Genomic DNA, 72089 nt, shown 5'->3' with positions numbered 1-72089 from the left:
AATACGGACATTAGTAAGATGTCGGAACTAGAGGTCAGAATGACGATTTTAAACGTACTAGCTGGGCTTGAAAAAGGCATGGAAGATATTAGAGAAACCCTTTCTGGAGAAATAAAAGAACTAAAATCTAACCAAGTCAAAATAAAAAAGGCTATTAATGAGGTGCAATAAAAAAATGGAGACTCTAACTGCTAGGATAAATGAGGCAGAAGAGAGAATTAGTGATATAGAAGACCAAATGATGGAAAATAAAGAAGCTTAGAAAAAGAGATAAACAACTACTGGAACACGAGGGCAGAATTTGAGAGGTAAGTGACACCATAAGACGAAACAATATTAGAATAATTGGGATCCCAGAAGAAGAAGAAAGAGAGAGGGGGGCAGAAGGTATATTGGAGCAAATTATAGCAGAGAACTTCCCTAATTTGGGGAAGGAAACAGGCATCAAAATCCAGAAGGCGGAGAGAACCCCCCGTAAAATCAATAAAAATAGGTCAACACCCCGACATCTAATAGTAAAACTTACGAGTCTCAGAGACAAAGAGAAAATCCTGAAAGCAGCTTGAAACAAGAGATCTGTAATGTACAATGGTAGAAATATTAGATTGGCAACAGACCTATCCACAGAGACCTGGCAGGCCAGAAAGGACTGGCATGATATATTTAGAGCACTAAATGAGAAAAGTATGCAGCCAAGAATACTATATCCAGCTAGGCTGTCATTGAAAATAGGAGAGAGAAAAAGCTTCCAGGACAAACAAAAACTAAAGGAATTTGCAAACACAAAAGCAGCCCTCCAAGAAATATTGAAAGGGGTCCTCTAAGCAAAGAGAGAGCCTAAAAGCAACATAGACCAGAAAGGAACAGAGAGAATATACAGTAACAGTCACCTTACAGGCAATACAATGACACTAAATTCATATCTTTCAATAGTTGTCCTGAATGAAAATGGTCTAAAGGCCCCAATCAAAAGACACAGGGTATCAGATTGGATAAAAAACAAGACCCATCAATATGCTGTCTGCAAGAGATTCCTTTTAGACCCAAAGACATCTCCAGACTGAAATTGAGGGGCTGGAAAACCATTTAACATGCTAATGGACACCCAAAAGAAAGCTGGGGTGGCAATTCTTATATCAGACAAACTAGATTTTAAACCAAAGACTTTAATAAGAGATGAGGAAGGACACTATATCGTACTTAAAGGGTCTATCCAACAAGAAGATCTAACAATTTTAAATATCTATGCCCCTAACATGGGAGCAGCCAATTATATAGCCAATTAATAACAGAATCAAAGAAACACATCAACAACAATACAGTAATAGTAGGGGACTTTAATACCCCCCTCACGGAAATGGACAGATCATCTAAGCAAAAATCAACAAGGAAATAAAGACTTTAAATGAGACACTGGACCAAATGGACTTCACAGATCTATTCAGAACATTCCATCCCAAAGCAACAGAATACACATTCTTCTCTAGTGCCCATGGAACATTCTCCAGAATTGATCACATCCTAGGTCACAAATCAGGTCTCAACCAGTACCAAAAGTTTGGGATCATTCCCTGCATATTTTCAGACCACAATGCTTTGAAACTGGAACTCAATCAGAGAGGAAAGTCAGAAAGAACTCAAATACATGGACGCTAAAGAGCATCCCACTAAAGAATGAATGGGTCAACCAGGAAATTAAAGAAGAATTTAAAAAATTCATGGAAACAAATGAAAATGAAAACACAACTGTTCAAAATCTTTTCCATACAGCAAAGGCGGCCCTAAGAGGAAAGTATATAGCAATACAAGCCTTTCTCAAGAAACAAGGAAGGTCTCAAATACACAACCTACCCTACACCTAAAGGAGCTGGAGAAAGAACAGTAAATAAAGCCTAAACCCAGCAGAAGAAGAGAAATAATAAAGATCAAAGCAAAAATCAATGAAATAGAAACCAAAAGAACAGTAGAACAAATCAACAAAACTAGGAGCTTGTTCTTTGAAAGAATTAATAAGATTGATAAACCCCTGGCCAGATTTAACAAAAAGAAAAGAGAAATGACCCAAATAAATAAAATCGTGAATGAAAGAGGAGAGATCACAACCAACACCAAAGAAATACAAACAATTATAAGAACATATTATGAGCAACTACATGCCAGCAAATTAGATAATCTGGAAGAAATGAATACATTCCTAGAGATGTATCAACTACCAAAATTGAACCAGGAAGAAATAGAAAACCTGAACAGACCTATAACCACTAAGGAAATTGAAGCAGTCATCAAAAATCTCCCAACAAACAAAAGCCCAGAGCCAGATAGCTTCCCAGGGGAATTCTACCAAACATTTAAAGAATTAATACCTATTCTTCTGAAACTGTTCCAAAAAAGAGAAATGGAAGGAAAACTTGCAAACTTGTTTTATGAGTCCACCATTACCTTGATCCCCAAACAAAAGACCCCCATCAAAAAGAATTACAGACCAATATCCTTGATTAACACGGATGCAAAAATAATCACCAAAATACTAGCCAATAGGATCCAACCGTACATTAAAAGGATTATTCACCACGACCAAGTGGGATTTATTCCTGGGCTGCAAGGTTGGTTCAACTTCTGCACATCAATCAACATGATACAATACATTAATAAACGAAAGAACGAGAACCATATGATCCTCTCAATAGATAGAGAAAAAAGCATTTGAAAAAGTACAACAACGTTTCTTGATCAAAATTCTTCAGAGTATAGGCACAGAGGGTACATACCTCAATGTCATAAAAGCCATCTATGAAAACCCCACAGAGAATATCATTCTCAATGGGGAAAAACTGAGAGCTTTCCCCCTAAGGTCAGGAACACGGCAGGGATGTCCACTATCACCACTGCTATTCAACATAGTATTAGAAGTCCTAGCCACAGCAGACAACAGAAAGAAATAAAAGGCATCCAAATTGGCAAAGAAGTCAAACTCTCACTCTTTGCAGATGATATGATACTGTATGTGGAAAACCCAAAGGACTCCACCCCAAAATTACTAGAACTCATACAGGAACTCAGTCAAGTGGCAGGATATAAAATCAATGCACAGAAATCAGTGGCATTCCTATACCCCAACAACAAGACAGAAGACAGAGAAATTATGGAGTCAATGCCATTTACAGTTGCACCCAAATCCATAAGATACCTAGGAATAAATCTAACCAAAGAGGCAAAGAATCTGTCCTCAGAAAACTATAAAATACTCATGAAAGAAATTGAGGAAGACACAAAGAAATGGAAAAATTTTCCATGCTCATGGATTGGAAGAACAAATATTGTGAAGATGTCAATGCTACCTAGAGCAATCTACACATTTAATGCAATCCCTATCAAAATACCACCCACTTTTTTTCAAAGAAATGGAACAAACAATCCTAAAATTTGTATGGAACCAGAAAAGACCGTCAATAGCCAGAGGAATGTTGAAAAAGAAAAGCAAAGCTGGTGGCATCACAATTCCAGACTTCAAGCTCTATTACAAAGTTGTCATTATCAGGACAGTATGGTACTGGCACAAAAACAGACACATAGATCGATGGAACAGAATCGAGAGCCCAGAAATGGACCCTCAACTCTATGGTCAACTAATCTTCGACAAAGCAGGAAAGAATGTCCAATGGAAAAAAGACAGTGTCTTCAACAAATTGTGTTGGGAAAATTGGACAGCCACATGCAGAAGAATGCAACTGGACCATTTCCTTACATCACACACAAAAATAGACTCGAAACGGTTGAAAGACCTCAATGTGAGACAGGAGTCCATCAAAATCCTAAAGGAGAACACAGGCAGCAACCTTTTCGACCTCAACCACAGCAACTTCTTAGAAATATCACCAAAGGAAGGGAAGCAAGGGCAAAAATGAACTATTGGGACTTCAACAAGATAAGCTTTTGCACAGCAAAAGAAATAGTCAACAAAACCAAAAGACAACTGGCAGAATGGGAGAAGTTATTTGCAATTGATATCAGATAAAGGGCTAATATCCAAAATCTATAAAGAACTTATCAAACTCAACACCCAAAGAACAAATGATCCAATCAAGAAATGGGCAGAAGACATGAATGGACATTTTTCCAAAGAAGACATCCAAATGGCCAACAGACATGAAAAAGTATTCAACATTGCTTGGCATCAGGGAAATCCAAATCAAAACCTCAATGAGATACCACCTCACACCAGTCAGAATGGCTACAATTAACAAGTCAGGAAACGACAGATGTTGGTGGGGATGCGGAGAAAGGGGAACCCTCCTACACTGTTGGTGGGAATGCAAGCTGATGCAACCCCTCTGGAAAACAGTATGGAGGTTCCTCAAAAAGTTCAAAATAGAACTACCAGATGACCCAGCAATTGCACTACTGGGTTTTTACCCCAAAGATACAAATGTAGTGATACGAAGGGGTATGTGCATCCTGATGTTTATAGCAGCAATGTCCACAATAGCCAAACTATGGAAAGAGCCAAGATGTCCATCGACAGATGAATGGATAAAGGAGAGGTGGTATATATACACAATGGAATATTATGCAGCCATCAAAAGGAATGAAATCCTGCCATTTGCAACAATGTGGATGGAACTGGAGGGTATCATGCTGAGCAAAATAAGTTAATCAGAAAAAGATGTATCATATGATCTCACTGATGAGGAATTCTTAATCTCAGGAAACAAACTGAGGGTTGCTGGAGTGGTGGGGGGGTCGGAGGCATGGGGTGGCTGTGTGATAGACATTGGGGAGGGTATGTGGTATGGTGAGTGCTGTGAATTGTGTAAGACTGTTGAATCACAGACCTGTACCTCTGAAACAAATAATACATTATATGTTAAAAAAAAAAAAACATAGTAGGAAGGCAAAAATGAAGGGGGGAATCAGATGGGGAGACAGCCATGAGAGACTATGGACTCTGAGAAACAAACTGAGGGTTTTAGAGGGGAAGGTGTCGGGGGATGGGTTAGCCTGGTGATGGGTATTAAGGAGGGCACGTACTGTATGGAGCACATTGTTTGTTTTACACAAACAATGAATCATGAAACACTACATCAAAAATTAATGATGTAATGTATGGTGATTAACATAATAATAAAAAAGAAATATAAATTGCTACAAAAAAAAGATTGATAAACCTATACCTTCTTCATAATTGAGCTCTTCAATGCCTAATCTATTATCTTGGGCATACCAAGCACTTGATATATGTTTACATTAATTTATTCAGCAAATATTCAATGAATATCTCTTGCATAGTGGGTACTATTCCATTGCCAGGTAAACAGCTAAGAACACAGTAACAAGACATCTGCCATGTAGTGCTCACATTATAAAGTAAGTGAGATAGACAATGGCAAATGGACAAATGAATATTGAACACTTATTTGTTCAATTGATAGATGCTGGTAAAAAATGAAGCGGGGTACAAGATGAAAGGAAGTGTCAGAGTATGGGGTACTTAATTTATGTAAATGGTCCGGGAAATTTCACAATGAGGTGACATTTGATACAGAAATGTAAAGAAAGTGGGGGAATAAGCTCTGTGAATATCTGAGGGAAGAGAATTTCAGGTAGAAGGTACAGCAGGTGCAAACACTCTGAGAAAGCAGGTGCTTGGCACATTTGAAGAACAGCAAAGCTCACGATGACTGGAGCAGAAGGGTCAAGGAAGGTGTGCAGCAAACAAGGACTGAGGAGTAGCAGAGGAAGCTTATGGGCCTTATGGAATAGGTAATATGGAAGTCATTGGTGACTTTGAAAATAGATAAAATATATTGTGTGGATTTTGAGGAATTAGTGGAGAAAAATAAAGAATAGCACTTTCTATCATTTTTGTTCTAAAGGAAGGAGAAAAGTGGGGCAAGAATTGGAGAGGAATATTGGATCAAGGCATTTTTTTTTTAGGATGGAAGTAATAATAGCAATCTTACAGGGATATTCCAGAAGAGAGAAAAATTGATGGTGCTGAAGAAAGATGATGTAATAATAGTCTTGAAAAGGTGAGAGGAAATGGGATTTAGATCACAAATTTGCTACCATCATGTTCAGGTCATTCAAAGAAACCGAAAAGAGGCAGACTACATGGTCCGGAGGCAGAGAAATGAAAAGATGAGAGATGAACTTGCAGAAAGTCTCATCTGATCACTCCTCTTCATTGAATGATCTGAAAGTAGGCATAAGAATGTTGTTCCTGTTTTTTAAGAAATAAAAAACAAAACCTACCAGTGGCTGCAACATGCTGACTCCAACCTTAAATTTCTCCTTATGCTCTTCAACACTTAGGTCAATTATTGTTTATCCTTATCTAATTAAATATATTTCTAATTCTCAGTTTAAAATTCTAGCTCTGTTCTAGGCACACTAATTTGTCAAATCCAGCTGGCAATCTTTAAATTTATACCAGAGAATGAACACTCTGAAGTATCTTAGTATTATTTTATACAGATGAATTTGTTAAAAAGAGACATATGTTTACAATATAAATAAGGATATTGCATGTGTATTTAGAAGTCTACAATGACCTGCCAAATTACCATTTTGTGTGGCAGTGGTAAATCAATTTCTTAAAACTAAATACTATGAAAATGAATTATAGCCAGCAAAATCATAATTCATATAATGTAATCTTCAGAGCTATTATGAAAAGGCAAGAACCCCCCAAAAAGTCTGTTCCTGTGGCTTTTAACACAGTTCATAAAGAAAAGAGTATCATGGCCAAATAAGCTTGAAAAATTTTAAGTTAAACTGTGAGCGTCACTCCTGGATTTCTGTGAGCCTTTAGTGTGCTTTATGTGTGTAAATTCTCAAGAGGGGGATAGGCCATGCATGGCTTTCCAAACCTACTGGACCATTTGGCCTTTTTTCCATGGAAGACCCTACAGGATTACCTGCCTACAGAATATACTTTGAGAAATGCTGGGTAATGTGATACTTGGTCTGAGAAGCAGAATAGTATAAGCAAAAATAAAATATTCCCTTGAATTATTAGTATAATGAATTTGTCTTATAAAAAAAACTTTCACATTTAAGTTGTCATTTTTTAAGAGTTTGCTTTTCACTAAATATTATTCTCCCTTTGCACTCAGCAGTTTTAACGTTAATTACAACATGATCATTCCCTAATAGAACCATCTCCACATATGTGTTTGTTTTCTCAAACTTTTGGTATTTGAAATAATTCATCAGTAGAGTATCTGAAGGAAAGTCAATGAAAAATTAAGTTTGAAATGCATACAAAAAAATCAATGCTAATCTCAATATCTAGAAATACTATGGTAAATGATAAGCTGTCATCCTTTATATGTTTTAAGAAGTGGTCTTTATTATTGAAAAGTAATTATTAAGAATGCTTACAATTATAATAATAATTAGATAATTATGCTTAGTAGTTTCAGGTCCTTAGAAAAGGTAAAAAAAAAAAAAACCTGTCAAAGAGCTGACATTAGTTCATAGGGTGCAAGATATAGTTCAGAATGGTTCTATTCAATGTCATTCCTTGAACCAATATAGTCTAGATGTTACATACTTATATTTCCATATGACTAGAAGAGCTTTTAGGAAAACATGTCACTTTTCATTCTAGGGTTAGATTCAAAGGTTGGTATTTATTTTTGAGTGTTACTAATATTCTAGATACAAAGGCATCAGTAAAAAAGCATATTTCTGCACTGTTCAAAGAGGAAAAATATATGAAGCAATACAAGTTGTAATTTTTATCTAAGTAAAAACTAAACTTTCATTCAAACTTGCTATATTGCTAGCTTTAATTTTATAAAGAATCTGATATCCTGTTTAAGGCACAACTGATATGATGGAATAAAGTGATTGTCCAGGTATCTTCTGGTTTAGATTTTTCTTTTGTCAGAATTAGTGTGCAATTTCAAATAAGCCTGAGGGTGGAGATGATTTACAAACACCACAAAAGTATGAACTGCTCAGTGATTCGGTCTTCCTTGTGAATTTTTTTCTGAATTATTTTAGTTGTAGTTTTATATAATCATGGAAGAAATTCAATTTAATTCAGTATATATTTGAGCATCCACTGGGCCCAGGTACTAGAGATAAAGACATGAAAATAAATATTTCCTGCCTGAGAGCAGTCAGTAATCTAGTTAGATAGATACTTTACAATGTAGGTACAGAACAATGGACTATTATAGAGTGTGAAGAATGCTATGCTATTGCTGTGGAATTATAAGATTAAGTGATTTTTGTCTCCACTCAGTGAAATAATTACAGAGATGGCATTTGAATAGGTGCTTAAAATGTTAGGCCTAGCTCAAACCCAGTGGTTTAGCAGGAAGTGATTTGATTATTGATAGAAAAATATAGCCTATGTACTTGTGAACTTCATCATTTAATTCTTTCATTTATTCATTAATTCAGTCCATTAATCATTAAATCTGTATTTAATGAGCATATATTGCATATTAGACAGATTTAAATAGGCTATAGTCATAGTACTGGACAAGACAGGTAAGGGTCATAATCCCAGGTTAATTATATTCTGGGGGTAAGGGAGACAGTGCAAAAGCAGATAAGAAACATGCATAGAGATAAATAGAAAGCTAATTTTAGACTGGGATAATTTCAGTGGCGGATCTCATTAGGATTATATTGGAGTATTTTGGCAATGTATTGAGAGCTATTTTCACTGGAGAGCTTAAGAACAGCTTATTTGAGAAAGTGACCCTAGTGTGGACCTTATAGAGTATGAGATGGAGCCAGTTAGCCAAAGGTGGCATAGGGAGATAGGGGAAAATGTTCAGGACAGAGGGAAAGACAAGTTCAATGGCTCCCAGGTGCACTAACATTGCAAGAACCTGAGGCAGAAGGGGGTAGGGTAACAAGTTGATCTTGGAGATACAGGAAGGAGTTAGGATAGAATGCAGTCCAGACTACAACAGGGGATGTTAGTTTCATTCTACTTTCAATTATGGTGAAGGTATGGGAAGGACTACCTTATTTATATTTTATAAAGGTAACTCTGGCTGTTCCAAGGAGAATGCATTCAGATGGGGAGTAAAAAGGTGAGCAGGATATCTAATTTGGAGGCAATAAGTACTTAAAAAAAAAAAAAAAGATGGTGGCTTCCTTTAGAGTGGTGGCAGTGGAAATAAAAGCATAAAAACTGCACAAACAATGAATCATGGAACACTACATCAAAAACTAATGATGTAATGTATGGTGATTAATATAACAATTAAAAATTAAAAAAACAGGGCGCCTGGGTGGCTCAGTTGGTTAAGCGACTGCCTTCGGCTCAGGTCATGATCCCGGAGTCCTGGGATCGAGTCCCACATCGGGCTCCCTGCTCAGTAAGGGAGCCTGCTTCTCCCTCTGACCCTCCCCCCTCTCATGTACTCTCTCTCTCTCTCATTCTCTCTCTCTCTCTCAAATAAATAAATAAATCTTTAAAAAAAAATTAAAAAAACATAAAAACTGAAAATATAATTTGCTGGTAGATCAGAAAGTCTATCCAGATGGGTTAGAGAAGAGGAGAGGATGTGGGAGAGGGTGGATGAGGAAAAGAATCAACTAATATACATATATTTTTGTTTGAAGAACTAGGTAAAAGGTGATATAGTTCTGAGGCGAAGAAGGCTGGGTGAGCTGCCCTTGTATGTTTCTGGATTTCAGTATACTCATATTACAGAATTTATCACTTATCTGTTTATAGTAGAGGGCCCATTATACATACAACAACCTTCTTCACATCACAGCTCATACTCAGGGGTACTTCCTAATGCCAAGCACTGAGATAGGCGCATTACTTAACATTTTCTCATTTACTCTTTACAATAAAAACCATGTTGAAGGCACTGTTTTAATCCCTGATGTATAGATAAGGAGACTGATACATGGTGAAGCTCTGCAATTTGCTTTTGTTGATTCAAGAAATGGGTATCAGGAATTGGATCTTAACCCAGGTCTGGATCTAGTTCCAGACATGGGCTTGGGCTTGTTTAGAAAAGTATGATGTGAGTAACGCTCCTCATTCAATTTTCTGAGAGAACTGATTCTTTGTGCAGCACTTTGTAGTTTGACTATATCATAATTTTTTTTCATTCAATGGAGTTCTCACAACCTCTGAAGTATATATTAAATTTTAAAGAAGAGGGAATGGATACCAAAAAATTTAATGTAATTAACCAAAGTCACCCTATGAAAAAAGAGAATCAGTATTTAAACAAAGACCATTAGATGTGATAGTCTATGCTCATTCCTCAGGACAGGGTATTGGGTTAAAATCTTGGCCAAGCAAGGCCTGACTCCAGTTGGAAAGTGACAACCTAGAAGGAAAATATAGTCAACTATGCATTATTTGCCTAAGAAATGGAGATAATATGGTGATAAAAGCAAAAGAATCTATGAAATAATCAGAAATTTATTTTAACTAGATGGCTATATTTTAAAATATCTTTGTGCTATTTAAACAATGGGAAAATCAAAGCTCTTTGAGATTTTGTAAAGACTACAATGCTATAATATATGTGTATTTTGCTTGATTTTTCAGCAAGTATTTTTCTGTGCATTTGTCAGTATTAGGGTAGTTAAAAGAGAATTTGATGAGTCTATCACTGATTCTAAAGCACACTTAGAAAGATAAAACACTGTCATGCCTATGTTTGTCCTTTATGTATTCCTATATAATATAAATTATTAATAATAAAATAGCGTATCTTTTTTAAAATGTTGCTGTAGTGATTAGTTTTCTGTGAATGTTTATATGCATTTGCAATTGTGTTTTATGTAGAATAGAGAAAAAATTAACAAAGTTAATGTTTTTAGGAAGACTCCAAAATATTTGGGTTTGGATTAAAGCGTCATGGATATTTTTCTGTAGAAGAATCTGCAGAGAAAAGCACCTAAGCTACAGGTGCTGCTTCAGCAATTTGTTTTCCACTGGGGGGTGGGGTGGGGGGAACAAACAGAAAAGACAAATCATCAAGTATACCTGATTCTCCAATTTGAAAAAAATGCTATATTTTGTAAACATCAGAAAAACAGGGCTTTATATAGACTGTCAGTAAGAACAGGAGAATATATAACTGGAAATGCTATAGATATTTTTTAGAATATAATTCTACAAATTAAAAAAAGTGTGTCTTGTTTAATTGGAATTGCTATTTTTATCCCATAAATCATTTTCTCAACAAAGATATTTAAAAACTTAGTATATAGTGTTTTATCTATATAAAGAATAGTTTAATCACACATAGTATTTCCTATGATCATGTCCTCATCTTTGTTGTATCTGGATCTATTGACATTAACAACATCTGTATTATCTGACAGAAAGAAGTGCAAGCATGCAGCAGTAGATCAGCCAGGGCTAACCTGGGAATGCGAAGGGACTCAATCAGTCTTAGAGTCTCAGAAATTTAGAACTGGGAGTTATTGTGGAGATCTGGCCCATATTCATCCTTTCTATATGAAGAAAGAGAATCAGAGAGGAGAAACAATCCGCCTAAGCCATGATGTGTTTGTGGCAGAGTGGTGTATGCTGACCACGAAACAAATACCACCAAGCAAAATCTGAATAGAGATGTAGATAGAAACATAAAGGAGAGAAATCAATTACCAGGACACATTTTCCCTGCTGCTTCAGCCGTTCTCCAATAGTTGAAGAGCAGCTCAGACATTTAACACTTTCAGATTCTAGTAGCTAACATTTAGCAAAACAACTTTCCACCGTTTTAAATTATTTCCCAAATATTCTCACAAAAGGTAAAAAAATGAACAGAAACTTATTTTAAATAGACCTAATGGCCTCCTTTCGCTTAACTAAATGTCCTGTTGTAGTAATTTTACTATTAAGAAAAAAGTTGTCCATAATGACATAAAAGGGATTTTAAAAAGATGTATGTTTTGCTGTTTAAAGACAAAATAAGACCCAAACATTTATCTTCTTATTTTCGAAGTGTATGGAGAGTACCTATTGTGCTAAAAGAATTCAATCCTCAGAGAAATAGGAACTTTGACTATAACAGCAAAATAGTCCTTACATTTGAAATTCTAGATATTGTCAGTTTGTCACATTCTCTTTTCATTATATAAATACAGCTTGCATTTAATTTTCATACAATTTGTTTTAATCAGTTCAACTGAACAAGATGAAGGTCACCAATCATGGAGTATCTAACCCAAGCAACTTAACAAGGACAGCATTCACTAAGTCATGAATGAATCATTTTGAGTAATAGAAGTTTCAATTTCCTGTCTATTGGAACTAATGAATGAAAGACAAAATATTTTAAAATAAAGATGATGCATTTACCACAAAAAAAGTCCAATTCCCTCAAATACAAGGAGGAAAAAAAAGATCAAATTCTAACATAGTAAGGTAAATGTTGTGCCTATAAGATTTTGAAGATAAGCACAATATTGGGTTTCAATTGATCCTCTATATCTTCCCTTTGATATTGACAGACTCTAGACTCTACAAGAATTTTATGTACCTATTCTTGATGCCATGAGTAGCTTCCACTGTGGCTTTTCAACTATTTCCAATTCCCTCAAACTATAGATTACACAATGACACTATCATTCTTTGTGATACATTTGTTCTGATTAATTACTGAGAGCAAAATTATCTAATGAAGAATCCTTCAGTTTTTCTGTATTGGTAAGGAAATTTTGGTCAAATAAACAGCAGCAAGATATTGGGTGCTGGATAATTTCAGGAAAAGTGAAACTTCTTAGTTCTCAGGATCTTGCAGGAGGAATAAGAAGCTAAGAGCAAATCTGGAGTGGGAAGAATAGACTCTTGGAATGAAAAAGAACCAGGAAACAGATAGTTATGTCAGAAAACATCTAAATAAGGCACACAGCATCCAAAGCACAAACAAATGGTTATCAGAGCATTAAAGACAAAGATAGTAGGGACAACCAGGTGAGTTCAGTGACAAATCAAACCATTCAGTAAATAGTGGAACAGGCTTTGTAAAAGGTGTTAAGGACTGATGGTTTTACTTTATCCCTACTTTAAGATGAAAATTATCTTCCAGGACTTGTCTAGATAGGCATTACCTTAAACCTCAAGGTATCTAAATCTTCTTTACTTTTTTTCTTTCCTCATTTTGAGTTATATGTATATATCTAGACTAGAACTTCCAAATTTGCAGAAGCTTAAAGAAGCTAAGAAAACAAATCAACAAATCAAAGTAACAATAAAATTAAATCAATAAACACAAATAACCATACTTGATAAAATTTAGAGGCTACTCCTGATTTTTTTTTAAGATTTTATTTATTTGAGAGAGAGAGAGAATGAGAGATAGAGAGCACGAGAGGGAAGAGGGTCAGAGGGAGAAGCAGACTCCCCGCTGAGCAGGGAGCCCAATGTGGGACTCAATCCCGGGACTCCAGGATCATGACCTGAGCCGAAGGCAGTTGCTTAACCGACTGAGCCACCCAGGCGCCCCCTGATTTTTTTTTTTAAAATCAAAATACAGCAGTATAAGAGAAAGATATACAAGTATTATAAATAATAATTTTAAAAGTTTAGTGTTTGGCGAAAAAGATAAGAGAAAACCTCAAAACAGTAATAAGTTTATGAGTATGAAAGATTTTATGATGACATATTAAATTGTTTTTTGGATTTATTGGATTATAAATGGTATATAAATGTGGATTTTTAATTTATAGTTTTTGAAACTCTTAAATTAAGCTTTTATTTGGAACCAAGTAGAAGATATTTTTTGAAAATAAGAGAGGAATGCTTTTTATTCTGATTTTTAATAGTCATAGCCAATAGCATATATTTATATTAAAATCAAAATTCAAGAAAATGTGTGCTCCCACCAAAACTTAAATTCTCCCCCTCTGTACAGACATATCAAAAACAGATTTTTAGGACTTCCATGGAAGACGGTAGAGTAAGAGGATTCTAAACTCACCTTGTCCCATGGATACAACTAGATAATACCCACATCAGTGTAATAACCCAGAAAATGACCCAAAGACTGCAAGAACAGACTATCTGCAACTAAAAGCAGAGACGAGTCCACATAAAAATGGGTAGGCAGGCCAAAGGCATGGTTGGGAGCCAAATGACTTGTGAGGTTGTCCACAGGAAGGAGCGACACCACAGTCATGGAGAAGGGTGAGAGGCAGAACCCACACACCACAGACAAAGGAGACCCATGTGGAAGGCAAATCCCCATCACATTTGGCTTTGAAAACAGAGGAGCTTAACTTCAGGAATTCTTACAATCAGTGGGGCTTAATACCTGGAACTTTAAATATCACTGGGCTCAGCTTTTGGAGAGCCAGAGGGTCATAGGTAACTGAGTCCCTTCCCTCAAAGAGACAACATAACAAACAGCCCCTCTGAGATACAGCATGGAAGCAGCAGTTTCATAAAATGCCTGTGGTATAGGGGAATGAAATTTATTTACTGATCTCAGAACATGTTCTGGAAGGACGGGGATTTTTAAGAGACTTCTCCAAGAACAAAAGAGCTGGTAAGCACCATTTCCCTCCCCTGCCCCCTAGCCTACATACACAGACACCTGTAAGAACCAACTTGATACCAACTATCTCCATCTAGCTTGCTAACAGCACATCTTGCCCCCCAGCTCTTCTGCAGACCTACCCCCTCCAACCCACCCTCAGCAGTTCTCCAGAGCAGCAACAGGTCTTCTCCTACAGTAGACCAGCTCAAACAAACCTTGCTGACACCACATGCCTGGCCACCGAGTTCTACAATGGACTGCCCCTTCTAACACACACTTCACTGGAATCCAAAGTGGCACCGCAAGTGTAGTAGTGTGCAAGGAGTCCTGACAGGAGCCAGCACTACTGGAAAGTGACTCCTGACCTAGGAAAAGGGAAATAATACCACACCAATTTGACTTTGGCTCTAGAAGTGCGCTGGAGGCATATATTTGTCGGACTGAAGCCCCTGCCCACCCACAAAAGCTTTTCAGGGGACAATACAGGGACAGTATCCTGCAGTTTGGTATAACTGTAGCTCTGGCAAATGCCTTGTCTGACCCAACTCAAGCACAGGGCAGCCCCAGACTGGCCCACTAACAACACAGGGACCAAACCCTGCCCACAACAGGCAAAGAGAGCCATTGAAGATGCCTGGACCGAAGGCAAATGCAACTCAGCCACAATAGCAGGGTGGACACAACACACACAGGAGACACCTCTGAAGTGCTAGTTCCTGGGGAACAGGAGATACTGTACTGAAGGGGACTACAGGAACTCTTCAAAAGACTGCTACTTTTAAGAGAAAGAGACATAGCTGACTTTCCAAACACAGAGAAACACAGAGAGTTAGACAAAATGAGTAGACAGAAAAATATGTCCCAATTGAAAGAACAGGACAAAAACACAGCAAGAGAGCAAAATGAAACAGAGATAAGTAGTAGGTCTCCTAGGAAATTTAAATGGTTATAAAGATGCTCACTGGACTTGAGAAAAGAGTAGAGGACCTCTGTGAGAACCTTAACAAGGGTATAGAAAACAAAAAAGAACCAATTAGAGCTAATTCAATGACTAAAAATACACTGGAGAAAATACATAGTAGGCTAGGGGAAGCAGAAGAATGAATGGATCAACAACCTGGAGGACAGAGTTACGGAAATCAGTCAAGCTGTAGTAATAAAAATGAGAATAGATTAAGGGAACTCGACACAATCAAGCATAATAACATTCACATTATAGGGACCCAAGAAGGAGAAGGGAGAGAAAAGAGGATAGAAAATGTATTTGAAGAAATAATAGCTGAAAAATCCCCAAATCTGGGGAAGGAAACAGAAGTCCAGATCCAGGAGGGACAGAGAGCCCCAGCAAAATCAACAAGGTACACCCAAGACAGATTGTAATTCAAACAGCAAAACAGTAATGATAAAGGGAGAATTTCAAAAAGCAGCAAGAAAAAGTAAAACAGTCACATATAAGGGAAAACCCACAAGGCAATCAGTGAATTTTTCAGCAGAAACTTAGCAGGCCAGAGGGAGTGGCATGATGGTGGTGAGAGGATAAAACCTGCAATCAAGAATACTCTATCCAGTAAGCCTATCATTCAGAATAGAAGGAGAGATGGAATTTCCCAGACAAACAAAAGGTAAAGGAATTCATCACCACTAAGCTAGCTTTACAAGAAATGTTAAAGGGACTGACTGGAAAGGAAAGACCCTAAGTAGGAGTAAGAAAATTAGGAAGCACAAAAGCAGTAAAATTAAGAATATCTATAAAAATCTGTCAAGGGATTCACAAAATAAATGATGTAATATGATACTATATACCTAAAACGAGGAGAGGAGAGGAGTAAAAACTTAGTGCATTTAGAATGGGCTCAAACTTAAGTGACCATCAAATTAATATAGACTGCTATATTCATAAAATGTTATATATAAAACTAAAGGTAACCACAAATAAAAAACCAGTAATAGGTGTACAAAGAATAACAGGAAAGTAATCCACTAAAGAGAGCCAGAAAACCACGAGAGAACAGAGCAAGAAAGGGACAGAGAAGAACTACAAAAACAACCATAAAACAAGTAATGAAAGGGCAATAAGTACATACCTATCAATAATTACTTTGAATGTAAATGGACTAAATGCTCTAATCAAAAGACATAAGGTGATGGAATGGATAAAATAGCAAGACCTATCTATATGCTGCCTACAAGACAATCTCATTTCAGACCTAAAGGCACATACAGATAGAAAGTGAAGGAATGGATAAGTATTTATCATGGAAATGGAAGTGAAAAAAAATCTTGGGTAGTAATACTCTTATTGGACAAAATAGACTTTAAAACAAAAAAAATAACAAGAGACAAAGAAGGACACTACATAATCATAAAGAGAACAATTCAAAAAGAACATATAACAATTGTAATTATTTATACACCAACATGGGAACACCTAAATGCTTGAAGCAGCTACTGACAAACATAAAATAAGTAATCAATAGTAATACAATAATAATAGAGGACTTTAACATCCTACTTAAATCAATGGTTAGATCATCCAAACACAAAATCAACGAGGAAACAATGGCTTTGAATGACTCATTGGGTCAGATGGCTCTAACAGATATATTCATAACATTTTAACCTAAAATGGTGGAATACACATTCTTTTCAAGTGCCCATGAAACATTCTCCAAAATAGATCACATCACAGGTTAGGCCACAAAACATGTCTCAACAAAGTCAAAAAGATTGAAGTCACAGTATGCATCTTTTGTAGCCACACTGTGAAACTAGAAATCAACCACAAGAAAAAAATCTAGAAAGAGCATAAATACATGGAGATTAAATAACATGCTACTAAACAATGAATGGATCAACCATGAAATCAAAGAAGAAATAAAAAATTATATGGAAACAAAGGAAAATGAAAACACAATGATCCAAAATCTTTGGGATGCAACAAATGCTGTTTTAACAGGAAAGTATAGCAACAAGTCAACCTCCAGAAGCAAGAAAAATCTCAAATAAACAATCTAACCTTACACCTAAAGGATCCAGAAAAAGAACAAAACCCAAAATCAGTAGAAGGAAGGAAATAATAAAGATTAAAGCAGAAACAAACAAACAATCACAGCAAAATAGATCAATGAAAGCAGGAGCTGGTTCTTTGAAAAGATCAACAAAATTTATAAACCTTTAGCCAGACTCATAAAAAAAAAAAAGATGAAGAAGAAGAAGAAAAAGGACTCAAATAAACAAAATCAGAAATGAAAGAGGATAAATAACTGACATCATAGAAATTCAATGGATTCTAAGAGATTATGAGCAATTATATGTCAACAAATTGGACAACCTAGAAGGAATGGATAAATTCCTAGAAACATATAACCTCCCAAACTGAATCAGAAAGAAATATAAAATTTGAAAGGATCAATTACTGGTTATGAAAATGAATAAGTAATTAAAAATATCCCAACAAAGTTTCAGGACCAGACAGCTTCACAGGTGAATTCTACCAAACATTTAAATAAGAGTTAATTCCTATCCTTCTCAAACTATTCCCAAAACTATAAGGAAAGCTTCCTTGCTTCCTTGCAAGGACAGGCCGCACCAATCTACAACACTCTTGGAATCTTTGGTCAGAGCAGCCTCCCATTTACAAGGCAGTAGCCCTAAAAGGTATTTTAGCTTAAATGGTCGGGCAATATGTCAGCTAACTGGGGGATGAGAGGAAAAGTGAGATAGCGGGGAAGGTCTCTCTCCTGGTGGTTATTTTGATTGTGTTAAAAGTTGGGAGAAGTTGACAACTCTGGCTTTAGATACAATATTTAATGTAACACTAGAGGATACTGTTTGATTAAGAGAAGTGGTAGCACGTTTGGGAATCTGTGATCGTGGAGTCCATTTATTAGAGGAGAAAATCTGCTAAAGGATTTGAAGGAACATGAACGTGAGATTTGGAATTACTACCCCCAATAAATACATCAACTTTGCTAGTGACCCATACTGCCCCATGTGCCCTAGACATAACACCTTTTCTTTTCTTTTCAAGGACTTTCCAACTGGTAGTTGTGAAATTTTTTTAACCTAAGAATGGAAATCAAAGGGACAAGAATTTGCTTTTATGTTCCTTTTAGTTTTGTAGAGCATTATTTCTCAGCTTGCGGGGAGAATCTTAATTCACGTGGGTACTCTGGGGACAAAAATGTATTCTTAGGTTCAGGGTAAAGTTAAAAGCAGAAGTTGTTCCAGCGGAGGAATTGGGGGAAAGCACGGGGGGGAAGGTTTTTCTCTTTACAAGGGAATAAGGTTGCTTTCGAAACCAGTCCTGGTAGACCGGCATCAGTTTAGGGAAGAGACTGTTTCTTAGAAAGTTTGTTTGGTCTCAGAAGGGAGTACACAGGATGGAATATGCTGGCACTTGGGCTCTCTCTGAGCAAGAACTTTAAGACAAATTTGATGGAGATAATCGAGATGTGTTGAGGATTAGTGTTTCTGAAGTTGGAATCTTAGATTTTGAAATGTTAAACCGGAAAATGAAAGTAAAGAAATTAGGTCCTCATCACACACGCAGTTCTCAAGAATCAAGTCTCCTTGGAGGAGTGCTTGAAATAATACCTTGGCTTGTCTGTCCTGGGCTCAGCCTGACACCTTTTCATGCTTTTGAAGATGGTGTTTACAACTCAGACTCCACAGCCCTGTTTTGTATAAAGTAGAACATAGATTATTCAGCAATAGGCAATACTTTTCTTTTAATTACCCAGGGCCCTCCTCCCTTCGTCAGTTTTCCTGTTGTTTTCAGTAGAGAATGATAAAAGGGGAGAGAGAAAAGGGGGTGAGTTTTTGGCCTTGGTCTGGCACACCACTACAACAGAATATTGGCCTATTTCTAGGAAGAAGTCGGTTTTGCCCGTAAAATTTTATCTCACAAATAATAATAAGTGCTACCTGTTGTACCCCAAAGGACAGCTTTTGAAATTATGTGTACAGAAGGACAAAGCTCTACTCATGTTTCAGTTGAGATGCTGTGTCTCGTTTGCATGTCCATCAGTTGCCTAGACTTCTAAATGATTAGTGCCAATGTCTTCCTCACCCTGAATAAGTGAGTGCTAGATTTATAAAATGCCAGGGTTATAAACCCTGGACATTAAACCTAATAAGCACAGACCTTCAAGTGTTGGTTTTTGAAAAGCATAAGGTTAAATTCAGATGAATCACGCTGATAGAGGTACTATGCAGAGAAAGTGGTGGGCAGCTTTCAGGAAAGACTAAAATTTAATCTTGAGCAATATTGAGTATTGAAGGACAGACACTTTTTATTTTCAGAATTTTGCCAAGTAAAATTAAAATTGCCAATAAAATAATCAGTATTAAAGAAATGCCAGGCAAGCTCCTGGCTAGAGAAAACATCTGAGAACTGCATTTGTTCAGCACTCAAGTGTCTGTTCCTGGTGCTTTGCCAGCTCCCAGAGCTGCAGAGAAGAAGGAGAATGCCTGTCCCGTGGAGGCTTACCGTCTAGGGGTAGCATTTACAGAATGCATGAGTACACCCATTTTTGGTTTACCTAGATAAACATGTTTTAGTTTGCCGCTGGTGGAAATGAGAGGCCAGCCTTTGGACACTTTAAACAGCAAAGTGTGGTGTACCTTTTTTTTTTTAAGTAAGAAATTAATGTTTCTCAAGATTGTAGTGTTTGTTGGTGCAACTGTTCACGTGTGCAAAGTAACAGGAGGTTTTTCCTCTTCACTTCTTCCCTGGATGAAGGCACTTAAACTGCCTGTCACTGGTTAACAGATACTGATTGTTGCCATTAAGTAAACTTGACTTCTTATGCGTGCTCTATAAAGGTTTTGTTTTGTTTTGTTTTTGTATTTTTTAATATTGTGATTTTTAAAATTGACTTAATAATGACAAATTTGATGTATGTAATTGTCTATGCATTTTAAGTTAAACTGCCTAAAATGTGATTTGAGACATAGACATTTGTTTTGTATTATGAACTGTAAGCAATCTGTTTGAGATGTTAGGTTTTATCACCTGCTGCTGTATTTGTAAACAAAGACATGTTGCTTTAAGAAGTAATTATAATTAGGAGTAGTCTATTGATGTGATACTTGATATTTTTTAAGATAAACTTGTTTGCTTTTGTGTATTATACCTAAAAACTTTAAAAAAAAAACTATAAGGAAAGCTTCCAAATTCATTCTATGAGGCCAAACAGATAGACACCACAAAAAAAGAGAATAGGCCAATATCTGATGAACATAGATGCAAAATCCTCAAAAAAATATTAGCAAACTGATCCAACAAAACATTAAAAAAATCATTCACCATGATCAAGGGGGATTTATTCCAGGGATGAAAGTGTGGTCCAATATCCATAAGTCAATTAGTGGGATACATCACATCAACAATGGAAAGGATAAAAACCAAATGATCATTTCAATAGGTGTAGAAAAAGCATTTGACAAAATATGACATCCATTCATGATAAAAACCCTCAACAAAGTAGGTTTAGAGGGAACATACCTCAACATAATAAATTCTATATATGAAAAACCCACAGCTGACATCATATTCAATAGTGAAAAACTGAGAACTTTTCTCCTAAGTTCAGAAACAACACGAGGATGTCCACTCTCACCACTTTTATTTAACATAGTACAGAGATTAAAAAGAAACAAAAGTAATCCAGATTGGTAAGAAAGAAGTAAAATTTTCATTATATCAGATGACACAATACTATATAGAGAGAAAATCCTAGAGACTCCACCAAAAAACTAGAAGTGATAAATGAATTCTTAGGTCATAAGATATAAAATCAACATAGAGAAATGTATTGCATTTCTATATACTAATAATAAAGTAACAGAAAGAAATTAAAACAATTCCTTTTATAATTGCAACAGAAGTAATAAAACACCTAGAAATAAACTTAACCAAGGAGATGAAATATATGTGTGCTCTGAACACTATAAAACATTGATGAAAGAAATTGATGAAGACATGAATTCAAAGATATTCCATGCTCATGGATTGGGAGAATAAATATTGTTAAAATGTCAAGACTATTCAAAGCAATCAACAGATTTAATGCAATCCCTATCAAAATACCAACAGTAGTTTTCATAGAAGTAGGACAAATAATCCTAAAATTTGAATAGAACCACAAAAGATCTTGAATAGCCAAAGAAACATTGAAAAAAAGAAAAAAGAACAAAACTAGAGGTGTTACACTCTCATATTTCAAGATATGCTACAAAGCTGTAATAATCAGAACAGTATGGTACTGGCACACTAATAGACACATAGATCAATAGAACAGAATAGAGAGCCCAGAAATAAACCCATGATTATATGGTTAGTAATCTATGACAAAGGAGTCAAGAATATTGACAGTCTCTTCAACAAATGGTGCTGGTGTTGGGAAAACTGGATAGCTACAGGCAAAAGAATGAAACAGGACCACTTTCTTGCACCATACACAAAAATAAATTCAAAATGGATTAAAGACCTAAGTGTGAGACCTGAAATCATCACATTTTTTTAAAGAATTTACTTATTTATTTGAGAAAGAGAGAGAGCAAGCCAGGGGTGGTGAGGGGAAAGGAAGAGGGAGAAAGAGTCACAAATAGACTCTGTGCTGAGCATGGACACCAATGCAGTGTTCAATCCAATGATCCTGAGATCATGGCCTGAGCCAAAACCAATAGTCAGACACTTAACTGACAGAGATACTCAGTTGCCCCTGAAACTGTAGCATTTCTAGAAGAGAACATAGTCAGTAATTTCTCTGACATTGGCGATAGCCACTTTTTTCTTGATATGTCTCCTAAGGCAAAGGAAACAAAAGCAAAAATAAACTATTGAGACTACACCAAATTCAAAAGGTTTTGCACAGCAAAGGAAATAATCAATAAAACAAAAAGACAACCTACTAAGTGGGAGAAGATATTTGTAAATGATATATATATATATATAATAACAGGTTAATATTCAAAATATATAAAGAAATTATACAACTCAATACCAAAAAACCCCCCAGACTATCCAATGAAAAAATGGGCAGAAGACACAAAAAGACAGCATATTCATGAAAAGATGCTCAACATCATTAATCATCAGGAAATTGCAAATCAAAACCACAATGAGATACCACCTCATGCCAGTAGGAATGGCTAAGATCAAAAACACAAGAAACAACAAATGTTGGCAAGGATGTGAAGAAAAAGGAACCCTCATGCACTGTTGGGAAGGCAAGCTGGTCACTATGAAAAACAGTATGGAGGTTCATCAAACACTTAAAAGTAAAATTACCATACGATTCAGTAATTCCACTACTGGGTATTTAACCAAAGAATATGAAAACACTAATTTGAAATTATATATGAACCCCCATGTTTATTTTAGCATTATTTACAATAGCCAAATTAAAGAAGGAGCCCAGGTGTCCACTGATAAATGAATGGATAGAGAAGATGTAGTTTATATATATAGACACACATATATACATGCAGTGGAATATTACACAGCCATTAAAAAGAGTGAGAATAAATTGCAATTGGCTACAACCTGGATGGATCTATAGAGTACAATCCTAAGTGAAGTAAGTCAGTCAGAGAAAGACATGCCATAAGATTTCATTCATATGTGGAATTTAAGAAACAAAACGAATGGGGCGCCTGGGTGGCTCAGTTGGTTAAGCGACTGCTTTCGGCTCAGGTCATGGTGCTGGAGTCCCGGGATCGAGTCCCGCATTGGGCTCCCTGCTCAGCAGGGAGTCTGCTTCTCCCTCTGACCCTCTTCCCTCTCGTACTCTCTATCTCTCATTCTCTCTCTCTCAAATAAATAAATAAAATCTTTAAAAAGAAAAAAAGAAACGAAACGAATGAATGAGAAAAAGAGAAAAAACCTTCTTAAATATAGAGAACAAACTGGTGATTACCAGAAGGGAAGTGGCTGAGAGGATGGGTGAAATAGGTGAAGGGGTTAAACATACATTTACTGTGAGTAGTACTAAGTAATGTATAAAATTCGGGTGTATTATATTGGACATCTGTAACTAATATAACACTGTATGTTATTTATACTGTAAATAAAAAGAACAGATTTTTATTGTGTTTTTATCCTGCCTCTATCCCCTACCATACATTGTCACAGAATCTTCCCATACCTACATCCTCTGCTAGTTACTACATTGCCCTTTACAAGATAACTCTTTAAGAAACTTTTTTGATATGAATATAATTATAAATCACATTATCAACATTCATTTATACAAATAATTTTTTGTCTAATACTATTTTACAGCACATTTTCTTTACCTATCTTGAGACTTATTTTTTCTAATTTTCATCAGGTTAAAATATCCCTCTGGAATTTTCTCTAGATAAGTTCTGATATTTTTCCTTTCTAATAGTTTGTTCTATTTGTCTGGAAGCTTGTAAATTTTACTCTTAATTTAAATCATTTTCCTATGCTACATCAAGGTGATTTTATTTTTCCCTTAATCCCACTAGAATCTCAATGACATCTTTGAATACTCAAGATGTTTTCTTCTATTATTCTCTGATTCTTAATCTCTCCCATCTGCCTATTTTCTTTTTTCTGAAATGGCCTATAATTTGCATGGAATGTGCTTATCATTTATATATTCATCACCATGCCTCTTCCAAGTTTCTTTCCTCTATTTCACGTTATATATTTTTCTCTATTTCAAAATTAATTTTACAAAGCAACTGTTGTATTTTTCAGTTCTACTAAATTCTTACATTTTAGAAATCTTGATCTTTAGCTCTAGAAAGTTTATTTTGAACTCTAATTTCATTGCATCACATTGAGTTATTTTCTCCTTGATTTTTAGTGTTTTCTTTTTCCTCTTCTATTTTATGCACTCTGTAGGGTCAGTGTGTTCTAATTATTCTGATTTCTCTCCCTCAAATTATTGAACTCTCTTTCTCTCTTTTCATCTCTCTTGTGGTGACAGCAAACATGATTATTAGGCTGCTACATTTTCAGAATTTAAAATATCTTGCTGGATTGCATTGCATTATCTCTGTTTCAAAATACTTATTTATTCTCTAAGCCCCTTCAATTGAGCTTTTGGCCACATTCTATATTAAAATTGATCAAAAGTGAACATATATCAATGGTATTTGACCTTTTAGGAATTTTCCTTCTTTTGGCTTTCATGACACTGTACTAAAGTATTCTTGATATTTCCCATGGCTCAAATCATAATATTTTGAAGCCCCAAACATTTCAGTGGTCACTGTTGCTTTTGTTAGAGACAAAAAAAACTAAATGTGTGGTATTCATGCATATCCTACCCTTTTCATCAACTTCCTTTAACCCTGTCTATAAATTGTTATTATCATACTTATGTTTTCATGTATATTAGGAGAAAAGAAAACAGTAAGAAATTGAATGACTTAAAAATATATGTGGAAACTTCTGGGTTCAGGTCCAGTATATAAGGACCTTGGAAGTCATTTCTCATCATAATCACAAGAAAACAAATAAATGCTGGGCCCCCTGGGTAGCTTAGTTGGTTAAGCATCTGCCTTCGGCTCAGGTCATGATCTCAGGGTCCTGGGATGGAGCCCCACATCAGGCTCCCTGCTCAGCAGGGAGTCTGCTTCTCCTTCTCTCCACTCATCGTCTCTCTCTCAAAAAATAAATAAAACCTTTAAAAAAAAAAGCTGAACAAACTGAAAATCAACAACTCTTCTTAGATCTAAGAACTGAGGTCATAGCAAACCACTGTCCCTCAAATTGGAGAAAAAGACAGATAGAAAGATATAGACAAGCACAAGTTATTGGAACAGAAGCTTATGAACAAAATCTCCCTGAGAACTATTTATTACTGGGTTAGGAAACCTAACTTTAATTGATAAAATGATAGAGGCTCAGTGGAGACAAGAATGAGAGTTAAGAACTACATGGGACCTTAGTCTTTGGGGACAATCACACTTTTGTAGTTTTACCTCCAGGAGAGCTATCAGTTTTCACAATGAAGATCATAGAAAAAAAATTCTTATTCTTCTGGCAGAGGGAGGGGGAAAGTAGCCAGTGTTGAAATAAACCCAGATTATTCTGGTTTTTGTTTTGCTTTGTTTTGTTTTTAACAATGTCTTCATTCAAACTATTTTGCCATAGCCCAGTGGACCTTAGAAAAGAGAAATTCCCAACTCCAGCCAAATTTTGTGGATATCAATAAACTTATTACTAGGTTTATATGGAAAGGCAAAAGAGCCAGAATAGTCAAAATTATACTGAAGGAGAAAAACAAAGTTGGAGGACTGAGATTACCTAAATTCAAAATTTATCATAAAACTTTAGTAATTAAGACAGTGTGGTTTTGCAAAAGAATAGGCAAACAAATTAGTAGAACAGAATGGAGATCCCAGAAATAGATTCACGCAACTAAAGTAACTGAACTTTGAAAAAGCAGCAAAGGCAATACAATGGAGAAAAAATAGTTTTTTCAACAAATGCTGCTGGAACAATTGGACATCCACATTAAAAAAAAAGAATCTAAACAGAGATTTTATACTTTCCATAAAAATTAACTCAAAATGGATCATACATCTAAATGTAGAATGTGAAACTATAAAATTCCTAGGAAGTAACATAGGAGAAAATCTAGGTGAACTTAGGTTTGGTGATGAACTTTCTAGACACAACACCAAAGGCATAATCCATGAAAGAATAAAATGGACATCATTACAACTGAAAAGTTCTGCTCTGTGGAAGACATTATTCAGAGAATGGAATGACAAGCCATAGATTGGGAGAAAATACTTGCAAAACACATATCTGTTAAAAGATCAACATCTAATATATATATAAAACTCTTCAAACACAACAATAACAACTCAATTAAAAGATGGGCAAAAGACCTGACCAGATACATCTCCAGAGAAAATATAGAGATGGCAATTATACATATAAAAAATACTCAACATCATTAGGGAATTGAAAGTTAAAACAACAGTGAGATACCATTTCACATCTATTAAAATAGTTACAATCTGGAACCCTGACAATGCCAAATGCTGACTAGGATTTGGAACAACAGGGACTCTCATTTATTGCTGGTGGGAATGTAAAATGATACAGCCATTTTGGAAAATAATTTGGCAAATTCTTACAAAGCTAAATAAATATACTCTTACCATATGACCCAACAATTTTGTTTTTTTGTATATGCCCAAATGAGTTGAAAACTATGTTCACACAAAAATATTCAGGTGAATGTTTATAGCAGCTTTATTTATAATTACCAAAGCATGGAAGCAACCAAGATGTCCTTCAACAAGTGGATAAACTGTGGTAGGTTCATACAATGGACTATCATTCATCAATAAAATGGAAATGACCCTATTAAGCCATCAACAGATATGGAAGAAACATAAATGCACATTGCTAAGTGAAGAAAGCCAATATGAAAAGGCTACTTACTGTATGATCCCAACTATATCATTGTGGAGAAGGTGAAACTATGAGTATAGTAAAAAGATCAGTGGTTGCTGGGGCTCAGGAGAGAGGGAAGGAAGGATAAATAGGTGGAGAACAGATGTTTTAGGGCAGTAAAACTATTCTGTATGATACATATCATTATAAATTTGTTAAAACCCATAGAAAGTACAAAGAATGAACCCTAATGTAACTGTGGACTTTAGTTAATAATAATAATGTACTAATATTGCTTCATCAAGTATAACAAAAGTACCCTTCTAATGCAAAATATTAAAAATAGGGGAATCAATGGGTGGAGGGTGGTGAGGGGTGATATGGGGGATCTTTTTGTTTTAGCACATGATGTAGCACTTCTACCAGAAGTACCAAGAAATCATGTAAAATATACTCATCATCCATTCTATGAATAAGGAAGAAAACCAAAGTGGCTATAAATAGTTTATATTTTTATTTCTGTGTCCTGGGACATAGTGAAAAATATTTCTAGCATACTTAATATGTAGACTTTAGCTAAGCTATACATGAAATGGAAATTATTTTGAGTTTCAAGACTGGTTTGTTTTGAGATGGCCAACTATTTTAACAATTTTTAAACCAATTTCATAATTCAGCATTTTTACATAACTTATTAATGCATATTATAGTGCTATACACTGTAATAAACTGATTTGTGAAAAAGTATTACAGGATGAATCAGAAGATCTGGGTTCCAAGCCTATCTTTCATGCTTTTCTTTTAGAACAAGAGCAATTCAAGCAACATCTGAAACAGTATCAGTCAACATCAACAAACAGATAATTGTCCCTCAGCTAATTGCTAAAGTCCCAAGTGATGGGTATATAAAAATAAAAAGCCTTGGTCATTTCAAGAGACCACTGAAAAACTTATGGTCTAAAGCAGTGCTGTCATTAGAAAAAATACAAGCTACATATGTAATTTAAAATTTTCTAATAGCTACAGTAAAAAATGATAAACAGGTAAAATTTTATAAAAAAAATTTAAGGATAAATTTAACCCAACATATCCTAATATTATCATTACAACATAATAATGATATATTTTACCTTTTTTTAAGTTGAATCCTTGAAATTTGGGTGTTTTATACTGGGAGAAAATCTCAATTTGTACTAGTGATATTCCAAGTACTCAACAGATACATGTAGCTGATGGCTACCACACTGAAAAAAAATAAAGATCTAGGGTACAATAGATATGGGAAGAACATGATAATTTATGTGGTGGGTGCACAGGAGGGCAGAACACATTCTTCCATCATCTTAGGGAATCTCTGGAAAGTTTCATAGAAAATCACAACTGAGTGAAACTTTTAAAGTGTGAAGACATGGCAGATACCCAAAGGAAGAGCAGTCAGTGGGGATACTCAAGGAGAGAGACTCACTCCAAGTGAATGAAACAAAGTAGCAAAAGGCATCCAGGCTCTGCAGGGAATGTTGCTGTGCAGGTGAATTGCCTGTGAAATGGGCAGAGAAAGCTGGAGCAAGCAAAGCACCAAATTGGAATGAATATTGAATTCTGAGATAGTGTTACAGAAGTAGCTTTTATGAGAGGGTTAGCAAACTGACTCTGCCCTAGTTCTGCTTTTAACTAAATATGTGACCTGACTTAAGACACTTAAACTTATTATCTCCAGTTCCTAGTTTCTACCACTGTAAAATCAAGGGATTGAACTAGATAATCTCTTTTTTTCCAATTAAAACCGTAATGTGCAAAAATTGCAAGGCATGAATTAAAATGGTTTAAGATTTAGATAAATATATGCAGAAATGTCAAAGTTGGTATTTAGAAGGTAGAACAGTATAATTATGTAACCTGGCTATTTAAGCTCATTCTGGGAAAACGTTAAGTTAGAGATTGAATTTTAAAATAGTAACAGCCAATGCTATATTCTATAAGTGTCAACATTTAATTTTTTACTTCCCACTTTTCCTAGAAGAAGAAACCATTATAATTGAGTCAATTGTGAGATTTTTCTCTTGTTTTCATGCTGAGTGGATTCTGAATTTTTAAACCCACAAAATCTTGAATATTTTGCTTAAGCACATTCTTTAGAAATAAACTTGGAAACAATATATTTGTAACTCATAGCGAATCAAGGAAAAACATATAATGTCTAAGTCTGTACATTCAAGATCAGTTAAATCAATAAAATAAGAGAAATTTAAAAGAAATTACCAAGGTGGGATCTAAGCAAATTAAAGCCACCTGTGGGCTGACACATTTCATCAAGAAAGACATGCCTTTCACTCTTTCCTAGAGCCACCTGGAGGAGGAAGAAACTGCCTCTCGCTTTACAATGATAACAATAACATCTATTTGTTTATACAAATAAATGTCTGCAGCAAACAGGGGACTAAGAAATAAGCTATGTTTGAGGCAAATAGTCCTAAAGAGTAACATACCAGAAATTATCTTGTCATTCTATGCTACTTTCTCAGGAAATTATAGTCCGAAGAGTTAAATTAGACCATGAAAAAAAAAATACCAAGAGTATTCAAAAAAACAAAACAAAACAAACAAAACCCACAGAAGGTGAAAATGTAAAGCACTGACAAAAGTATACATATTTTTATATGAAGTACGAAAATACACTGAGTCAAAGAGTTGGAGACGGGGAAATGTCTGTTGGAAGAGGTGGAGATACAGAGAGGAGTGATAGTTAAAAGACCTAAATATGATATGGTAATGGCAGACAAAGGATGGACGGGGCAATTTTCAAGGAGGCTGCTGTATAAAGAAGACCATCTCCAATAAAGTCTTGAAAATGAATGGAGAGTCATCAGAATCCATTAAGAGCATGTTTCTTTTCACAAGTGAGAAGGTGGGTAGCGGAATTCTGCACAGTAAATGAAGCCTGAAGAAATGTCTACTGAATTGAGAATCCATAAAGAAGACAGTTGATAATAAAGAGACGGATTGCTTGGGATATCTGCCAAGATTGAGTGGGACAACTTGTGACATCATTATGGAGGTTGTGAGGCAGAATAGGAATTCAAAGGTAGACACCCACACACCAACTGCTTGGAAAGGAGGCTCTCAATTTCTGGGAGGTCTGTGATGAGGCAAAGGGAAAGGCATTGTGATCAATTGCAACATCTGGACTGAAGGAGAAAGGGAGGAAGTAGAATTCTGTTTACATTAAGTGAGCATTCTTTGTACAGAGACCAACATCTGGCTTTGGTTACATTTATCTGAACATAGTGAAAATGTTTGAATTAACCAAAAAAGATTAGACTAAATTTCATAACAGTGTTTACACAGCAGAATAAATGACAAAACAGATACATGGCAGAAGTGTCTGTTTATGCACACATTTCAAAGAACATGGAAAAAGCACCCAAAACTACATTATCTTAGTGTGGATAACATAAAACAGGGTTCCACATAAATTCCTAATGATGGCCATTACAAATTGTGTTAAGCCAAGGTGGTTTAAACATAGATATCCCATGTCCTTTGTTTATCACTATAATAAAAAGAGTCTGAATACATTTCTACCACAATTAAAAGAAAACATAGGTTAGGAAGCATATTGATATTTTATTTTCCTACTATAAATAGCATTTCAAGTGACATTTTTATTCCTAGGGATTATAGCTCTTACAATAAATCTCTGCCACCCTTTCTCTCCATAAATAAATTGCATTTGGGGCTTTGATTTGTTAGCATATTCAGAGTAGAATATTTATCTTTACAGAAGCAATCTCAATTTTCCTTGGCCTTATTGACTGGGTCTTTGAAATCACATAAACCACTAATAAAATATATTCTTTATTGTTTTGCCTTGTCTCGGAATCTGATCTTCTGCTCCTGTCATCACAACACCTGATTTGAACCAGGAAACAAGGGCAAGTGATAATGTGCTAGAGAACAAGCTGTGATTTCATATCAGGAAAGTGCATTCGAGTACAAGAATAAACAGTTAAACTTTGAAAGGCTTTATCATTTATTAAGAAATAGTTCAGAAGTCCTAGTTCTGAAACAACTGGGATGAAGGGTGGCAAGAGCAAATATAAACATTCTCTTTCAATTACTTAAACAGATCATGTTAATAGAAGGAGAAGCCCAAGTGCATTGACCTCCGCTATGTTAAACAGGATCTAGTCAAGTAGAGCAAAGGTGTTTTCAGTTCAGCTTAGATCATGTGTTATAGTTTCAGGACATCATCATGGGAAGAGCAACTGGATTAAACGCACTTATTATCAAACCAGCAATGAGAGAGAGAATGCAAATAAGAGCATCACTTTTGCCAGTACTCTACAGATCATCCCCTCTCTCCTAGAACTCTGCCTCTAATCTTCGGTGAAGCAGCTGGAGTTCATGTCATGGAATAATGTGACTTTTGACAGAGACTAGAAGACTTGGCCTAGGGCACTATTCAGGGTAGTCTATTGGTTTGGGAAGGTGAAGCATGATACAAGCCAGTCACTCTGGGAAATGCTTCTTACTTAGCACACACCCTGCCACTTGAAAATTTGGGGGGAACAGTTAATTGGATGCATGATTATTTGAAAAAAGAAGTTCAATATGAAGTCATAAATTACACTTTCAGGTTATATTATGAGTAAATGATTAACAACAGTATAAAAGCCAGTAACAGCTTCTTTCTATCTAGAATCTAAATTTCTCTCAGATTGTCTCTTTTATAATTCAGGTGAAGAGCCCTACTTTGACCATTTCTAAGATGTTTAGTTTGAAGCAATGCTCATTTTTTGTTAACATTTAATGTGAGAATTTGAACAATGCACTATTTTTATTTTTTATATACTCTCAGCACACTGGATTGTTAAAAGTGAGATATGTTAAAATAGATCTAAGCTCAGTGAGAGAAAGCTGTAGAGATAAAGTGACCAGATACATTCCAGTCAATTCCTAGAATGGAGTTCCTTATATACTCATAAATTGATTCTAGATTAGCAATTGCCAAACTAATGCCACTTATTTGCTTCAAAGATTTTTTTGGCAGGGGGAGGTAAAAAACTTTGCTTATCCCTGCTCAAGTCTGAAAGTGAATTGTGTGTTTCTAAGCATTTTGATGTAGAAGAAGGATAAAGAATGGGTATGTGTTTGGGCAGTGTAAGTTAGGCAGCACAGTAAATTTACCAGAAAGGTTATAATTCTAGGAAATAAATAGGCATTAACATAACTGTCATAAATAGTTGGAAATAAAAAGAAAATTGTACTCTTATAGCTAAAGAAGAAGGAGAGAGAGACAACTCACTATCTAAATGTCAATTGTAGGAAGATGATAAAACTGTATATATGGTAGTTGAATTTATTAAGTAGACCTTTGTAAAACAGTTCAAGGTTTAAATTAAAACCCACTCTACAGTCTTACATATGAAGCTTTTTTAATGCTGCATTTGTGAAGATGTGGTCTGATGGGGGATACATTCCAACACCTATAGACCACTCACTATGCATTCTAAACATTTAAGAGAGTACATTGCCCTAACGTGATAAAGAAGGCCAGTGTTTTATTTTGTGAAGAAATTGGTGGGTGTTTTTGTGCCAGTACCATACTGTCTTGACGACTGGCACAAAAACAGACACATAGATCAATGGAACAGAACAGAGAGTCCAGAAATGGACCCTCAACTCTATGGTCAACTAATCTTTGACAAAGCAGGAAAGAATGTCCAATGGAAAAAAGACAGTCTCGGGCACCTGGGTGGCTCAGTTGGTTAAGCGTCTGCCTTCAGCTCAGGTCATAATCCCAGGGTCCTGGGATCGAGTCCCGCATCAGGCTCCCTGCTCCTTGGGAGCCTGCTTCTCCCTCTGCCTCTCTCTCTCTCTCTCTCTCTCTCTGTCTTTCATGAATAAAAAAATAGAATCTTAAAAAAAAAAAGGCAAAAAGACAGTCTCTTCAGCAAATGGTGTTGGGAAAATTGGATAGCCACATGCAGAAGAATGAAACTGGACCATTTCCTTACATCATACACAAAAATAGACTCAAAACGGTTGAAAGACCTCAATGTGAGACAGGAGTCCATCAAAATCCTAAAGGAGAACACAGGCAGCACTCTTCAACCTCAGCTGCAACAACTTCTTCCTAGAAACATTGCCAAAGGCAAGGGAAGAAAGGGCAAAAATGAACTACTGGGACTTCATCAAGATAAAAAGCTTTTGCACAGTGAAAGAAACAGTCAACAAAACCAAAAGACAACTGGCAGAATGGGAGAAAATATTTGCAAATGACATGTCAGATAAAGGGCTAGTATCCAAAATCTATGAAGAGTTTATCGACCTCAACACCCAAAGAACAAATGATCCAATCAAGAAATGGGCAGAAGACGTGAACAGACATTTTTCCAGAGAAGACATCCAAATGGCCAACAGACACATGAAAAAGTGTTCAACATCGCTCGGCATCAGGGAAATCCAAATTAAAACCCAAAGAGATACCACCTCACACCAGTCAGAATGGCTAAAATTAACAAGTCAGGAAACGACAGATGTTGGCAGGGATGCAGAGAAAGGGGAACCCTCCTACACTGTTGGTGGGAATGCAAGCTGGCGCAGCCACTCTGGAAAACAGTATGGAGGTTCCTCAAAAAGTTCAAAATAGAGCTACCATACGGCCCAGCAATTGCACTACTGGGTATTTACCCCAAAGATACAAATGTAGTGATATGAAGTGGTATGTGCACCCTGATGTTTACAGGAGCAATGTCCACAATAGCCAAACTATGGAAAGAGCCAAGATGTCCATCAACAGATGAATGGATAAGGAAGATGTGGTGTATATATATATATATATATATATATATATATATATATATATACACAACAGAATATTATGCAGCCATCAAAAGGAATGAAATCCTGCCATTTGCAATGATGTGGATGGAACTGGAGGGTATTATGCTAAGCGAAATAAGTCAATCAGAGAAAGACATGTATCATATGATCTCACTGATAGGAGGAATTCTTAATCTCAGAAAACAAACTGAGGGGTGCTGGAGTGGTGGGGGTTCTGAGGGCTGGGGTGGCTGGGTGATAGACATTGGGGAGGGTATGTGCTATGGTGCTGTGAATTGTGCAAGACTATTGAATCACAGACCTGTACCTCTGAAACAAATAATACATTATATGTTTAAAAAAAAGAAGAAGAAGAAGATAGTAGGAAGGGAATAATGAAGGGGGGGAATCAGAAGGGGAGACGAACTATGAGAGACTATGGATTCTGAGAAACTGAGGGTTCTAGAGGGGAGGGGGTGGGGGGATGAGAGGCTGGTGATGGGTATTGAAGAGGGCACGTTCTGCATGGAGCACTGGGTGTTATACACAAACAATGAATCTTGGAACACTACATCAAAAACTAATGATGTAATGTATGGTGATTAACATAATAATAATAATAATAATAATAAAAAGAAATTGGTGGGCCTGATTTCTTTCCTAAGAGGTTTTTGCTAAAATTTCCTGAAGTACAAATTAGTTTGCAAAAAAAAAATAAGTAAAATAAATAAATAATAAAAACAGTATAACTTATTTTTGAGGAAAAAGATCTGATTGTGAAGAAGCAATATTAATTTATTTTTGACCTTGAATAATTTCAGAACTTAAACTTCTGTGAAAGCAATAATGGTCATTTAACTTATTTTTTTGTATAATATGAAATTTTAGCATGCAGTAAAATCAATAAGATGAAAATAAATCATATTTGTAGATTTTTTTAACTTATTCTTTCTTAACTTCCAACTCCACTTATGAAATACAGGGAAATTGTTAAATTAAACCAGTCTTCTTACTTAAAATGAGAATAACAGGAAGGGGGAAAACAAATTTTTCCAATGTGGTCTATTCTTTAATTATCCTACAGTAAAAGAATCTCACCATATGATAAAATTTGATTTCCAACAAGATATACAGTATTCTGACCTCTAACTGACCTTCTCTTTCTTTTTTTTTTTTAGGTCTGGAAACAAATATTCAGTAAGAGCCTGAAGAAACTAAACTAAAAAGAATTCTCAACAAGGCATGCAAAGACACATTGCCTATTACCTTCCATGTTAGCAACATCCTGACTGAGATGAAAGAAGGGGAAAAATAACAGTAGCAAAAAGTTTTTTTATAAGAATATTTGTTGTGGAATCAAGGGCAAGTTTTCTTTCCATATTAAAAACTAGAAAGTAAGACTTACTTGGAGGTGGACTGGGGTGGGTAGAGAAGGCTTGTGGTGATTTTTCTGTGAATTTATAAAAGGGAGAGCATCGCATCGGGCTAACGTGACCCATGGCCGTAATACCAATATGGCCACCATACTGACACACTGTAAGTACAAATTATGATTTTGGGGAGCAAAGAAAATACTGAGGTACATTTGACTGCTTATCCGGTTTGACCAGGGGTCTATGATTAACTTATTTTTTCTATTTTTTTCTATTAGGTAAAGAAAATAAGGAACTGCATTTTGTCCAGTGAATTTTAAGAAGAAATTGGTAGAGAGTTAAGAATCTGTTTGGTCTGGTGAATCAGGATAGATGTGTATTTTATTCCTTTGACTGTAATGCTAAATTAATATGAATCTTACTATAATTCCTTGAATTATGAACAATTAATTACAATCTTCAGTACCAGAATTGGATGTTTCATATAGCTGGCTCTCATCCTTATGACAGCTCTAAAGGTAGATATTATTATCTCATATTTTACAAAAGAGGAAATTAAGCTTCAGATATGTTCAAATTTACTTTGTTAATAAGTACCAGAGCTGAGACTTGAACCCCTTTCAAATCCATGCTATTTTCATTCTGCCACATATCATCTAAGTACATATTTTTTTGGCTAAGCCCATTTATGTGGATTCAAAGTAAAATAGGAAATATGAGTCATTTACTGAGTAGCAATTTTTATAATTTCTGCTAAAGAACTGTGAAATTGGCAAGTAATCAAAACTTTGTATTTAAAATACAAAAGACATTCCTGAGTTCAAGACATTCCTAATCAAACTGGCTTTTCTTTGTGTAATTAAATCACATTCTGGAATTCCAGTCCTTATTTCTATCAAAACAAATCAACACTTTTTTTTGTTGTTACAGTAAAGGACCTGCCTATATCTTATTAATCTTTTTTCCTTTGTTTTATAATACAAAAGAGAGGTTTGATGGATTGTTTTCCCTGTCATGTTTAGGAAGACCTCTTAACTGGAGCCCGTGCATTTCTTAAGTCCTCTGGAAATATATGCACCGTTTTGTATTAAGTGATTAAGTGCATTTTTCTGGCAATGGGTCCCTTAGCTTTCACTGGATTACAAAGGAGTCCCTGACTGAAAAGAGAGATTAAAAACTACTTACTGTCCTAGCAGAAGCTTGTTTTTATTCTTGGTAGTGTTTATATAAATAAATGGGATGGAAAATACAATAATATTTAGTCAAACCCTGTCAAACAGAGACAAAGCATTTTCTCTTTAAACCATACATGAACTACATGCCTTTCTTTCTTTCAGGTCATTTGAAATAAGCTTTTATCTTTTAAAATAAAAAACAAAAAACACTGGGGACAAGACTTTTAAAAATTCTCTGGGACAACTCAGTGGCTTTCCAAAACTGGAAGAAAAGTAGAGGTGAAGTCTATTTTATACTGAGATTTACAGCCAAAGCTTGTCTTAAATAATAAAATCAAAAGAAAAATAAAATACAATTTAAAAAAATGAAAAGAAAGATAATAGGTTGGCAGTTTAAGTGTTTCTAATTAAAGATTCAGCTAGGTACCTCTCTGTGTCATCTAACTAATCATTTCCCAAATTTACCCTTGAACTGGATATTTAATGATAGCTTTATAATGGAAATGACCCCTAAATAGGTCATTTGAGTTTTTTCCTTGCCTCATTAAACATGGAAGGGGTGAATGTTATGAGCCTCCTTGATTTTTTTCCATAAGGCAGTGACTTAATAGCATGTGTGAATAAGGCATTTGCTTAATCCATCATCCTGAAAGTTTTTTCCCTAGATAATGGTAATCCCAAATTATATACACCCCTTTTATTACAAAAGAGTCCAGTCTATCACTTCCACAAAAGTTAGTTTTTTTTTTTTTTTTCTAAGCCTCGCATTTCAAAGTGGGTGCAGAGTAATCCTGTTTTGAGCACTTCAGCAAAGTTTGCAGTAAATAGAAAGGCACCGAGATGGTTTAAGGGTTGGGATCTTGGTGAGCCTTTGCGTTTTTGAAACCAGCAATCATTTCTCTTCTTTGTTTCAGTTACCCTAAAATAGCAGTCATACTTTATATGGACTATAAATTGATTTTGATACACATTTTTAAAATTTGATTTATTTTGTTTTGTTTTGTGTCATTCCTTAAACCTGGAAACAAAGAAATTACCTTTTTTTCTCATTGTCTTACATTCTGTCCCAGAGTCTAAATTCTGCTTTTATGGAGAATGTTTATGGAGTGGCATTTGGAACTATTACTTTGCATTATTAGGGGTTGCCATCTATAGAGTTTTTATGCATATCACATAGACAGGGAACGGATTGGTTTTGGTTATCTACTGTGTGCACTAGGAAGAATTTTTGGCATTACACTCAATTCCCTATGCTATCTAGTTCTCCATATAATTGGTGGAGTCATTCTGTTTCCATGGACAAGAGGAAGCACTTTGGGAACACACATATCCATTGACCCTTGTTGGATTCTTTATATGCCTTTATCAAGTCCATCTCAGTCGTAGTTTGGAAGTAGTATATATACAGTACTTCAAATATCCAGAAAGAGAACTGATACATCAAGTACAGATAATCAGGTCCATTCTATAGACAGATATGCAGACTCAGCCCCATATTTTTCTTATTTGCCCTAACCTTGAGTACCCCCTGAGCAGCTCATTCTTGATTTTACTGCAAGACGATTTTTAATAGAGGAAAATACTTGGCACAAGCTTTGCAGTCCTCTGTAAACAGGAGTATAACTAAGTACACTATATCTTTCACACTTCAGAAATTCCCTCCGTGTAATTTTGTCGTGTTTTTCCACCATGGTCATAGCCACATTTATTAGGCAATAGCCAAGAATGAATAAATAATTATTCTCTATAAGAAAGGTAGTAATGGATTTGGTTTCAAAATGTTTTTGAATTTAAGTACGTTACAGAACATGAAACACTTTCTTATTGTGTTCATCATTTTTGATAATTACAAAGAAAAAATGCTCAGATTATGAAGTTTCTATTATTTTAGCATAAGTTAACCCAAAATGTTACCCATAAGAGATCAAATATGGCTCCATAAAAAGAAAACCAAATATTTTAAAGGTTCAACCCTTAAAGTAAAATCTATTATTGACTCTTTTCATAACATTTCCAAGTGCCTCTGGTTATGTTGTTGGCAAAAGCCTCTTTAAATCATTATTTTCTCAGTGTAGTTTATTTAATGCAATGGTTGCTGTCTATATGTATGATAAATAAATATAAAGTAAAGGGCAGCCCTCCAGTGGCATCTCAGGGCACTGGAAAAGAAACGTTTTTCCTTTACCCTTGACTTATGTTAAGTATTCAGCTCAGGTTAGAGAAGATGTTTGTCTGATTGCCTGCCCTTATTTTTCTTTGCCAGAGCACATAGAGTATGCTTATCTATTAAAAGCACTCTAGAGTAACATTAAGCCAGGACACCTACGGAGCTTGTCAAAGCAGGTTCTCAAACAGGTCACTGGTTGCTGGGGCAGCTTCAAGAACAGAATAACAAGCACTCTTTGGTATGGGAAACAAGGATCTCAGTGCCTTCAAGTGGCCTGTGTAGAAGAAAAACTTTCCAACGAGAGAGAGAAAGGAAAAGATATTCATTTCCCACCATCTCTTAATTGATCATTAATCCATAGTTTTATTTTAAATTCATGTCTTAGTGCCTAGTGCCCAAAGCAAAATTTATTATAAATATTTGAACAAATATTTGAATAGAAGCTGCATGGTCTTTAGAGACTTTACTTTTCTGAAGCCAGAAGACAATATGTGACATCAGTTTATAGCAAACAATGCTTTGGTACTCCTTTTCCTCTTATAATAATAAAAATATGTGACCTAGGCAAATTTGAGGGTATAATATCTTACTCTTTTATACTGTGAGGAGTATGGGATTTGTTAGAATCATTTGACAGGTCTTTTTAGCTGAGTAACATGTTTAAAATAGTTCTGATAATTTTGGAAAGTTACAAAGTAGTGATAATTTATGTTTAGATTTTTTAATTGGCAGGTAGTAGGCAGCAGAATGAAATAAATTCTAAAGGAATATAACTGTACAACCAACTACTCAATGTTCAATTACAGAATCATGTGCAATACTCTAGAAATAGCATTAGGAGCAATATCACTTTTTTGTGAGAATTAAGGAATGCATTTGTTGTGATGAGCACCAGGTATTGTATGGAAGGGTTGAATCACTATATTGTACACCTGAGACTAATATTATACTATATGTTAACTGGAATTTGAATAAAAACTTCAAAATGTTTTCAACTTAAAAGTGAGTAGTTTTATTACTTTACATGGCATAGTTTTTTCCCTAAAAGACCAAAACCCCTCATTTTATCTTATGTGGTATTTGTGAAAACTAAATGTAGATATTGAGAAGTCATCTAGGAATCAGATCACTTGAGCTTATATTTCATCTTCACTATATGAAATAATCATTTCGGGGACTATAGGTGTTAATCTATGTATTTTCAGTGCATTTCATAGCAATTAGAGCAACATTGTTTCAAATGAAAAATCACATTCACTATCAAATAGCAGTGAATGATGTCTCTAAATTACCTAGAACAAACCCTCAAGGTTTGTACAAATTGAAGGAAGGAGAGAATAATGTTCTGCCCCAAGTTATTTCCTAAAGGTTTTTAATTTTGGCTTTTTAATACACTTTGAATTTCTAAAACAAAATAATTTATTATTTGCTCTAACACCTAAATTATTATGTGTTTAATGAAATGACGACTGCTGAAGAGATACACGTTTGTTGTGTAGTGGGGTAAAATGAAAGTATAGAGGATAAAATGTAACATCAGCTTCTTTGCAGAGTGAAAAACCGCCAGATAAATTCTGGATCTAAGGACACTTTTATAAATTAAAATTGTTTCTTTAAATATCTGAATATGATCCTGGGTCAAATTGATTTTTTTTAAAATATCAAAGGGAAAATTAAAATAAATACTATATTCATGTTATATGTCTAGAAGCAAAGGTACATATATGTCTGTATGTGTGTGTGTATATATATATATATATATATATAGTAAACCAAGAATTTGTTTTTTTTTTTTTAATTTCTCTTGGGCGAATACTGAAGAATAGCTTTGCTGTTACATAATGAGGTGTATACTTGATAAGACATTGTCAGACAGTCTTCCAAAGTGTCTGCACCATTATACATTTTTGCCAACGATGTATGATTGTTCTAGTCATACCACATTTTGCCAGCTTTTGGTACTGATCAGTCTTTTAAATTTAAGCCATTTTAGTAGACATATAATGTTACCTCATTACGATTTTAGTTTTGATTAAAAAGATTTTTTAAGTATAGTTGACACACAATGTTATATTAGTTTCACGTGTACAACATAGTGATTCAACTTCTCTATATGTTACGCTGTGCTCACCATCAGTGTGGCTACCATCTGTCCCCATACAACACTATTATAGTACTATTGACTATATCCCCTATGCTGTACCTTTTATTTTCATGACTTATTCATTTGTGCTTTCCTGATAACTAATGCTACTAAGCTATTTTTAATGTGCTTATTAGCCATTTGCATATCTTATTTTTTGATGTGTCTGTTCAAATTTTTCCTAATTTTTTATTCAATTGTCTTTTTATTACTGAATTGTATTTCCTTATATAATGTGGTTATTAGTCACAAAGGGATATGTTTTCTAGAGTCTTACCTTTAGGCAAGTGCTGTATCAGATAATTCACATAACCAGGATCCAGATCCTGCTAGAACCCTGGATCTTTGTCAACAATAGAATATATATCAATCATATTCATTGAATGTTACCAAGTCATGCATATGTGTAGAGCTTGACCAACAGACACAAGGAATGAAATAGTATTTTGGAGAAGTAATTTTAGTCATCACAAAGGATATAGTTTGAGAAGCTGTATAATCTGGCACTTCTGCCTACAGATTTGGAGTGAATCAGAGTTGCACTTGATTTTCAGTCCCTCTGTTTGTTGTATATGCCACTCTGGGAAAGCTCACCAAACTTCAATATTCTCTCTTGGAAATTAGGATAATGTTAAATATGCCCTCCTCTGTAAAGTTATCATGAGGAGTAAATAAAAGGTTTAAATGTCTTGTCCCCAGCCCTGTATACTAAGTGGTATTAAAAAAAGCTTGTTTTTGTTTGTTTTGTTTGCTTCAGTATATAAAAGAAGTCCAGGTTCCAACACTAACCAGCCTGAGATGTGAATCTCTTTGAGCTTCAGGTTTTTTTCATCTGCTCTATCTACTTCTCAAGATTATCTTGAAAGATCAACAAGATAACATTCTAGGGAGTCTATAAACTCTATTTTAAAATAAAAGGTAGTATTAGCCATACATTAATTTATCAAAAATCTTTGGCAGGTATACGTTGTGCCAGATGCTGTGTTAGGCACAAGGATACAGCAATGCTGAAATCATAATTCTTTATTCCAAGGAGCTAGCAGTCCAATAGAGGGGCAGAAGAACACATGTATATTATAATCTGGAATGACAAAAGATTAATATAGGGATAACAGTAGTACCCTAGGACCCCTGACAAAACATTGTCCAGCTCTGATCAACTTGGAGCTAAGTCTAAAAGATGATGGGGAGGTGGCAAGGCAAACCAGTAGAAAGGTCATCCAGAGAGCAAAATTAAGAAAGCAATCACAGGTATGGGGTATTCAGAGAAATGTAGATAACTCTATATTGATGGCATATATATCTGGAGGCAGGGCATAGCAGCAGATGAGGATGAGTAGCAGGAGCTGACCTCATATGAATATGAAAAAATATTAATTATGTTACTATTATTAATGCCTGATTATACGAAGAATAAAGCCTTAATAAACCTATGATAGGTTTCCATATAGAGATGGGATGACTGACTCTTGGCACATTCATTGAATCCACTGGTGAGGGAAAAGTTCTGCAGTCCCTGCCCTCATGCCATCTATAGCCCTCCATCTTCTACAATGAGAACAAAGAAGAAAAACTTAATAAGCAGAAATGTAGAGCACATGTTAGAAAGAATTTGATAGGTAAGATACCTGTCAAGATAACCACGTTCTTCATATCATCTGTTGTTAGCTCAGAATCTTCACTAACTAGAGTAATTTTCTAAGCATTTTGCGTGCATGCATGCACACACACACACACACACAGACTGTAGCTCAGAAATTGATATATAGACAAAATACATGTTTGTTATATAAATCCCTGTCATTCACTGTGACAAAACTTTTCTGTAATTGTCTTATTTCTCTGCTTTTCCTTTTTCACGTAAACTCAGGGTCAGCTGTGGTTCAGGGTGTCTTTAAGTCCTCTACCGTTTTCAGTGGTTAGTTCTTAGTATAGTATAATAAGAGTTAAATGAAGCTCTCCAGAGTCAAGAAAACATATGAGATAAAATTCCAAAGCAGATGTAAACAGCCAAGTCAAGGACCTCATGTAGTCCGGATAGCATTATTACTGAAAATGAATGAGGTTACCATATTTTCTTGTTAATTGTTAATTTTCTGTATTATTTGCTGTCAGAAGACCAGAGACCTACTGATCAAATTATCTTGTTTAGTTAATCATTTGGAATTATTTTCCCTTCCTAAGCCTCCTTTAAGCTCTCTGTTTCTTGAACTTTGAGCTCAAGCTCAGGAAAGGAGAAGTAGCAGCAATCTCTGATTCAATGAATAGCCTTAAGGAATTGGTTTCTAAGAAATGTTCAAAATATAAGAGTTTTCCAATCTTAAAATCTACAGTAAATACTTCCAAGGTCACATCTGAACAGGAAACATGAACACACTCTCATTGGAAAGACAGATCTTTTATTTTCTAGGAAACTGCCCTCGCAATTCTATGCAACTTTTTGAGAGTAATGCTTGATTTTATTTTTCATAACAGAATGTGTAGACATAATGTCCAAGCATTCAAACCATGGAAGAAATGAAGTTATTTTGTTGCTTGACCAAATCCTTTATTATGTTGTTTGACCAACTTCTTTTTAGAGAAGCATTGTCATATGAGGTATGGAAAGAATATTCACATTTAAGAGCTGCCTCTGCCAATTACAATTGGAGTAACTTTGTATATATCACTTAATGTCTCCAAGGCCCAATTTCCTTGTCTATGAAATGAGAATGACAGACACCTAAGGAGGTTGATATTATTTAAGTTGATAATGGAGGTAGAAGAGTTTTGTGGGCTGTGAAACTTTATATGAATTTAGGTGCTGTTTTCCCATGATCCATAGCAATAGTATTTTTTATTCAGCTAGTCAAAGTAAATAAAACACAAAAGAAGACCAAAAAAAAAAAAAAAAGAAAGCTTAAGTGGGAAGTTTTCAGCAAAAACTAATGATGTAATGTATGGTGATTAACATAACATAATAAAAGAAAAAAAAAGAAAAAAGATTCATGGTTATCTGGCAATAATTTTGTTCATGTTTACATTAAAAATAGCTTCTGATTATCTATCAACAGTTTTCATTGTTCTCCGGTACATTGTAATGCCCTTTCAATTCTCTGTATGTAGCTAATACAGGAAGGGCCATAACATGGTGTAATAGCAAACCTTTGAGCAGCAGAGGAAAGGGAGAGAAGACATTTAACATAATGATCCAGGAAGTCTCTAGATTCAGTGATTTCTGTGAAATGTAACTGGGAAGCTCTTTCTTCCCATCCAGAGCCAGAGTGGTGCATAAGGTGCTTCCAAGGTACTATGTGGCAAATGACTGCAAGAAATTCATCTCACCAATGAGAAATTTACAGATCAGGGAGAAGACTGTAAAGACAGAGATCATTCTTTAATTAGGATTAGCTATTTTGAAGAACAAATTGGAATGGAATGAAGAACAATGAAGAACAATGGAATTTCTTGGTGGGCTATGACAGCAAGAATGTTATAGTTGGTTCTATAGGAAACTGTTTACTGTTTATCAGAGTGGTGCCGTATTTTATGTTCCCAACAGTAATGTGTGACTGACTCATTTTCTCCATATCTCACTGATATTGGGTGTTGTCAACTTTTCTTATTTTAGCCATTCTGATAAGTATGTAGCATAAAGTGATTATAATTTTAATTTGCATTTTCCTAATAGCTAATAATGTTGAACATTTTTCACATGCTTATTGGCCATCTGTGTATCCTGTGCAGTGAAATGTCTCTTCAGTCTTTTGCACACTACTTAATTGGATTGTTTTTTTACAGTTGAGTTTTTAGAGTTCTTTACTTATTCTTGGCACTAGTCCTTTATTAGATACATGGTGCATTAGTTTGCTAGTGTTGCCATAACAAAGCATACACGGTCTGGGTGGCTTAAACAACAAAACTTTATTTGCTCACAGTATTGCAGACTAGAAATCCAAGATCAAGGAGTCAGCAAGGTTGGTTTCTTTTGAAGACCTCTCTGTTAGGCCTGCAAATGGCCCTTTGTCTTCTCCTATTGTCTTCACATGGTTTTGTATGTGTCTTAATCTTTGCTTAAAGGACATTTTGGATTGGCTTAGGACCTGCCCTAATTACCTCATTGTACCTGAATTACCTCTTTAAAGACCTATCTCCATATAGTCACATTTTGAGACACTGGGGTAAAGACTTCAGTATATGAATTTGAGGCCGTTGGGGGGGGGGCACATTTCAGTTTATAATGTGGCTTGCAAATATTTTCTTCTAGTTTGTACCTTGTCTTTCTTTCCTATTAATGGGATCTTTCACAAAGCAAATATTTTTAATTTTGATGAACTCCAATTTATCAGTTGTCCAGGTCCCAAAGACTTTTATCTTGTTTTATTTTTTCCTAAACAGTTTATGAGTTTACCATTTACCATTTAAGTTTATAACCATTTTGATTGGCATGTGAAGTTTAGATCAAGGTTATTATTTTTTTCTTCTGTGTATGGCTATCCAGTTGGTTTAGCATTATATTTTGGGGACAATTATTTTTCCTTCATGGAATTGATTTGTACCTTTGTAAAAAGTCAGTTGGATATATTTGTGTGGCTCTATAGCTGAGTTCTCCATTTTGGTCCCACTGATCTGTATGTCTATCCCTTCTCAAATATTACACATCTTGCTTACTATAACTATATAAGTTTTGAAATCAAATAGACTGATTCCTTTCATTTTCTTGCTCTATTTCAAAAACGTTTTAGACATATAAATTTTAAAATAATCTTGCTTATATCTATAAAAATCTTGAGATTTTATAGGAATTATGTTAAATTCATAAAATAATTGGGAGAAAATTGACACTCTTTACTATGTTGAGACATCCTACCCATACACACAGTATGTCTCTTATTTAAATCTTTGATTTCTTTGGTCAATATTTTGTGGTTTTCAGCATATAAATCCTGTATATGTGTTGTTAGATTTATAACTCAGTAATTGTTTGAGTGACTGTAAATAGTATTTTATTTGTTAATTTGGGTATCTGTATCTCTATTGCTAGTATATTTTCATATCTTGCTGTATTCACTTCTTGTTTCTAGGAGTTATGTAATAGAATCTTTTTGATTTTCTATGCAGACAATCATCCATCTTCCGATAGGAACAGTTCTATTTTTTTAACAGTCTGTATGACTTTATTTCTTTTTCTTACTTTATTGCACTGGCTAGAACTTCCAGTCTGATATTGAATAGTAATGGCTAGAGCAGACATACTTGACTTATTCCTGATGTTAAGGAGAAATCATTCAATCTTTTACCATTATATTTAATGTTACCTGTAGTGTTTTGTAGGCTTTCTTTACTGAGTCAGGGGAGTTCTTATTTTTAATGGAGTATTTATAAAGAATGGGTGTTAAATTTTGTTAAATGCTTTTTGTGCACTGATTGATATGTTCATGGGATTTTTCTTTATCCTGTTAATATGGTAGATTTTATTGACTGATATTTAAATATTGAAACAAACTTTCAGTTCTGGAATAAAGCTCCTCAGTTCTGTTATATGATTATTTTTTATATATTGCTGAAATCTATTTGAGAATATATATTCATGAAGGATATTGGGCTGTAGTTTTCCTTTTTTTGTCTTGTTTTGGTATCAGGGTAAGTCTAGTTTCATAAAACGAATTCAAAATTTTTATTCTCTTCTGTTTTCTGGAGGAGGTTGTATAGAATTGGTATTAATTCTTCTTTAAATGTTTGGTAGAATTGTCCAGTAACTAACTGGGTCTGGATTTGTTTGGGGAGGGGTGCTTAAATTACAAATAAAAGGTCCTCAATGGGGCTATTCAAATTATTTCATTTTGGGTTCAGCGTTATAGTCTGTGCCTTTGAAGAACTGTCTTTTCTATCTAAGTTGTCAAATTTATGGATATAGAATTGTTCCTACTGTTCCCTTATTATCATTTTGATGTCTGCAAGGCCTGCAGTAATATACCATTTCATTCTTTTTATTATTTTTATGTTCAGTTAGCCACTGTATAGTACATCATTAGTTTTTTTAATAAATTTTTTATTTTATTTTATTTTATTATGCTATGTTAATTACCATACATTACATCATTAGTTTTTGATGTAGTGTTCCATGATTCATTGTTTGCATATAACACCCAGTGCTCCATTCGGTACGTGCCCTCTTTAATACCCATCACCAGGCTAACCCATCCCTCACCCCCTCCCCTCTAGAACCCTCAGTTTGTTTCTCAGAGTCCATAGTCTGTCATTGTTCGTCTCCCCCTCTGATTCCCCCCCTTCATTTTTCCCTTTCTGCTATTTTCTTCTTCTTTTTTTAACATATAATGTACCTCTGAAACAAATAATACCATTTCATTCTTGATATTGACCATTTGCATTTCTTTTCTTTTTCAAATTTGTAGTCTTGCTTGTGGTTTGTCAATTTTACAGATCTTTCAAAAAATAATTTTAAATTTATTTTTTCTATTCTTTATCTTTTTTAAATTTCATTGATTTCTGCTCTTTATTATTTCCTTCATTCTGCTTGCTTTGGGTTTATTTTACATTTCTTTTTATTCAAGTTTGTGGGGTAGGAAATCAGACTATTGATTTTTCTCTTTTGTAACGCATACATTTAGCACTATAAAAATCTCTCAGTTAAAGCATTGTGCCACAACTTTCATATGTTGTGTTTTCATTTTTGCTCAGTTTAATGTATTTTTAAAATTTCTCTTGAGACTTTCTCTTTGAATTATGGATTAGAAATGTGTTCTTTAGTTGGAGTTTTTCTGGTTATTATTATAGATAATTTCAACTCTAAATTTTTGAGGTTTGTTTATGGTCCAGGATATGACTGATCTTTGCATATATTTGTGGGGACTTAAAAAGAGTGTGTATTCTGCTATTTTGGAGTGGAGTATTCTGTAGTAAATGTTGGTTAGAGCCTGTTAGTTGATGTGATATTTTCTTGAAGCCTCTTGGTTGAAGGCGATATGCCCTTACTGATTTTCTTTCTAGTTGTTCCAACAATTATTGAGATAGAGTCTTAAAGTCTCCAGATCATGCATCTGTCTATTGGCCTTAAACAAGAAAATAAAAATAAAATTGTGGGATGGGAATATATTTTTAAATAAGTTTTTTTTTTTTACCTTAAATGTAATCTATGCTTCATTTTATCATCTAGACATGATAGAATGCCTCACTGAGACAAGCATTTTGATAAAATTTAAAATTCATTTCTATTAATTAGAAGCTCGGTAGAATGTTATAACCTATGAACCTAACTTTTTAATAAGTGGGCTTAGTGGCAAAATGTGCATATAATGATAATATTAAATATATACCTTTCTGATGTCAGAATATTTCATTATTTTTTAAATGTCCATTTTTCATATCACTTAATTGCATTGAACATCCAAATATAAAATTACTCTTAAGAAATTGGACTACATGCATAATGCACAATACCCAATTTATATTTTTCAGTACATTATATACTTTTGACTAGAGCATAATTAGTAACTTTCATAATATAAACTTATTTAACAGATTTCAAACAAAAGAGGATGAAATTTTGCAAATTGAGTCATTATTTAGTCTTCATATATTTCACTATTTCTCAATCCTTGCTTCCCTGACCACTTGTATTAGCTCTCCCAAGTGCTTATTAAGAACTAGATAACCAGACCCCACCCAGTTTGCTGAATTAACATCTGTGGGCCACAGCCTAGGGAAATCTGGGGAATAAGTGTTTTAAATAGCTCTTCAGGTGGTTTCTATACATACTAAAGTTTGAGGATTCTGCCTTAGTTGCTTAAAATCCAACAGAGACCACCAGACCATAAACTTGTAATTTAAATGCCAATGGATAGATTAATATTTAGACTCTTCTTTCTACTGTACTTTGTTCAACTTTTTACTATGTGTTACATTCAAAACTGTAATCAAGTGCTATTATGCATTTTTTTTGCAATTCCAATAACTTAGTGTGATTTTTTTCATGTTTTGCCTCACCTTCCCATCCCTCTATATTGTTACACTTCTGTATTACCTCAGGATGGCAAATTGTCTGGAAGCAAGACCATTAATAAGCTCAATATTTATTTTCCATCTTCCTCTGAATGAATAACACCATTTTGTTAGATTTTCACTATATCCTTTTAGATACATAAAATATTTTTAACCATTTAAAGAGAGAATTCCTAGGTTTTGACAACCGTCAAGTGCCATATAACTGTGGTGGGATTATGTATGACTCTTGGCTATTGTGGATACTGGAGCCTTTGGACTTAGTCTGGAAGTTCGTGTGAAAGCTAGAAACTCTTGTTGTCCCAGTGACATTTTTCTCTATGGTGGTGTCTCTGCCAGTGCCTATAAGTCACCAGAAAGTCCAGATGTCCTTTGAGAGCCACTGAGATTTTTTCCTCTTTAGATGAATTCCTCCTTAGAAATCTTTCCCTACAAGGTTTTCTAAAGCTATAGGATTGACCTAAAACAATAGGAGGAGTTATTACTAGAACCAGACTGTTTGATGTCCATTATTCCTACATTTGAAACACTATTTATGGATATGGCATTGCTGTTTTCAAATGTTGGATCACTTTCTTACAGGGGGAGTATATCTCTGCCCATTGTACTTTGACTTGAAGTGCTTCACTGAAGGTAGATTACACATTTCCTCCCTATTATTAGGCTTGGCCATAAAATGGATATGAGCCAGTAGGATGTGAGAAAAAGCACTAATTTTAAGCAGAAGTTCTGAGTGACATCCCATGCCTCTCCTCCCATCAGCTTTTCCTCCTATCCGTCCATTCCCTCTGCCAGTGAGAGTCCCAGGATGAGAAGACACATAGGGCAGAGCAGCACCTGCTGACCGGCCAGCACTGACATGAAATATGAGTAAAAAATAAATGCATGCCTTTAGCAAATGGTACAGGAACATCTGTAAATCCACATGAAAAACAAAATCTACATATAGATCTCATTCAAGAAAATTAACTCAAAATGGATCATAGAAGTCAGCAAATGCATGAAAAGATGCTCAACATCAGGGAAGTACAAATCAAAATCACAATATCACCTCACACCAGTCAGAATGACTAAAATTGAAAACATAAGAAACAATAAGTGTTGGCAATGATGAGAAAAAGGAACGCTTGTGTGCTATTGGTGGGGATGCAAACTGGTGCAGCCACTGTGAAAACAGTATGGAGGGTCCTTAAAAAATTAAAGACAGAAACACTGTAAGATCCAGTACTTTCACGACTGGGTATTTATGTTTATTGCAGCATTAATTACAATAGCCAAAATATGGAAGCAACCTGTGTTCCTCAATAGAGGAATGGATAAAGAAGAAGTGGTGTGTATAAACCTATACACACACACGCACATATATACTTGCAGTAGAATGTTATTCAACCATAAAAAAGAATGAACTTTTGTCATTTGCAACAACATGGAAAAATCTATAGGGTACAATGCTAAGTGACATAAGTCATTCAGAGAAAGACAAATACCATATGATTTTACTCATATGTGTAATTTAAGGAAAAAAAAACAAATGAACAAAGAAAAAAAGGACAAACAAACAAACAAAAAGACTTTCAAATATAGAGAACTGGTGGATACCAGAGGGGAGGTGGGTGAGGGGATGAGTAAAATAGGTAAAGGGGATTAAGCGTACACTTATGATGAGCATGGAGTATAGAATTGTTGAATTGCTGTATTGTACACCTGAAACTAATATAACACTGTATGTTAATTATACTGGAAATTGAATGAATGAATGAAAAAGTAAAACAAATGGACCATAGACCTAAATGTAAAATGCAAAACTTAAAACTTTTGGAAGATAACATAGGAAAAAATCTAGATGACTTTTTAGATGTAACACAGAATGAATCCATCAAAGAAATTGACAAGCTGGATTTTACTGAAATAAAAAAACTTCTGCCCTGTGAAAGACAAATTCAAAGGAATTAGGAAGACAAGCCATAGACTAGGAAAAAATATTTGCAAGAGACATATCCAATAAAGAGATATATCCAAAATATATCAATAACTCTTAAAACCCAGAAATAAGGAAACCTGATTAAAAAATGGACCTTCACAGACACCTCATCAAAGATATAACAGATGGCAAATAAGAATATGATAAGATTTTCCATCCATATCATATGTCATCAGAGAAATGCAAATTAAAACAATAGTAAAATACAATTAATGCCCATTAGAATGGCCAAAATCCAAAACACTGACAATGTCAAATGCTGGTGAAGATGTAGAGCAACAGGAATTCTCATCCATTGCTGGTCAAAATGCAAAATGGTGCAGCTACTTTGGAGGATGTGGCAGTTTATTTTTACAAAACTGAAAAGACTCTTACCATATGGTGTAGAAACAGTGCTCCATGGTATTTCCCAACCAAAGGAGTTGAAAACTTGGTACTTTCAGCTCAAATGAGTTGAAAATTTATGTCCACACAAAAACCTGCACATGGATGCTGACAGCTTTTTTTTTTATACATAATTGCCCAAACTTGAGAGCACCCAAAATGTCCTCCAGCAGTTGATAGATAGATAAACAAACTGTGGCATACCTAGGCAATGGAATATTAGTCCATACTGAAAGGAAATGAGCTATCAAGCCATGAAAGGACACAGTAATAAACATCTAAGATTCCTATAAATCAAGGAAGCCAATCTGAAAATGATTAAAACTATATGATTTAAGCCATGTAACATTCTGGAAAAGGCAAAACTATGTAGACAGTAAAAAGATCAGTGCATACTAGGGCTTGGGAGATGAGGGAGGGGGATAGGAGAAATGAGGATTATTAGGGCAGTAAAAACACTCTGTGATATTTTAATGATGATATTTTAATGATACTTCAGAAAACTGAAGTATGTCTTTTCCAATTTATGGTGGTATATCTGTAGGAGAATGGAGAACCACTTCAAATGTCCAAAATTACAATCATAAAGTATGTTATAAGCACCCAAGTGCACTTATCATTCTAATCATTAAAATACATTTGTCCAAATCCACAGAATAAGAGTGAACCTTAAGATAAACTATGGGGATTTTGAGTGATTATGATGTGTCAGTACAGGTACATCCTTGGGAAAAAACAAAAACAAAAAAGATTGTACCACAATGGTGAGTGATGTTGATAAAAGAAGAGGCTATACATGTGTGAGGGGAGAGGTTATATTGGAAATCTCTGTATCTTCCTTTCAATTTTGTTGTGAACCTAAAACTGCTCTAGAAAAGTCTTATAAAAAATTATTGTTATTTTAAATCGCTGGGATTTCAGAGTGTTAATGCAATAAAATAAAATAAAAACTTAGCTTTGTGTGGATATTAATGCTATGTTGATAATACCCATTATCTTGAGAAGGATTTCCATAAACATCTAAGATGCTGCTGGTAGCAGAGGTGGATCATACTGATTGAAAACTCTGTGATTTTCATATGTTTTACAGTGAGCTTTTTAACAATAGTTTGCACTTGCTGAACTTCCCAATAACATCTCTTGTCCCCAACTTTACTTATGTCCCCACAATTTTTTCCAGGCTCACTATCGAACTTTCACTCTGATTTTCCTGTACAAGAAATTTAACTCTACCAATAAATTTGAGCTGTCTTTCTCATAAACACCATCAGGGAAAGTCCAGCAAAGATTTTTGACCTTTCAACTGAAGTATGTCTTTTCCAATTTATGGTGTTTATATCTGTAGTAGAATGGAGAACCACTTCAAATGTCCAAAATTACAATCATAAAATATGTTTTAAGCACCCAAGTGCACTTAGTACTCTAACTGAAGCAGTAGAAGGTGTATTTTCCAGAAGAACTATATAAGGAGGATACCAATTTTGATTGTAATTGAAACTTTTGAGTATAACTTAAAGTACACTGATAAATCCAAGTAGCATGGAAAAAAAAATTCTATAACCTTGGAAAAGGCTATGAATTTCATCTGGTTTATTCTTATCTTCATCAAATTGAACAAAACTAGTTTTTTATCCTTTGTATTTGAAATTGGTTGAAAAATAATACAACCACATGAGTGTGGTGTTTCTCAAGTTAATTCTACTTGTTAGAAATTAGAAATACGTATTTTAAAAATAAATACTCAACATGACAGGGCCCATGACCCTATCCTCATTTCATCTTGAAAATACTCTATTCCTTGCCTTGCTCACAAACTTCCAGAACTAATTATCCAGTGAGCTGGTTTATCCCTGCAACACTTGGTCCTCTATAACCATGAGCTTGTGAAATCTGGAATCTGATTGTCATTTGTTGGCTCACTGCCTCTGCCAAAAGTCGAGTTTAATGAATGTTCAGAAAAAAGACTAGTGATCCAACCAAGCAAAAGCCTTCTAATCATCTTACCACTAATACTGGGTCATAAACATTTCTATTCATTCCAAATATACTGTATATTTTGGAGAACTGTAGTCCATGTTTAGAATGACTAAAACTGTTCTCACCAGAACATGGCCAGTCTTTCTTGAATGAAGGGTACAGTTCCTTAGTTTTGCATGCATGCATATACAAAAAAGAGAAGCTTTCCCCCTCTGATTACCTGGGAAAATTAAGTATGCTTATCTTAATTAAACTTAGTTGTTTCTACACTACCACATACAAATCTATGCTATTTGGCAGCCCTCTCTTGTACTGTTTGCTCCTTTGACTGTCAAAAAAGTCCAGGGCAACTGAAAAAAAAAAAAGCATCAGGGGAAACAGATTGTAGGAAATTAGCAAACATAAACTCACAGAGTTTAGTCTGCATAATATGAAAGGGCAGGTGGACAGTCAGTGTGCATTTCTTCCCTGATAGGGTCAGCTTTCATGATCCACCTCTAAAGGACATCTCTTTAAGTCTTGGACTTTGGTGAATGGAACTTACAAATATAAATATTTCAAGGTAGCCGAGTAGTAGAATAAGGAGATGGAATGTGAAACACAAATTACTTCAAGTGTGTATAGTTTAATTTAAAATGTTTATAATATATTGTGTGTAAGTATTTCAATTTGTCTTGGTGATTTAGAGGAAGATACTAGTGAGTGTTTCATTACCAGGAGGGAGGCCAATATCATTGTGGAGGGAGAGAATTTTATTGGCAGTTTAACTCCTTTGTCCAGAAAGCTCATGAGCAGGCAGAGTAATGAACTGTCTAAAGGTCATTTGATGGCTGAGAGCAAGTAGTACCCACCAATATTAGGGTAACACAGAATCTAAGTATGGGAGCTGACTCCATACTTTCTTGGAGCCTTTGTTTCACCAACTGTTGTTATTTTATATATTTTTTTTCCATTGGAAATCCTCTTATTAGCAGGTCAATAGTCCACTTTCAGTCAGATTATCAGACCAATATGTTGTAATATAACACGAGATATAATCGCCAATGAGGTAGAACAAAAATGAGGCTAATCCATAATTACATTATATTCATATACAATTTGAATTATTCTATTAAAATTCTGGATTATATATCCTGATTATGTATAAGGACATTTTTTTTAAAATGCCGGTGCCCTAAACATATGGCAAATGAATCAGTTATACAATAAAGGAAAAAGCACATGAAAGGAACACTTTTTCTATCCATTTAATCGAATATTAAATTTATTAATGGATTACTTCTGAGCTGGGTATTTAAATAAATCAGAAGAACAATACAGTAAAAGAGACCTTTTTATGGTTTTTAAAAAGTTTGTAATACAATTATTTGATCTTATTTAATCTGCGAGAAATGGAAGCTTAAAACAATACTTTCTATATGGCTGTCCAATACAAACATATTCTGGACAAATGTAAGCCACACATGTCATTTTAACTTTTTAAATAGCAACACTGAAAAGAAAAAAGAACTAGGTGAAATTAGTGAATATATATTTATTTTGCCCAATGAATCCAAATATTATTTCAACAAATAATCAATATACAAATTATAAGTGGGATACTTTACGTTCTCTCTTTTATTTTTTTTTTACACTAAGTTTCCAAGTTCTGGTGTGTACTTTATACTTATAGTATGTCTCAATTTGGAGTAGCCACATTTCATGTGCTTTGTAGTCACATGTGGCTAGTGACTTTCATATTGTACTGTGTCCGTACTGGACACTATCCTATAAAAACTTATTCAGAATGATATTTATATTTTATTTAGCATTTTTTAACTGCATAATAAATTGCCTTGGAAAAAAAGCAGGAAAATGAATAATCAATAGAAACCAAAATTTGCATATAGAATCTCACTGGAAATAGTACATTATTTACCTTACTACACTAAATTCAAAACTTATTTAGATGGATGGCCAGATAATAATTCTTTGAAGTCAGTTTTAAAATACTCGGTGGGCATCTGAAATTATTGTATCATTATGTGTCAACTGTACTTCAATAAAAATAAATTTAAAAAACATTAAGCGGGCTTGTTGGCAAGACAGAAAATGGCCACTAGTACTTATTTCACATCCTCTCAGTTTAATCAGTGTAAAGCACACACTGGATGTTTAGGCAAAATATCAATTCTAGCACAACCCATAATTGCATATTTCATTAGCAGACCAATAAGTGCTTTTCTTAATAAAGACCTAACATATCAAAACCTCTAAATGCTTACTTAGTACCTAATACTTATGTATACATACATATTTATATATATATAAACTTGAGTACATGTATAGATATATGTAGCATCTTAACCAAAATATTTGAATATATGGAACTCCTATTATCTTAGTACACCTGATAAAGCAAAATTGACTGCTTCAGATAAAAAATGTATAGGAATAGTCCTATCCTACTTGGAATTCCTCCTCTTTCTTTTTAAACCTATAGATCAATAAGTCATCATTCATTCATCATCATTGATATTATTCAGTATCAGGATGATATTGGCCTTTCCCCTATAAAAACACATCGGTTTTGTGAGTCTAAAAAAGCAGCCATGCATAAAGAAAAATTTAACTCAATGAATTCTGAAATCTTGTATTCTTGAAGGGATTTGGCTTTTGATAATTTTCCATTTGGGAAAACAATCTTCAAAAAGGTTTAGCTAATAACCCACAGCTAAATTCCCTTTTTAATTTTTTCGGTCAGAGAATCACAAAACCATATTGTCCATTAGTAGTTGACATATATTCATGACAATTCTCTCATATTGTCATAAAACTTCAATGTTACCATGGTCTAAGCAATGAGTCCTAATGCTCTCTAACTTTACTGTAACTATAATTCTTTATTTTCTGTTTATTGCCTTGAAAAGGGTTATTTTTGGAACATAAAAACCAGGAGAGATTTTGCAAATTGGAATGGAAGCAAAGCATTTTTTTCTTTACTCAACCGTTTTATTTACCCAACTTTAGTGTAATAGGAAATGTAAACTTCCAACACCAATGAGAGAAACTACTTAATGGGTCATCTAGTCACGATTACCTGTATATTAACACAAAAAATACTCATTACATTGTCCAATTGTTTACATATTTTATTTCCCTTTAGGGGAATTACCAGAATATAATGTTATCAAAGGGATTATGCACCAAACATACATTTTATGCCTTTTACAGAACAAATGATATGTAGTAGAATAAGAGGTAAACAACAAACTAAGAATGTTTGTTGTAAACAACAAACTAAGTTTTAAAAAACTATTAGATGTTAAACACAGTGTACATCTAGTGTTTGTAGCATTTTTTTTTAATGAAGCCACCATTACCTTGATCCCAAAACCAGACAAAGACCCCATCAAAAAGGAGAATTACAGACCAATATCCCTGATGAACACGGATGCAAAAATTCTCACCAAAATACTAGCCAATAGGATCCAACAGTCCATTAAAAGGATTATTCACCATGACCAAGTGGGATTTATCCCTGGGCTGCAAGGTTGGTTCAACAACTGAAAATCAATCAATGTGATACAATACATTAATAAAAGAAAGAACAAGAACCATATGATCTTCTCAATAGGTGCAGAAAAAGCATTTGACCAAAACTCTTCAGAGTATAGGCATAGAGGGCACATACCTCAATATCATAAAAGCCATCTATGAAAAACCCACAGCAAATATCATTCTCAATGGGGAAAAACTGAGAGCTTTCCCCCTAAGGTCAGGAACACGGCAGGGATGTCCACTATCACCACTGCTATTCAACATAGTATTAGAAGTCCTAGCCACAGCAATTAGACAACAAAAAGAAATCAAAGGCATCTGAATCGGCAAAGAAGAAGTCAAACTCTCACTCTTTGCAGATGATATGGTACTTTATGTGGAAAACCCAAAAGACTTCACCCCAAAACTGCGAGAACTCATACAGGAATTCAGTCAAGTGGCAGGATATAAAATCAATGCACAGAAATCAGTGGCATTCCTATACACCAACAACAAGACAGAAGAGAAATTACAGAGTCAATGCCATTTACAATTGCACCCAAAACCATAAGATACCTAGGAATAAATCTAACCAAAGAGGCAAAGAGTCTGTCCTCAGAAAACTATAAAATACTCATGAAAGAAATTGAGGAAGACACAAAGAAATGGAAAAACGTTCCATGCTCATGGACTGGAAGAACAAATATTGTGAAGATGTCAATGCTACCTAGAGCAATCTACACATTTAATGCAATCCCTATCAAAATACCACCCGCTTTTTTTAAAGAAATGGAGCAAATAATCCTAAAATTTTTATGGAACCAGAAAAGACACTGAATAGCCAGAGGAATGTTGAAAAAGAAAAGCAAAGCTGGTGGCATCACAATTCCGGACTTCAGGCTCTATTACAAAGTTGTCATCATCAAGACAGTATGGTACTGGCACAAAAACAGACACATAGATCTATGTTTGTAGCATTTTAGATGATTTACTTAGCCTCAAATATCTATTTTAGTTTTTTTATTTGTAGATGGATATTTCCAGGGCTACATTAAAACTTACTGAACAGACATTAATTAAAATCTACCATTTAGTCTTCTGCATACCTTTCTCAAATTAATAGTAACATATCATTCAAAACTCTAGGTAAAATATTTCTAAATAAATTCTTGAAAAATAGAGAATTTATAAAGATTGTTTTATATACATAAAATTGATCAGGTAATTAAAATAAATGGTTTAAAGATTCAACAACTCCTATAAGAGAAATAGAGAAAATCTCTAGCCTCTCTAGAGGCAAGTATAATACAGATTATTTAGAGGTATGTATCTTCTTATTTCTAAATAAGCTAGATAATTATTTCTTAATTTCTAGTATTAGATATTATCTATTATCTTACCTAGAGTTGAGGGTGAGGATTGAGCTCTCTCATACTCCCTAGTCCAGCCTCTAATAGGCATGTACATATTCCCTGATAGTCCCAATATTTATTTATTAATTTATTCCTTCAAAAATATGAAGTCCCTATTACATGCCAGGTATTATCATCAGTTCTGAGATTACAGTAGTACACAAAATTGACATAGTTTCCTGTATTCATGGAACTTATAGAGTACTGCAGAAAAGTAGAAATGAATACATACATAGTATGTTAGCAGATGATAAGTACTATGGGAAAAAATGAGATGGAGGGATGGAGAAAGAACTGAAATTTAATATGGGAAGACATCATGGAACAACTGACATTTGAAAGTGAGCTACATTGTTATTTGGGGGACAGCACTAGAGGCAGGGAAGCACCAAGTGTGGAGTTTTGATCAGAAGACTGACATGTATTCATAAAAATCACACTGGCTGCTGCGTTGGCAATAGAATGTAATGGGCAAAAGTGCAAGAAAAATGAACTCTTAGGACAGTATTGTAATATTCCGGAAGGGAAGATGGAGATTTGGGCTAGGGGGGTGTAAAGTGACTGGATTCTTGACACGTTTTGAGATAAAACCAGGAGGATTTTCTCATGGTGTCCCATTGTCATCTGACTGATCGTGGGGTCAGTCAAGATTGTAACCAAGACGTCTAGTCAGAAGCTTGAGAAGGATAGAATTACCACTAATTGAGATTGAGAAGAAAATGAATGAAAAACTGATGCAAGAGGGGGAAAAATCATTTTGGGTATTTGAACCTGAGATGCTGATTAGACATCCTGATGGAGATATCTATGTAAAGGCTTGGATAGACAAATCAAGAATTAGGAGACGTGGAACCAGGCTGTGTGGGACTGAACAATGTGAATTTCCAATTTAACTTACCAGTTTAACCTTTAAAGTCAGGAGAAGAATCTAGCAAAGACTCTGAAGAAGCACACCCTGTGAGGCATGCTGCATGCTGTGAGCCTCTTCCATTCAGTTTCTCCATAGAGGGTATTTCCTGTCTCCTGCCACATGGGAGAGGAATGGCTACCTATCTCTCTGAACTGAGAAGGGTTTCTAAGACCTTAATGAAAAGCGTTTTCAAATAATCATTTTTCAGTCCTACAGCCATACTCTGACATTTGAAATGTATCAAAGTTTCTGTTTCTTGATCTTTCCTGAGTTCTGAGCTTCAAATTAGCTTTTACTTTCTTTAGTATGTATTCTCCCTATGAGCTCAGCTTTTAGATGTCTCTTATATGCCAAGTCATTCATCACTTTTTTTACCCATTCTTTAAACTTTCTAAAATAGATTCCCAGAACGTAGATTGTCACATAAAGGAGTATATGAGAAATTTGAGATTTTTTTTAAATACATAGGAAATGACCTATGTAGATACTACATGCTGTAGAGAAGTTCCTCCTCCTTTCTTACAATCAACTGATTAATTTGTATTATTTAATACCCAAGCTTTCATGCTAACTACATCAATATGCTACTGGACCAAGATGTTGCTACAAGTCATTTAGGGCTACTTTACCACCATTTATTTCCTTCCCTCTGCAGCTGTTTCAACATTCAGAATCATTCCAGATCTGAAGAATCCCTGAAAACTGAATTCTAGAGGGTCAACATTTAAATCTAAATATCTGGATTTCCGAATTACTGGCCAGTTAGAAAATCTTTTAGAACATGGGTAGATTTAGGTTAGGTGATTTTCACACAATGAAAGCCAGTAGATAATATTTCAGAGTTTGTCTGGCGGTAGAAGTATAACATTTGGTGGTTCATGAAGAAAACTGCAACATACTAAGTATTTTAGCTCTAATATAATTTCTTAATGTGATTTCTTTTATGGCCATCAAAATAATTTTTGTAATTTCTCTAACATTTAAGATAGCATTGTGTATTGTAAAGTGACAAAATAAATTATACACATCTTATTACTCATCATATTTTGGTTCCTTTACTCACACTTTATTGACTAAAGCAAGTCAAATTACTAAGCATGATGTCAAAGGTTTCAAGTGTAACCCTCTTTAGTGGAAACAGTAAATAATTAGGAGCAATAATAGAATCTATTACAATGATTTCATAGCCCCAGTCAAAAACTAACACAAAATCTGGAAGAAACCCTTGGGAAGATTCCTATGGACTAGAAAGGAAGGATACTAAATTCCAGAATAGAGTCTGATCTGAAAGCAGTTTTCTAAGCACATTCTATCCTCCAACACATATAGACCTGGGCAGAACAGTACCTGATTCTCTCCTTATTTTCTATCATGAGGCAGGAAAACAGATGCACCAGATGTGGCAAGGTAACCTCAGAGAAAAGTTGGAGACAAGTTAAGGTAGGAAGTCTAAATAAACAGATGGTTCAACATTAGAAAGTCTAACAATTTAACACATTCATAGACTACAAAAGAAAAAAAAAACTGATACAGCAATGGAAACAAACACATTTGAGAAAGTTTAGTGTTTCTTTTTTAGAAACATACAATTTTTAATACAAAAGGAACTTCTTGAACTTCACAAGTCCTATCTATAAATAAAATCTATAGCATATATCATACATAATAGAAGTATTCTGGATACATTCTCTTTAATTTGGGGAGACTATAGGATGACCACATCATTATCACTTCTGTTCAGCATAGTATTGGAGAGGTTGGTCAATATCATAAGATAGGGAAAAATGAAGTATAAATACTTGAGAAAAAACCACAAAGGTGCAAGTGTTATGATCATCCATAGGAAAGCCCAATCAAATGAGCGTAAGGCCATTAGAACTTCTAAGCAAATTCATCAAGACTGTCATAAATAAGCCACCTCTGCCACCCACACACATCCAAAATGTTGTTCTCTACCAGCAATAATTTAAATGAAGGTGTAAAACTGTAATATAAACTGAGATACTATAGAGTGCCTTGTAATTAACCTACAAAAGAATACTAAAGCCATCTATGTACAATATTTTGCAAATAGATTTTATCCAAAAAAGACCCAAATAAATGGAGAAATTATGTCATATTGATGGATGTAATAATTTACCCCTAAAACTTCTCCTGACTTTCAAAACTTCTCTCAATAAATCTAATATTGTGAGTGATTTTAATAAGAAATATTACATTTTAAAATTTGCAGAGTATTAGATTCTCAAAAATAACTTAGTTACTATTAAAGGATGCAGAGGCTGGGACTTGGCTTGCCTTATCATATACTGGAATTTATTACACCTATATACAAAGAGTGGGGTAACTAGCACAGTTTTATGTTCCACTAAAAAATACTGGATCTCACTGGTAATAGGAAAGAAAGTGATGACAAAAGTGATGACCTTAGTGATGGCAAAAGTATGGCTAATGGCAAATAAGCATATGCAAAGATACTTAACATCACGTGTAATTAGGAAACTGCAAATTAAAACAACAATGAGATACCACTATGTACCTCTTAGAATGGCCAAGATCCAAAACACTGGCAACACCAAATGCTGGCAAGATGAGCAAAAGGAACTCTCATTTAAGCTGATGATAACACAGAATGGTCCAGGGTTTGTAGATTCTTATAAAACTGAACACACCCTTAACATATAATCACAGTAATCAAGCTCTCTGGTGAAAACTTACATCCACACAAAAACCTGCACACAAATGTTTATAACACTTTAGTCATAACTGTCAGAACTTAAAAGCAAAATATACTTCGACAGGTGAATGGATAAGAAACTATGGTATAGCCATACAACAAGATATTATTTAGTGCTAGAAAGACATGTGCTATCAAGCCACAAAAAGACATGGAAGACTCTTAAATGCATATTGCTAAGTGAAAGAAGCCAATCTGAGAAGGTTATGTACTGAATGATTTCAACTATATGACATTCTGGAGAAGGCAAAACTATGGAGACAGTAAAAAGACTAGTCATTGCCAGAAGCTGCTGGAGAGAGAAGGAAGAAGGGATAAAGAGATGGAGCACAAGGGATTTTTAGGGCAGTGAAACTCTTCTTTGGTATGATACTCTTAAGGTGGATACATGTTATTATACATTTGTTAAAACCCATAGCATACCAAAAGAGTTAACCATAATGTGTTTATGGACTTCATTTAACAATAATGTATCAATATTATTTCATCAGTTTGACAAATGTTACACTCAAATGTTAAGGATATTAACAGGATATGAAAAATAGGAGAAACAGAGGGAAAAGCAAGCATATGGGAACTCTCTGTACTTTTCATTTTTTTCCTGTAAACCTAAAACAGCTCAAAAAATAATCTCTTAATTAAAAGAAATATATAGCTTGCCCATGTCTCATTGAGATGAATGAACAGTGATAGACTGTGTCCAAGAACTGATAGTCTTTCATTTGAATAATAATGTTAAAATACTACATTAATGAAATTAACTAGAAAAGAGGAAAAATAAAAATTTTGTTTGTAAATTATTTATAACCCTTGATTATTGAAATAACACATATTAATCTTCATCTGCTCTGATACCAACATATAATTAAAGGTCTCCAGCAGGTCTAGTTTCACTCATTTTTAGAGCTAATAAATTTCACTCTAAGAAAAATGTTGTGTTCTATTTTTCCATAACTGGCATCCAAGGTCATGGAGATAAAACTGTGGGCATGATCTTCCAAGTGTCTATGGAATCTACTGTCCTTAAGAAAAGAGTGTTTTGCAAATAGACTGTTTTGGATCCTTGTGGGTTTTTCTACATTTTCTCATTCATATTTTTTTTTCTACCAGTTTTCCCTTTCTGCCATTCTCGTCATTCTTTTCTCCCTATCACTATACTTCATTTATCTTGCTGGGAATGGCCTCATCCCTAATGTTGTTGGTCTTGTCCCCAAGTCTGCCAACTTCACATCTAATTGTTCTGGTGTAGACATCTCATCCTATCGGTAGTAAGAACTCCCAGAACCAAATTTCATCTCAGACCTCAGGATCATAACTCTCTCTACTACACTGAGTTTTGTTTCAACTTCCTCATTCTTGGCCTTGTGGCCATTACCCTATTCTCAGAATGTAAAGCCTGGAGAAGAGCTTTCTCTTGTGTTTTAATGTTATCCCTACTTTCACATGCCTTATAAAAAGCCATGAAATATCAATCCAATGTTTCCATTTGGTTTATGGTTCATCTATATTTAACTTTTGTATTGAACATGAATAAAATGAAAACTTCTTGAAATACCATAAACAATTTGATAGAGTTTTATAGGTAAAAATTACACAAGCTGTATTAAATAATTTACTGACATATAAATTTATTATAAATCTTTTTGTTTCATCATGCCCTAGTTCAGTAATTCTATTGTAATAAAACTAACATTTTTAAATATAATTTGTGCTTTGTAAGTCTTTTCCTGTGTTCTGCTTATGATTCCATTATCTTCTAGATGAGCACTTTTATATATTTAATTTAGAAGTTTTACATTAAGAACAATAAAAGAAAATCCTTTTATCTATATTTCCTCTTAAAATAAGATTATAATAATATGTGCTCTGTCACATATAGATCTTCACAAAACATAAGTATGAATATTTTATCATAACTACTTATGAAGAAATAGCAGGGCTCCTATTACATGTACTGTAATAAATTAATCTACAAAATCATAAACTCGTACTCTTTTTAAAGCAGTAATAGGTAAAAAGAGAGAGAAAAGAAGAGAGGACACAATGTTGTTCCCAAGAGACACCGATTTATTGCTACCACAGAAGAAATTTTTGAAAGGAACAAAGCTTTTTGCTACATATGTAACAACAACAGCAATAACAACAACAAAATAGAAGAATATGAACTGGAATTTTTAGTTGAGTCAATCTGTTTGTCTATAATATAATTTAAGAGGCACAGACAAGTATCAGTTCTGGCTTTCTCATCATTCATTCATTCATTCACTTACCCATGAATGTATGTATACTATGCTAGATATGTATACTATGCTAGATACTAGGAATACAAAATGGTTAGAACACTGCCCTCAAGTTTCTCAAAACCAGCAGGGGAAATAGGCACATAATGACAAATATCACACACTGTTATACTGGACATTTGAAAAATACCTAATGGACCATGAAACCACAAAATAAGATACAGTCAATTTATCATAGGAGAGAAGACAGAATTCGGTCGTAAAGGAAGAGTAGAATCTTCCGGGCTACCAAGAGAATTCTGTTTCAGATAGCAGGAACACTGTGTACAAAGTTAAAGGGTAATAAAACAATATGATGGATTAAAAGGAGTCAATTAAATCGAAGTTGTTCAAGGGGTGGAGTATTAGGTAGAGTGACTTAGGAAGGAGAGGGGTGGAGTCAGATCATAAAATATGGTGGTCAGTCTAAAGCTGAGATTAGATTTTATCAGGAGACAAGGGTGTGGCATTGAAGGTATAATGAAGTACAAGATGAAATGTGCATTTTAAAACCACTGCCCTGAGAGTCCTGTGCAGGCTTGATTGTAGATGAGGCTCGGGGGGAGGATCTCATAAAAGGTGATAGAAAAAGGGATACTAGGGTATTTTATTGGTGAAAACAGGGAGAGAAACAGATCTGAGAGGAGGTAGAATTTATAGGGTTTTGTTCTAATCTGAATAAACAGTGAGAACAAATGGTGATTGAAAGTTCGAAATATCAAACATGTTATCTTAATCTTCATTACAATTAATTCTGGAAAAATTCTCTAAACTGATTTTCAGAGGAAGTAAGTAATTTATTGAAGGCCACACAGATTTTCGATGCATCTGCCCACACACAGAGCTACACTGACGATATCATCTGATCTTCTAAATTACACCAGAGACTACATTATCTGAGCCTCTAAATTAGCAGGAGAGGACATAGACTAGAATAACTCAACAGTTCTCGGTCTTGGTTGCTAGTATCTGTTTAAAGGAAGATATTGAATTAAGTGGAGGTACCTGAAGGATATCCAGGTAGAAATGAGAAATTGGCAATTGGTATATGGATCTGAAGAAGTCTCTTGATAATATTGTTTTGTAGATGCCCCAGGACTGGGACTGAAAGACATAGGCATATATAATTCTGTCGCTATCTGTGTCTTACTGCTATATTGCATAGGCCAAATCAATATATATATCCCTCCACCTTTTCAGGAGAGAATTTATGATACATGTCCATTAGTTACTTCCTGAAGGGTAAAAGTCCTCTATACTAGTTTTTCAGTCATCATATTATTCATTATTACTACTATAACGGGGAAACTTAGCATGTCCGACTCCATATTGCTTCTATTTTCCCTTGTTACTATGACATATAGCTTAGAAACTTCTGCTTAGCCCTGCACACAGGCATGTTATAGCTAAATCTGCAAAAACTGCTTTTTACCTGAACTCTACGTCACCTGAGGAGATAAGTACATACTGAAATGACTATGCTGTGTTTAAGACTTACAGGAATTATATAACCAGATTCCTGTATGCAAAGATCCACTGACCAAGGACAAAGAAGTTAAAGTACCTCCCTCAGATGTCTACAGACATCAGTCATCTTTTGACTCTAACCCTCTCCCACTTCCTCATCTTCCTAACATAAAAGAAGTTCAAATTTAATGCCGAAGGGAGATGGTTCTTTGGGACAATAGTCCACCATTTCCTCAGTTTTCTGAAAAAAGTGCTTTGCCCCAACATCTGGCCTCTTGACTTACTGGCCTGTCCTGCAGCAAGCAGAATGAGCTTGGACTCGGTTACCCTATCCTCAACAAATACATGTCAAGCAACTATTGGATGCATTGTGCAAATTACATTATATAATCTGACCAGAAGAACGAGGTCTTTAAGTGAGTATAGTCATTTACCGTCAATACTCAGCTTTATTTTCTCTTTATGTCAATTTCTTTTTCTATTTATTATTGATCTTATCAAATAAGTTCCTTATTTGCTTAGCTGCCTAAATTCTATTTTGAATGAGGACTATCAATGAAAACACACAACTAGAAAGTTTAATCTTTTAGCTGCCACTGACAGTTGTTGCAAAAGCAAAAGGATGACAAATTTGCTCTTTTGTGCATATGGCTTTTGATTTGAAATGACAGGAAAATTAAAAAAAAAAAAGAAATGGCAGGAAAATTAAGTAGACAAAGAACTTTGATGTAAGAGTAACACAATCTTGCCAGGGATAAAACACAGAACACATAGAGAATGGATAGAAATTATTTTTCAGACTGTAAGAGGGCAGTTCTTGGCACTTCCCTATAATTATTTTCTGGTTTACTGAAAAAAAAATATGAGACTATCTCAAATTTCCTCAGGCTTGGATTATAATATTTCACTTACTAGCCCTGGGACAACATGAACAGAAATTTTAGTGATAATGTTACACTCTATGCTTAAGCTTGTTAGAAGTGCATTATTTTGTCTATTCTAAAAGAAATTGTTGCTTAGTTCAGCCAGGTGACTGGAGGTCACAAAAATCCTTTTCCCTTAAAGAGAGAGAGAGAGAGAGAGTCAGCTCTTTCTTCACAGAGTAATTCGTGTTAATGCATGGACCAGTAGTCCCAAGATCCATTAATTAAATTAATTAGACTTCATAGCATTCACTCATGAACAATGATGAAAAAAATGAGAAGGAAACAGGAAACACATACACCACAGCATATGGTTTTGCTAGTGTTTGGCCCTTGAGAATTATTAAATGATAGCTTGACATAATTCAGCATTAATAAAATCTGTCTGATCTCTGAAGGTATTTTCATAACTTAAGTAATTTATGCAAATTAACTTATATCAAAATGTGTGCTCTATTGCTGCCCACAAGTCAGAATGATTTCACCATTTGTAATGTAATAGTTATAACACTAAGCCATGAAACTATATTTCTGTGAAATTAAGTAATATAGTTCTATCTGATTAACTGTATTATACTGGGAAAATACTGCCAATATATATAGGGACTTTCAAATATTTTGAAGTTCATAGGAAATTAGATATAATGAAATAATACATCCTACTAGAGACATTTGAGAACAGGTAAATCAAATCCTCATTGTTGCAGAATTTACCAAATATTATTTTATGACTAAAAAAGTTAAAGTATCTAGCATGGTGCCTGAAACATAGTATGTAAAAATACACTAAACTAAAATGACCTCATTCAGTCTTATGGTTTCAAATACCAGCTACACGGTAGTGATGCAAATTTTTATACATTCATAGTTTTTAAAATGAAATTTAGTTATCCAATATCTCCATTTGGTTTCTCTACCTTAACATGTCTCAAACCAAATTATTTTTCCTTCCCCAAATCTATTGCTTTCCTCCCATCTTTTCCATCTTATTATGTCTAATCGAATAGGAACTTTACTGCCTTTTGGCTCAGGTCAAAAATTTGGATCACATTCCCTTATCACACCCATTAGCAAATCTCACTTTACTTTAAAAATATCAAAAATATGACCACATCTTCCCATTATAGCCCTAGTACAAATTATCTTATATCTTTCCTGGACAACAGCAAAAGCATCTTGACCATTTAGCCCTGCTGCCTGCAATCGGTTCCTATCTCAACAGCCAGGAGGTCATTTAAATTGTATATTCTATCATTCTCTATTCAAGGCTTCCAACTCACTCTCAATAAAATCCAAATCTCTACCATGGTGTGTAAAGCCCTCCATGGTTGGGCCACCCCTTTGCCTTACATTCATGAACTCTTCTACTATTTTCTACCTCAATCACTGCTATAACCTAGAGACCTCCTTGCTGTTTCTTGAACATGCCATTTTCTAGCTCTTTCCAAGTTTTGGTCCTGTTACTTGGGATATTCTTCCTTCCTACATCTCCTTCATGACCTCTCTCATCATCTTCAATTAATATAAAAAACTATAGCCTTAGAGCTGTGTTTATGTGTTTAAAAAAAAGGTTGGAAAGATAACAGTGTAGGAAGATCCTACGCTCACCTTCTCCCACAAATACAACTAGGTAACACCCAAATCAGTGTAAAAATAACCCAGAAAATGAAACAAAGTCTGGCAGACCAGATTCTTCACAGCTAATTATATATAAAAGAAAACATATTGAAGAGGGTAGGAAGGGCAGAGATGCTGTCTGAAACTGAATAAACCAGCTGAATGTCCACTGGAGAGAGGGAAAGATGGGCTTGAATAGGGGAGAGGAGAAGAACCCCACACCAGGCACCCCAGCCACAGGAGATCGGCATGGGGAAGACAAATAACCATAACATTTGGCTTTGAAAACCAGAGGGGCAAAATTATGCGAGTTCTTAAAGCAGTGGGGCTTAATACTTGAAACCAAAAAAAAAAAAAAAAAAATCAGGAAATTTGGCTCTGGGAGAACCTGAAGGCATCAGAAAAATCAGTACCTCCCCCTAAAGACAAAGCACAACAAATAGCCCCCCCCCCCCGAGAAACAGCATAGAAGAAGCAGTTTGAAAAATACCTGGGATATAAGAAAAGATTTATTTATTAATCTCAGAGATATGCTAAAGGAGCAGGGATCTTTGGGAGACTTCTCCAAGAACAAAAGAGCTGATAGGCACCATTTCTCTCCCCCAAACCTCCAGCCCAGATATGTGAACACGTACAGGAAGCAGCACAATGAAAACACTCTCCACTTAGCTTGCTAAGAGAACATGCCACCACTGCATGCTTCTGAGAATTAGCCTCCTCCAATCCAGTCAGCCTTGCCAGGAGTTTTCCCAGATGGCTTCAGGTCTCCTCCTGCAGCAGACTAACACCTTGTTGGCACCACACACCTCACTCCATGTTCTCCTGTAGAACTGTCCCCTCAAGTATGCCCTTGCCCAAAAGCCATCCAAAACAGTGCCAAAAGCCTGGTTGTGTGCAATCAGCCCTGTTAGGGGCCAGCACCACTCCAAAGCGACTCCTGCTCTGGAGAGAGGGAAAAATAACCACACACACCAGTTCCACTGGCCCCAGCGCTGGGCTGGAGGTAGACATCTAATCTGGCTATACACCCCATCCATCAACAAAAGCTTCTCAGGGGACAACATGGAGAAAGTGCCATGCAGTTTGATGCCACCATAGCTCTAGCACACACTTGGTCTGACCCAACTCAAGCCCCAAACAGTCCCAGACTGGCCCACTAACAACACAGGGACAAAACCCTGATCACAACAGGCAAAAAGAGCCACCGCAGAGGACTAGGGTGAAGGCAAATATAGCTCAGCCACAAGAGTAGGGCCCATGCAACACACACAGGAGACACCCTGAAGCACCAGGTCCTGGTGAACAGGGGACATTGCATGGGAGGGCACCATAGTACCTCTTCTTTGTAAGGTCACCACTTTTAGAAGCAGGAAATGCAACTGACTTTCCTAACAAGTAGAAATGTAGAGAGTTAGATAAAATGAGGAGACAGAGGAATATGTCCCAAATGAAAGAATAGGACAAAGTCAAAGCAAAAGAGCCAAATGAAACAGAGATAATAGGCCTGACAAAGAATTCAAAGTAATGACCATAAAGGTACTCACTGCACTTGAGAAAAGAGTGGAAGATCTCATTGAAACACTCAACAAAGAGCTAGAAAACATAAAAGACCCAGTCAGAGATGAAGAACTCAGTAACTGAAATGAAAAATACACTAGAAGGAATCAACAGCAGATTGGGGGGGGGGGCAGAAGAATGGATCAGTGAACTGGAAGACAGTAATATCAACCAAGCTCAACAGCAAAAAGAAAAAAAAAATGAGAACAGGTTAAGGGAACTCAGTGACATCACCAATCATAGCATTCACATTATGGGTATCTAAGAAGGAGAAGAGAGAGAGAAGGGTGGGAGAAAATTTATTTGAAGAAATAATTGCTTAAAACTTCCTGATCTGGGAAAGGAAACAGATACCCACATCCAGGAAGCACAGAAAGCACCCAACAAAATTAGACCAAGGAGGTCCACAGCAAGGCACATAATAATTAAAATGGCAAAGAATAGTGATAAGGAGAGAATTTTAAAAGCAGCAAGAGAAAAGAAAAGTTACATACAAAGGAAACCTCACCTGGCTATCAACTGATTTTTCAGCAGAAACCTTGCAGGCCAGAAGAGAGTGGAATGACATAATCAAAGTGCTGAAAAGAAAACACCTGCCACCCAAAATACTCTTACCAGCAAGGTTATCATTCAGAACAGAAGGAGAGATAGTTTCCCAGACAAACAAAACTTAAAGGAGTTCATCACCACTAAACCAGTCTTAGAAACATTAAAGGAAATTCTTTGAGTGGAAAGAAATGATCTATAATCAGAAATAAGAAAATTATGAAAGGAAAAGAATTCTACGTGTAAATGTAAGCATATAATAAAAGTACTAGATCAATCACTTATAAAACCAGTCTAGAAATTAAAGCATAAAAGGAGCAAAATCAATTATATCTTTAAAAATCAGTCAAGCAATTCACAAAATAAAAAGATATAAGTTTGACATCACTTAAACAAAATGTGAGGGGGAGGTAAAAATTTTGTGCTTTTAAAATGGGTTCAAACTTAAGTTTAAGTTTCAACTTTATGCCTAAGACATTATATATAAATCTAATGGTTAGCACAAGTGAAAAACCTATAATAGATATGCAAAAAAAGAAAGAGAAAGGAGCCCAAAATTAACACTAGAGGAAGTCATCAAATCACAAAGAAAGAGGGCAAAAGAGGAAGAAAGGAACAAAGAGAAGCCACAAAAACCACCACAAAGCAAGTCAAAAAATGGCAGTAAGCACATACTTATGAATAATTTCTTTGAATGTAAATAGACTAAATGTTCCAATCAAAACACACATGATAACTAAATGAATAAAAAGGTAAGACCCATATATATGCTGCCTATAAGAGACTCACTTCAGAACTAAAGACACATGCAGATTGAAAGAGAATGGATGGAAAAACATTAAGCATGCAAATGGAAGTGAAAAGAAAGTCAGCATAGCAATATTCATACTGGATAAAACAGACTTTAAAACAAAGACTATCAAGAAACACAGAGGACACTATATAATTGTAAAGGGAAAAATCCAACAAGAGGATATAAAAATTATAAATAATTATGCACCAATATAGGAGGCTCCACAAACATAAAGCCACTATTAACAGACATAAAGGAAGCAATTGATGGTAATACAATAATAATAGGGGGCATTAACATATCATTTACTTTAACAGACCATCCAGACAGAAAATCAAAAAGTAAACAGTTCCTTTGAATGACATATTGGACCAGATGAAAGTATTGGATATATTCAGAACATTCCATTTAAAAATAGTGGAACATACATTATTTTCAAGCATGCAAGGAAAATTCTACAGAATAGATGTTAGACCACAAAACAAATCTCAACAAATGCAAAAAGATTAAAAGCACATTGTGCATCTTTTCTGACCACCATATGAAACTGAAATCAATCAGAAGAAAAAGTTGGAAAGAACACAAATACATGAAAACTAAATAACATGCTGCTAAATGAATGGATGAATGTGTCAACAAAGAATTCAAAGAGGAAAGTTAAAAAATGTGGATAAATGAAAATGAAAACATAAGGGTCTAAAATCTTTGGGATGCAGCAAAGGGCATTCTAAGAAGGAAGTTTATAGCAAAATAAGCCTACCTTGAGAAACAAGAAAAATCTCAAATAAGCAATTTAGTATTACACTTCAAGGATCTAGAAAAAGAAGAACAAACAAAAGCCAGATCCAGTAGAAGGGAGGAAATAATAAAGATCAGAGGAGGAATAAGCAAAATAGAAACTAAAACAAACAAAAAATAATAATAATTGAACAGATCAATGAAACTAGGAGCTGCTTCATTTGAAAGATCAACAAAATTGGTAAGACTTTAGCAAGACTCATTGAATAAAAGAGAGACGACTCAAGTAAAATTAAAAATTAAAGAGAAGAAATAACAACAAACACCTCAAAAACACAAAGGATTATGAGAGAATGCTATGAAAAATTATATGCCAACAAATTAAACAACTACCCCCAGTGGATAAATTCCTAAAAATATATAACCTTCAAAAACTGAATCAGGAAGAAACAGAAAATTTGAACAGATGATGACCAGCAATGAAATTAAATCATTAATCAAAAAACTTGCAACAAACTAAAGTCTAGGACCACATGGCCTCACAGATGCAATTTACCAAACATTTAAAGAAGACTTAATACCTATTCTTCTCAAACTATTTCCAGAAATAGAAAAGGAAGCTTCTAAATTCTTTCTATGAGGTCAGCATAACCCTGATGCCAAAACCAGATAGACATACTAC

The sequence above is a fragment of the Eumetopias jubatus genome, unplaced genomic scaffold (genome assembly GCF_037043125.1).
Source record: "Eumetopias jubatus isolate StellerSeaLion01/CBP00866 unplaced genomic scaffold, mEumJub1_p1.0 scaffold_3, whole genome shotgun sequence".
Lineage (NCBI taxonomy): Eukaryota > Metazoa > Chordata > Mammalia > Carnivora > Otariidae > Eumetopias > Eumetopias jubatus.
Note: the sequence above shows the minus strand (reverse complement) of the source record.